Consider the following 58,649-nt stretch of genomic DNA (forward strand, 5'->3'; position numbering starts at 1 on the left):
TGACCTGATGAACAAACAAGACCATTTGTGGCCTGCTTGAGCTTGCACAGACTGGGAGGTATTGGGGTAACTAGTAGAATGCAAACTCAAAATGAGTACAAAAAACCCAAAACAACTAATATGCTCCCAATCCACACCCTGAGAAGACAGGCTGCTCTGTGCAACCCGGGGCACTCCACGGCAGGTCATGCATCCAAAGGACTGGCAGGAGGTCCTGTAACACCTCGGCTGCCGAGTCCGGTTGAAGGCGCTGGCTCGGTGAGCCCGGAGAAGACTGAGCGGCGGGGGGGAGGGCGCTGCCCAAACTTGTAGGGGGCATCACGATGCATGATTCAGAGCCAGGCTGAGACTCCCAGCCAAAAAATGGGGTGCCCCTTACAGGAGGACCTAATACAAGTCATAGCTCAATTAGCGTTATACCAAGGACCGGGCAAAAAGCCCGACCTGCCGTCGGGGGCTCACTGCCCAGGTAGGGAAAGGACAGAGAGCTCAAGATGGGAACGAAGGCCGGGAATACTAGTTAGAGAGGAAAGTTGGGGGGGAGGAAGATTAGGCCTCGGGAGATCTGTGGGCCTGGGGCGACCGAGGGCCGAGCCGAACACCCAGAGCCGTGACCCCCAAGGTGCCCTGATGACCACCAGCCTAGCGCCCTCTCCGCTTTTCACGATGGGATGCCCAGGTGCTTCCTCAAGAGGCCCAAGGCCTGAACCTCTACCGCCAGGCCCGCTCGGAACTGCAGGCCGGTGGCCGCAGTGCGCCTGCGCCGTGGGCGCCTCGAGCCTCGATCCGGGCCCTCGCAGCCGGCGGGAGGGGGTGGGGCCAGCGCGTCCTCTCGGGCGGCGTGGGTGAAGAAGGCGGCCGAGGGCTGGAGTCGAAGAGGAAAGGGAGGGGTAGGGGTGAGGAGCGAGGAGGGAAGGGGAGCGAAGGGGGAGGCAGGGGGCGTGGCCCGGCCGGCGGCGCCGCGCTGGTGCCTCTCGGCCAATGAGCGGCGTCCACATGCCGCGGCGGCGAGAGGGGAGGCAGCAGCGAATAAATGCTATTAGAGCCGCCGCCGCCGCCGTCGCTGCCGCGCCGCTCGCTCCCGTCCCCGACGCCGCCACCTTCGCCGCAGTCTCCTCCTCGGGTCACCGGCGCCGCGGCCCCTCGGGGTGGGGGCTCCGCGGAGGCAGCGAGCGCCGCTGCGGCTAGATAGAGCTCCCCGGGCGGGAGCATCGGGGCGCCTCCGGAGCCGCGGCTACAGCGGGGCCCAGTGCCCGGCGGGCGGGCGAGCGAAGCTCGAGGCGCGGGCCGGGCCGGGCCGGACCGGGCGGCGGTTGGCGGTCGAGGGCAGCGTCCCGGGCCCGGGTCGGAGCCGATCGGGCGGGGAGCGGCGTCACTTGCCCCGGGGCCGCGGGGGGAGGGCGCCCGTGGGGTGATTCAGCGCTCGGCGGAGCGGAAGGAGGCGGCGGCGGCGGCGGAGGAGGCAGCGCCGCGGCTAGGGCTGCTGCTGCTGCTACTGCTGCTGCTGGGGGTGGGAAGCACCGCGCCCGGCGCCCCCGCCGCCTCGTGAGCCCGGGCTGCTGCCCAGCCGAGCCGAGCGCGTCCTAGCCGGAGGCGGCCCCGGGCGGGCTCGGGCTCCGCAGCCATGGAGAACGCGCACACCAAGACCGTGGAGGAGGTGCTCGGCTACTTCGGCGTCAACGAGAGCACCGGGCTGAGTCTGGAGCAGGTCAAGAAGCTCAAGGAGCGCTGGGGCTCCAACGGTGCGTGCCTGCTGCGGAGAGGGGGTGGGGGCTTCCGCCCCGGGGGGCACCCGCGCGCCCCCCGGGCCCGTCCCGCCCTTCCCCCGCCCCCCACCCTCGTACGGTGCTCGCTTGGCGCAGGAGGGGAGGGGAACCCTCGCTTTTCAGCCAGCCCCCCATGGTGGGGGCTTCCCGTAGTCCTTCTCCTGAGGCTCGTCCGGGAGGATGAGGAGGCAGCCCCTCCTTATGGGGTCCCCGACTCCCCTCTGCGGAGGGAGTCTGGGCGTGTAGAGTCCGCATCTGGCTGGAAAGGCGGCCTAAGAGAGAGGGAAGATGGCTGACTGGGGCTCCACCTCGTGGGTCTATCCCACCCGAGCTTCCCCGACCTGGTTTGCTCGGTTAATCCCTCTCCCCAGAGCCTTCCCCACTGGGGCGGGGGGCTCGGATGGGCCAGTGCAGACCGGGGCCGCATCTCCGCTCCCTTGTCTGTGACCTTCCTTTTGTGCATCGGTGAATCACCCACGCAACTCCAGCCCTTCTCTGGGGGATGAAACTGATCAGTGGACTGGCAGGAGAAATGGGTTTCCCGTGGACGCAGGGCTCAGTGCTCCCCAGAAGACACCCCCCCCCCACACACACACACACACATCTGGCAGGATGAAGGGACTGGTTGAAATGTCTCCTTTTTAGGGTCCCTGCCTTACCGGGCTGGGTTTCACTCTGAAATACAGGCACAAGGTCATTAACACAAAAAAAGATTGTTATCTTTCTGTTAATTGTCAGCTGGGGGAAGGATGGTCCCTGATCTGGTTAAAGGTTTTGTCTTCTAGAATGTGGGATGTTTAAATTTTAACAATTTTCCTTGGAGAAAAACCAAATGTTAATGTCTTTTTTTCTTTTTTTCTGCTGTTCCCTTGCAAATCTCTGCATTCTACAGAACTGCCAGCAGAAGAAGGTAAGTCATTTGATGAAAAGTTTTTTTTCATTGTTTCTTGCTGAAGCAATTAAGATAACTATTATTATAATTTGCATTTCTTGTTATAGGGAAAACCTTATTGGAGCTTGTAATTGAACAATTTGAAGATTTATTAGTTAGAATTTTACTGCTGGCAGCTTGCATATCTTTTGTAAGTATACAAAATTTTCTTTTTTAAAAGTATTGGTCAGCCAAAGGTTGCAGGGAGGAAAGTTGTAAAACTAAGAACAGATAATGGGGATAAGCAAAGATGTACTCTCCTGGTGTTAGCCATTTGTCTTAATATAATGTAAACTGTGGGGTTTTTTGCAAAGTAAATGGATGCATCAGTCTCAGGGATTTTTTTAAACTAAGGGATTTAAAGCCAATTGGATTTTCCAAATACATATTGTAGAGCCAAATAAGCTTCTAAAACCAAAGTTTTTAATTATTATTAGGCCTTTTAAATTTCATTTTATTGTTAAAATTTGGCTCTCCTTATTCACAAATTGGAAGATCACATGAAGATGATGATGGGGTCATTGTCATCTGTAAATAGCACTCAGCAAAAGCATATTCTCCAGTTGTTTTCCCTTTCTGGTAATAGCAAGGTGACAGTTGGTTCTGACTGTGACAAGAATGATGACGCTGGTGATGGCTCTGTGCTTGACCAAATTTGGTCACTGACCTTCAGGGTGGTGGTATGTTCATCTAAGTCAGACCCTCCGCCCCCCCCTCCCCTTTTCATGACTGACTACCAAACAGATAGAAGTCCTCAGATGGACAAGGACAGAGTTCAGCTTACCCTGTTCTATAGACAAAATATTTGAACTGGGCAGTTTATGGTTGTGTGAGCTGGGAAGTCTAGGTTTGCTTTCGAGAGCTGGTGGGGTTGCTAAGAAACGAGAGAGAGATGCAAAGAATAAGAGCCTCCGGAGGTGATGGGGGCGAATATGTTCTTGATAAGTTATTAACCGATTTGTTCTCTTCATCATCAAATTCTCATGTGGGTTATTCTTTTTTGAGCCCAGAGAATATTTGTTAAATGTGATAGAAAGAGAACCTCAGATTTAGAAGGAAAACTTTGAGAATGTGATTCTCTGGAATGAAATAAAATAATCTCATTCATTAAAAAAAAAAAATTTCTTCCCTACCCCCAACTTGAGGACAGGAAGAACTGGTTCTGATATGACCGCATCTGTTCATGCGGCATGTGTGCCTCTGCTTTTCAGACGGGCCTAGCTTTAGAAAAACCCCCAAACGACCCGGTGGAGATGAATCATTGAGCAGTTGGGTGTGCTATCAGTAATCCCAAGGGGCCATCTTCATCTTTCCTCTAGTTGTCTTTTCTCTCATCTTTCAGCAGAAGGAGATTTGAGGAATAGGCAGAGGTATTGACTTAAAACAGTAGACCTCTGAGTTGTTTTTCCAAATGGCAGCTCTCAGAGCAGCAAACATTTGGCAGACACAATTTTAGTGCTGTAAGTCTAAAATGATCCTTTTCCCACTAAGTGTAGTATACGTCATAATTATCCTGAGAGTGCCATCAATTACCTTTAGGGTCTGACTCTTGGATTCTTCTCTTAGAGGAAAATTGAGGCATGATATCACAGCAGATGACTTGCTGAACCTATTGAATTGCTCTCAACTGCTTACTATGTCTCTTTTTCCTCATTTTAAAAAAAAAATTTTAATTACATAGTTTAACTCCAACATATCTGAGAAAATTAGAATCCTCTGTTATAGATTAATCAATTTGCTATTTAGAAGGTTCAGCAGATTATGTTACCACTAACATTCACTTGAGCTTTTAACTTCAAATACTGTGTGAATTCATTTAGGGACTAAGCAACTGCTAATAGTCCTGAATAGTTTATAGAAGGAATAAACAGTAGGCAGCTAAAGCACATTGGAAATGACTTTGCCTGCTTTACCTTGAACTAATCACAATTTGTTGAGAAGTAGAATAAAATGTGAATTTGATTTAACTTCATAAAACAAGGCAGACTGAATATTTAGACTGGTGAATATTTTACATTTCTAGATGGCTAAGATGGTTTTTAAAATCTCATTTCTGGGCCAAGACAAATTTGTACTTAGGTTTCACGAGCGGCTACCCTCCCCTACTGCGATGTTACATCAGAAGCTTGATCATGTATACGTTGAAGCAAAATTAATCTTAGCTCCTGAGTAGTTGATGTTGATATTAAAAAAAAAAAAAAAGACAGGGATCAGTGTTGGAAGCTGAGGAGGTGGTTGGGTCTCATTCAGAATCTGTTCCCTTTCAAATATATAATCTTTCTCTCCTCAGAGAGAGTCTATCTATGTTTGGAATAGTATACTTTAAACCTTATTTTGTGGTGGATATTGAAAGGATATTTATTTTATTAATATTAAATAAAGTTTATTGTGAAATTCCAAGAGTTTAATGGTTTCTTGGAATTCATGTAGTCTTTTTCCTAGTATTTCAAGCAGAACCCTCATGTTCTCTAACCTTTACAGACCCATGGAAGTAACATTCCACTTATCTTGGGGTATCCCTGCTAGGAAATGTCCAGAATTGCTATCTTTTTTGATTTTTGATTCTTTGGAGGCTGTGGCATAATGAATCTTTGTTATGTGTTCGAATCTTGGTTCTGTTATATAGTAACTATGTGACCTTGAGCCAATGAACTTATCTCCAAGCTTTATTTTTTCCCCATCTATAAAATAAAGAGGTTAGATTAGACAGTCTTCAAAGTCTCTTTCAGCTCTGAATCATTATATTAGTTTCCTTAAAAATAGTGATGCTTAGTTACTTTAACATGTATTGTGTAAATGTAAAATTTTGATTCTTGTCTAATAGAGATAGGGGGATATTTGTTGTATATATAATAAGTTCTTCTTAGATTGTAAAAAATACACTTGTTGTGATGTTTCTTATGACTGCGTGACACTAAACCAGAGAATAAGCTGTTAACTCTATGTTCTGGCATAGTTGAATAGAGGAAATTGTGATTATTTTTACATAGTTGATTTGTAGGGATTTGTTGTTTAGTCATTTCAGTCATGTTTGACTCTTGACCCCATTTGGGGTTTTCTTGGTGAAGCTATTAGAGCAGTTTGCCATTTCCTTCTTCAACTCATTTGACAGATGAAGAAACTGAGGCAGACAGGGTTAAGTGACTTGGCCAGGGTCACACAGTTAGGACATGACTGAGGCTGGATTTGAGCTCAGAACGATGAGTCTTCTTGACTCCTGCCTGGTACTATGTCCACTATGCCATCTAGCTGCAATATTCACCAAAGAATATATAGAGAAGGCCCTCAGGCTAGAATGATTATATATATACATCAGAGAGAGGGACACATAACACACACACTCCTGCACACACATATGTAAATGGAGTGACCCTGGGGTTCTTAGGGTCTGTGTTTGGTGCTGTCCACAGATTTATTTGGTCCAATTACCTCACATGTGGTAGTTGCTTTTCATAAGTTTCTTACTGTTATCTCCAATCTGTTTCCAGCCTATGATTGGTCTTTAGCATGAACCTCTCGGGCCTTCCTCTTTTTCTAATGTGTCAGTACTGAAGTGGTCCCCTTCTTCCCTGAATCCTCAGATCCTGGAACAGAGAAGGCTGTATTCAGGTTCAAAGAAATAGTTGGGTCAGTAGAACAAGCCAGTTGTGTGTGTTCATCTTCTAGTGTGGTTAATAATGCTGATTCCTGTGGGTTTACAGTCTGACATTAGAACATTGTCTTTTTTAAATTTCTAAATTATACTTGTCTTTTGAAGTCTTTCGTTCTTTGTCATATGGAAGGCTCCATTATTCTAATTTTATTTGCAATAGAAATGATTAGCAGCTACTTTCTGTCCTTAAAGGTAAGCCTGTTACAAGAATTTTATCCATCGGCAATTAATCAGTATATTATCATTTATTGTTCCAGAATACTCATCTAATAAGTCTTTTGTGCTAAGTCCTAGATTCATATTAGAAGGAAAAACGCAATGAAACTTTTTTATGGAAAAAAATTTTTTTTAATTAAACTAACACAATCTTGCCCTTGAAATTAAAAAGTCTAGATCAATAGGTCCAAGCATTTTATTTAAGCACCGATGTTAAATGCTGGTAATACAAAAGCCTGACCTGTCCTCAAGAAGATTATGTTCTAATGCAAAAGGCAGTTACATGCAGAGTATATGGAAGGTAAATTTAGTCTGGAAGGCACCAGTGACTAGAGAAGCCGAGGAAGGCCTGTAGTTTGTTACTTAAATGGTCCTGCTGCCAAGAAGGAAATTCATCCCCAGTCTAACAAGGTGCGAAGCTTATCTTCGAGTTGCTAATGCCTCGCTGACCTTTAAGAAAGGCCCTTGTTCCTCCTCAAGTCCAACAATTTTTTTTCTTAGCTGGAGAGTTAAGTTTCCTATTTCTAATACACTCTCCTTGGCAAGCATTTGGAAGGCTAGCAGCAGAGCAGCTGCGATCTTGCATCCATCACAATTTATCACTTCCTCAGAGAAGTTGTCTATTTGGCACTAGGCCTGATCCTCAGGGCCTGCAGTAATGTTCTGTGTGTCAGAGCCCAGGAACAGGGCTCTGTGTCTCGGCCACCTAGGCCCAACTTGGCCCATTTGCATTCTCTTCTTAGGCTCTGCCTACCTCTTTATTTTCAGAATCTTTTTGGAAATTTGATTATATTCCAATTTCTGCCTCCTTCCCCCATGTTTATTTCTATGCCTTGCCCTTAGAATTCATTAAATAGTAAGCATTGAAATGCCCATTGGATCGACCGTACTGATTTCTTGTGGCTAGCTTTCTACACAGGTATTTCTGTTGCTATTCCAAAAATGGTCAAAAATATACGCATTGTCTATTAACTAGATCATTTGAACTCTTAATAGCTACCATTACTAATATTTGTTTAAAATACAGAATCTGTGTCCTAAAATATTGGAATGAATTTCTCTCTTCAAAATCCGTTCTAGTTAAATTGGGATACTTTAATTTGAACTCTTTATATTTATCACTCAACTTAAGAGGTAATAGCATGTCATATTAAAATTAATGCTAGCTTTGGCACCAATAAGTTTAGGGTAATGTCTACTGCTCTTAATTTTTAAGACACTCCTGTTAATGTAATCCCATCATTACCTGGTTTGGTTGGAATTCTATATTTATGCTTGAACTTGTGTTAATTTAGTCATTTTCAGTCATGTCCAACTCTTTGTGATCCCTTTTGTGGTTTTCTTGATAAAGACACTTGAGAGGTTTGCTATTTCCTTCTTCATCTCATTTTACAGATGAGGAAACTAAGGCAAACAGGGTGAAGTGACTTGTCCAAGATTACACAGCTTAGGAAGTGTCTGAGTCTGGATTTGAACTTGGGTCTTCCTGACTCCTGGCCTGACATTGTTAACCAATGGCCTCCTAATTACTCTAGGTGTGTGCCATGGGTCTGAAATAACATAACACTTGAAAAAAGTCTTTTCCTAATATTGCAGATGTCTGATTAAAAAAAAAATCTTGCTAAATTATTTCCCTTTCCTTTATTAAAAAAAAATTCTGTTTATAAAAGTGATCTCTATGAGGAGAGATACAGGGGGAAGAAAAAGAAAAGCTACCAACAAAATCTATTTTTAAAAAAAAGTCACTGCACTATTTTAGTAGTTTTATTCTCAACCAGCATTCAATAAAATTTCAAACAAAAAAATTCAACAAAATTGGGGTAAAAATCCCAGATATTTAAAAATATATCATTGGTTGCTTTTGTTCTCATATCTAACATGATCCTATCTACTGCTTAACTGAATTTAAATCACTTTTAATTAACTGATTTCATTAGCATAATTTTCATTGCTTGTTTCCCCTTTGGATCAGACACAGATGATCATTTTTTTTTAAAGTATATTATCATCCTTGTTAATTTAACAACCGTTTCTGCTTCCCATGCCCAAAGCATTCTGTTGACCATTAGTTCCTTAATCCAAACTATTTCAGACCAATAACCAAGTTGTTTCTTTAGTTAGTACTTTCACTCTCTTTGGCTGCTTTGGGATAGGAACAGATGGTAGTGTTTTAGATGTAAAGCTTTTCTCAAAAGTGACTGGTTGGTAAATCATGGGAGAGCACCAAAGAAGAGTAAGATTTGAACCCTGTACTCAAAGAAAGTAGAGTGTAACACAGGGGTCCTCAAACTTTTTAAATAGGGGGCCACTGTCCCTCAGACTTTTGGAGGGCCGGAGTATAGTAAAAACAAAAACTTTATTTTGTGGGTCTTTAAGTAAAGAAACTGCATAGCCCTGGGTGAGGGGGATAAACGTCTTCAGCTGCTGCATCTGGCATGTGGGCCATAGTTTGAGGACCCCTGGACAGAACAGGTGGACATAAGGCTCTGTGACTCCAGGTGAGCTCTCTCCTTTTCTTGCTAGTGGTTGTGAGGAAGGTCCTTTGTGACTCTTATTGCTTAAGCTTAATATGTTAATAATTGAAAGGGTTAAGAGGTACAAAGTACTCTGACAGCTTGGATAGGGAAGGGATTGCTCTTGGTTTAAGGGAGCCCTCAGGCCAGAATCTAGTATTCATGAGATGGATGGATGGCTAGAGGAGTGAATGGCTATCTGCACCGGTGGTCTGCCCAGCTCTGTATCAAGTACAGGATATGTTTGGGGCAATGAGGAGATCAGCTGGGTTGGAGCAGAGGGAAGAGAGGATAAGATAAGATAGGAAGGCCCAAGTCACTTGTACTTGTATGTAATGGAGAGCTATGGAGAATTTGCAGGATTCTTGTTTTTCTAGCAAGAGATTGGCTTAGTTAGAGATGGGGTGGGCAGATCAGAGACGGGGGCAAGGGCCTCAGGTGACAAGGGTCAGATGAGGGTAGTTGGGAGACTGCTGCTCTGGCTCCCCCGAATACAAATGTGATGGTCTTTTCTGATGATGCTCAACACTCAGAAAGTGGTTTTGGTGACCCTAAATATCCACGAATTGTCATAAGTAGCCTGGTGCTAGTTGCAAACACCCTGCTGTTGTTCTTGGGCTTTTTTGGAGAATGTTAAAGAAAAATCAAGTGGCACTTTTAAGTGGAATACAGCATGTTCTGCTCACTGTAGCACGTATCATTTCTTTTGCAGGTCCTGGCCTGGTTTGAAGAAGGTGAAGAAACAATCACAGCATTCGTGGAGCCTTTTGTAATCCTGCTTATCTTAGTGGCCAATGCCATTGTGGGTGTGTGGCAGGTAAGCCCTAATGTTTACCTTAGCAGTGTAACTCTTAGGTGATGGTGTTAACCCAGAAGATCCCTTTCCATTCTAATCTAAGATCTGTAATCTTCTGAAGGGATTAAATAAAAAGAAGCAGTCTGAGTCTGTCTTATTGTCTGCAGCAAACTCTTTTTTTCCCTTCTTGGATTTTTTAATTTACATTTTCTCTTTCCTATTACTTGCTAAGAAGTTACCTGGTTTTTTCAGAGAGCTAGGAGATCACTTTCCTTAGGTTTTCCTGACTCCTGGGAAATAGTTTTAGGACCTCAACATCAGCTTGTGATTTTGGCCTATGCTTCGTGGTGTAACAGTATGCTCCTTTCCTTTCCCCTCCAATCAATCACTCAGCAAGCTTGTGCTCATGGCTTATTAAGTCAACTTAATAAATCTTTATGTCAGGCTCTGTGCTAAACTCTGGGGATACAGACAAGGAGTGTACCACATATAAACCAAAGAGACAATAATCCGCTACAAAACTGTAATATACTGGGTTTTTGTGTGCCCATGGGTCCCTGGCACTGTCTGGTGTGGTGGAGAGAAGCCCAGAGCCTCACAGCAAGCATAAGTAGAGATTCGGGGCGAGGTGGGGATTGGTGATTATTCCCACACATGCCCTGGAACAGTAATGGAAGTAAATACACTGGCAACATTTCCAAGAACATTGCTTTACCATATTCCAGATAAATGCTAATTTTCTTTCTTTTCTTCTCTTCTCTTCTCTTCTTTTCTCTTTGAAGAGATCAGTAGCCCAAGGGGGCTGACATTTGCAGAGAGTGCTGTGACATGGGCTGGGTGGGCAGAAGGAGAGGCTGGGGTCTGGGGGGGGGGGGGGGGGAGCCAGAGAAGGAGTTGCAAAAAGCTTGGCTACATTAGGAGGCAGTGACTCCTGCCCAAGTGGCTGTGAGGAAGTGATCCTCACAAAGTGACCAGAGGTAATTCTGAGCTGGCAGAAATGGGGAAAACAAAAGGAAGAGCTGGTTCTCGGGGAAGAATGGCAGAAGAGCAGTTTGGTGGCAGGGTAGCACCGCTGAGGGGCCACTTCAGTGGCTCACTCACACAGAGGTCTTGGAGGACTGTTTGTTTCCTTTATATAGTGTGAATGATGGAGATCTACTATTCTTAATGCTAGAGACTAATATTGAATTTGAAGGTCCTCTTGATTTCTGGGCTGGTGCTCTATCCACTGCACCACCCAGCTGCCCCAGGCCTTTTGTTTCTAGATGTTTTGGAATGTTGCTTTTCCTTGTTCTTGTTGAGAAAGCTTTGCTCATTTTTGGTGAGCATAATATAGTTAAAGTGTGACTTATTTGCTCTTTCTCCCAAGGGTCTATTTAAATTTTAGCCGTGTGATGAAGCTCTTCACCCTACATGTCCCCAGTATAGGGAAAGGGAAGTGACTGTGTGAATTTGCCTGAATTGACAAAGGAGGAAATTTCTTTAAATTGACCACAGCAGCAGTACTCAAAATTTTCCCCCAAATCTCAACGAGGCATAAAATATTCCTACTTGGGGAAAGGGGTCATGTCAGTGTAACTATTGGTTTGAGCTTTGAAATCTAGGCTCTGTAGCACATTAACACAGATATACATCTTCTCCACACAAGCATACTTAAAGCAGTCCTAATATGTGAATGTCTAAATTGGCTTTTTAAAGTTTTTGTGTAATTAAGATTACTTTAAATTGCAAAATTCTTTCTTGCATCTGAACTTAGGTTTTCTTAATTTAGCATAACTTCAGTATATGAGTATATTTTCTTTAGGCCCCATGTAAACAGCCTTTTAAAGGTCCTGGCCAGTTCCTACCTGTGATCTACAGATGAATGAATTGGAAGAGTGAGGCATACCTAATCAGTAACCATTTATTAATCACCTGTTAACGTTCCAGGTGCATTTGTTGTTGTTGGCCCCTAATGGTGCGGTGGATGTAATACTGGCCGGAGTCAGGAGAATCATCTCCCTGAGTTTACATCTACTCTCAGATACTTCCTTGCTAGATGATCCTGGGCAAGTCACTTAACCCTGTTTGCCTCATTTCCTTCATCTGTAAAACGATCTGGAGAAGAAATTGGCCAACCTCTCCAGTGTCTCTGCCTAGATTACCCCACATGGGGTCACAGAGAGTGAGACGCTACTGAATCACAAATGTGCCGTGATCGGTGCCAACCAATACAAGAGATGAACGAGTCCCTGCCCACGCAAAGCCTCTGTTCAGTTGGGGAAATGGGTACATTACTGGTGTTTACACAAGTCCGTTTGTGGGTGAGATATTGGCAACTCAGGGATTGGAGAGGCTGAGTGAGAGGAGAATCAGGAGATTTAGATAGCAAAGACATCTTGGAACGCAGCAAGAGGGCTAATCTCAATGGATCAGAGAGGGTTGGAAAAGAAGTTGTCTCAAAGTCCCTATTCCTAAAAGTCACTTAATGGGAGGGGGAGGATACATTGGTCAGCCAGATGTGGTCAGGCCTCTCCTTGGAAAATCACTTGGCCATTTTGGTTGAACTGCATAGGGATCTGAGTAAGGAAGAGCATTAGGCTATTACAGGAGTTCAACCAAGAGGTCATGTGAGTATAAGGTAGAAGTTGTGGAATCAGGGCAACAAGGATGATTTCACAGATGTCCAGAACTGAGTGACGCAAAGCATTGTGGTACCCTTCAGCAGACACAGATAGGAAAGTTGGGGGGAGAGTGGAGAGAATGACTTCTGTTTTTTACATGTTTGGGGTGCTCACTAGGTATTGAGTTTGAACTGAAGAGTGGATATGAATCTGGTCATTATCAGCCAACATGAAAATGATAATTATGGTAACTGGTCATCAAATGAGTAGGGAGAGAATGTGGCCCCAGTTACTTATTCTAAGTTTGTGCTCTGTACTAGATACTGAGCTAGACGCTGGGGATGCAAAGACAGAGTATGAAAACCACATATTCAAATGCATACAGAATAAAAAAAGAATAAAGAATACATGATAGCTAAGGGGATGAGGCTCTAGCAGTTAGGTAGGGAAGGGTCAGGGAAGACTTGGTATATAGATGGTGCTTCTGTTCCTTCTTAAAGGAAAAAATGAATTCTTTTGGGGCAAAGCCAATTCAAAGCCACATAAATGAGGCATAAGGAACAGAGAAAGGGCCAGGTGGGCTGCATTTAAGAATACAAAAGAGGTCAATTTTGGAAAATTGAGAGAAGCAATCTTAGAGGAATTTTAATTCAAGCCTGTTATTTTATAGATAAGGAAAGTGGCCCCAGAATCACTAAGAGAACTGCCTGAAATCACATAAGATGAATCTTGGATCTGAAGGGAGTTTGTATTTTATGCTTGCAATGGAGTTTGAAATTTCTGCATAAAAACCAAGTTGAGGGTAGTGTATAGGATTAACTGGAGGGGGAATGTCCTTGACAAAATAACTTTCTGAGATTAAGTTTAATATGAAATGTGGTAAATTGGATCATTGTGTGATAAATAGAAGATGTCTGTAGCATTTCTGGGACAGATTTCTGGGGTTTGTGGGAAGGGTGTGATTTTTTTTGAAAGGTCTGTGTGACCTTGAGCAGGTCTCTTAATGGCACTGGGCCACCTTTAACTATAAAATAAGAGAATTGAACTAGATAATATCTTAGATTGCTTCCAGCTCTCCCGTTCTGTGATCTGAGGGGAACTCCAAATAGATACTGACTTCCTAAAATGTCCATGATGCGTGACAACAGGGTGGAGGGTATCCAAGAACTGTTGCTGTTTTCTTTTTTCTTGTCCTCAGTCTGTTTGATCAGATCATAGAAATTTTTTTGGTAGTGTGAGATTGTGAAGTAGTCTTGGATAACTTAATTTTCATCACAATGATCTTGACCACTTAGGTCTCCAACATTCTTCCAGACTATAATTTTAACTAGACTTAGCAGTTCTAAATTTGATTGGCTCTTTGGTCTAGAAATGGAATGAAGTGACAGTAAGAGATTAATAGTTTGTAATCTGGCTTTACTTTGTTAATTAATGGTGACATTGCCATCAGTAACACTTCTTGAAATGTCTTTTTTCCCCTCCATTTTTTATAAACTACTCATTGGTAGGCATTTAATAATCTTTTTCTTACAGGAAAGAAATGCTGAGAATGCAATTGAAGCTCTTAAGGAATATGAACCTGAAATGGGTAAAGTTTATCGTCAGGACAGGAAGAGTGTTCAGCGGATCAAAGCCAAAGACATAGTTCCTGGGGATATTGTGGAAATAGCTGGTGAGTAGTTGGGTGCATCTACGCATTCTGCTTTGTAGTGTTTTGTTATGCTTAAGTCTGTGTGTTTATCTGTAATTACACCTAAATGAGTGCTCTTGCATAGATGAATTATCTTATTATCGCATTTTAGGAGTAGGCCAGCTTCAAAACAGAGCCTAGCTGTTTCCTGAATTATATGTTTCAGAGTGTTTTGGCATCTTCCCCTACCCATTGACTACTAAAGTTTTCTGTACAAAATTTGTTTGAATTACTGTATTTGGTTTATGCCGAAACTCAAGAATGGTGCTGAAATTGTTAACGTTTTTTAATTGGGATGTGGTGATCATGTGAAGGCTTTGAAAATAAAGGACATGACTTTTTTCTGTTTTCATTCTTTATACAATGTTTAAAAAAGAACCCAGCAAAAAACCTGTTCTTGATTTTATCCATGAGAATTAGGTTTAAGGGACAAGCTCTCTCTTACAAATTGTTTTTCTCTCATGAAAAAGCCATTTAAATATTATCTTGGAGAATAACTTATTAATATAACTCCACACCCTGTTTCCTCATCTGTAAAATAAGAGTTGAACTCAGAGGCCACAAAGGGTTGTTCAATTTTTGGTCCCAAGTGGATGCCAAAGAACTTTTGTTCTTAAAAAAAAAAAAAAAATTGGAACGCCACGCTTGGCGTCATGAATCAGTCCCATCTTCTACTGGAAACCTTTCCCACCCCCTCAGTTGTGCTTCCTCTCAATGATTTAGCTTTCTTTTATGTATTTGTTCTTTTCCCAATTTGATTAGGGAGCTTTTTGAAGGCAGGGACTATCTTTTACTTCTTTTTGTGTCCTAAATAAATGTTTGTTTATTGATTTATCTTTCTCTAGTGTGGATGAGATCTTCCCCTTTTAGAAGGAGTTTACCATTTAATTGACTTTTATTTTCATGATTATTTCCTCACTAATATTTGCTGGTGGTCTGGCCAAAGGGGAGTGGTTAGTAGCAGAAGGTCATTTCAATTAAGTCTACCAAAATGGCGCCCTGTTCAGCTCCCTATTGTGCTGGTGAGCCTCCAGGTGACCTTGGGAAGGAAGTTGCAACTAGAGATAGCATCAGATGGGGGCTTTGTTCCCGGAGCTGGGCATTAATATTGTAGTCAGTCAGTGGTGGTGACTTGAGCACTAGAGTTAGCCATATCAATGGTGGCAGGAAGGGGAAGTGATTTAGTCACTATTTGAGTTAAAAAGGACAACCACACATTTCTTAGCACTGTGGTTTACAGAGTTTTCCTCCTAACATCCCCAAGTGGTGGGTGCTGTATAGCTGAAGCACAGTGTTCCAAAACTTCCTCCAAGGTCACACAACTAGTTAGGGGGACAAGTCAGGATTCAAGCCCCTTCATTTTGTCTGCCTACATGAAGTTCAGGACTTGTTACCCCTCTGTGGAGGAACATCTATTAGCAAAGGAGCAAAGGAAATGAAGTTTGTCATTGATGCTTTTGTATAAAATGTGGTGGGTGGAATGTGCTAAGTCACACTGCATAATTTAAGGGTTTGTGAATTATTCCTTTTTTTTTTTTTTTTTTTTAATAAGTCCCTTTTCAGCTTACTGGCAGAATACACATCTTCTGTCAGACCTAATGATAAGGCTCTGAAGCCATTTCTAATTCCTAACCAGTTTTAGCTGGTGAGACCATTCAAACATTCAATCAGTGAGCCATTGCTCTTAATTTCATCAGTAGATGGAATTGTTCAAAAGCTCCCTGGGAAAGAGATTCCAGAAAAGGACAAAGGAGAAGAAGAAATTTCTGGAAACCTCTTCTGAGGGGATAAATAAATAAAGGAGGACTGGCCTGTTTTCAATGAATAAGGAAAAAATGTCCTTTAAAAGTGTCACTAGGAAAGCTGAGTTGACTCAGAACAAGAGCGGGGAGTCACAGAATAGCAGGATGTTTTATAAGCTCAGGGCATGGAGCATGGCTCTTTACTGAGACCATTGTGGAATTCCCACCACTTGTCTAGTGTCCAGGGTTAGTTACCTTCGCTCAGCCCCTTAGAGCAGCCTAAATTGCATTCTTTGTCTTGTCCTCCCTAGTTCTGCCCTCTAGGGCAAAAGTGATCTCGAGTAACCCTTTTTCCAGAGGAGAGCCCCTCAGATACTTGAAAATTCACTTTTATGCCCCTCAAAGCCCTTTACCATGCTGATTGCCCTCCTCCCCTTCTTATCCAATCCCTACTTAGAATGTGGTTCCCCAAATGGAAAGCAGAATCTACCTAGTCTGACCAGGCCAAAGAAGAGAGACATGCTTTTCCCTTGAAACCTGGCTCTCAACATGGTATTAAACTACTTTCTTTGGCCTCAGGGGGTACCACACTATTAAAGCCCCAATATCTATTCTATTCAGTCTTCTGTCTAGCTGCCCTCCTCCACCCTGTACTTTGGAAGTGGATTTTTTTTTTTGAATTGTCATATTTACTTGAAAGTAAATAGGGATGAATGTAATTTCCTCAGTTCAGCTCAATGATTCTAGCTTGGTGAGTCTCTTCAAATCCTAGCTCTTGTCCTAAGGAACTTTTGCATCTCTCCTGTTTTTGTCACTTTGCAAATAAGGGAGAAAAGACTCGATTTAGAAACATTTTCTGTGTTGAAACAATTTCCATGTTGAAATGACCACTGGATGAGGCAAGAGATGGAAGGAGAGAGATCTTGAAAGTGGAAAAAATGTCGGTGTGTTCTATCAAAAATAAAATGCATTTTTAATATATATCATGTGGTATAAAGGTCAGATTGCACCGGAATATAATGTTACAGGATTTATTATGTAATACAGGAATACATCTATGTGTGTGCGTGTGTGTAACATGTGGCGGGCCCACAAATAAGAAATGCTTGCCAGTTGAATACAACAGCCTCCAAAAGAGTTGAAAATTAATATATGAGGCAGGGGAGAGGTGTACAGTAGGTAGGTGGGTCTAATCAGTGACTTAGAACCAACTTATTCCTTCATAAAGGAACAAGCGTGAAAGATGTCATTGGGGAGATGACATTAGACTTGGCACATGGCAAGGGTGAGGGTTGGTGGTTGGACAGCTCCATTGGTGACCTTCTAGGCCAGGAGAAGAAATGGAAGGCTTCCGGCATTCAGGAACCCTCTATGGCACGTTTCTGGAAGGGCCTGGATGAGAATCAGGGGAAAGGTATAGGGAGATAGAAGGGAATGTCAATCTCTTGCTCCTAGGAACTGTATCCTTTATCCTAGGTCATTAATAAGAAAGTTAAATAGCCTGGGGCCAAGCCATGGTCCCAGGGGCATTCATTGCACTGGACACCTAGCAACCAGACTCCTGAAGGTCTAGTCATTGAACTAGTCTGAAATTCACTTAACTCTATTCTGATGGAGAGAGCTCGCATCTCTCCTACAAAAGAGATGAGATTACAAATACATTTGTTATGCACACACACACACAATATATTACAGAGGTTAGAGAGATTTATAAAGATGTTTTTCTGAGGTTTGGGTAAACTGTATCCATAGCCTTCCATGTAACTGTCGGAAAGGAGACTGTGAGGTTATGGCGTGACTCATTCTTGGTGCCGCCCATGTTGACCCTTTGTGATCCTGCTTGGTGTGGTTTTGGTTAGCTGTTTGCTATCTGTCTTTAATTGGATGTTCTAGAATTTTGCTAAACAGTTAAAGCTGAGTTCACTGACCTTGTCCCCCTTTGAGGAAAATGCCCTGGTGCCCTTCTCTTGCATCCTTTTCCACATCACTCAGTGTGTCTCGGGGGCCTCTCTGGCAGTTTCTCTGCTGCTCTTGGGACAGTCCATCCGGACCTGCTGACTTGTAAGGGCGGCTTAGATGTACTTCCATACTCTTTTGTACCCTAACAAGAGCTTGATTAGTTCGGCCTCATAACCCAGCAGAAGCATTACAACAATTGCTGCAAGGTAAAGGAAGCTGGTGCTGCTTATATCTCTGACCCCTGTTCTGTAGCCAAGGGTGTCGTTGCAGAGCCCCTCCCCTCTAACTCTAACCCAGGACAGGTTTCCCCTTCTTCCCCAAAAGTTCTTAGTTGGAGGGAGGTGGCCACTGGCTTGCAGACATAGCTCCACTTCCCACTTGGACTTTCTTTCTAACTTGTGCTGGCTTTTTGGTGTTGCCTTTAATTTGCTCTGATATAAAGTAAGGTGACTTACTTTTAGGTCAGTATTTTGAATCTGACTTGTGATCATTTTTCAGTCTGTACATATGTAACCCCCCAAAAAAAAAATTATTATTTTTGGAGAGTACAGATATACTTGGGCCAGTACAGTAAAAGTGGAAAGAAGAGCCTGTGACTGCTTAATGGGAACAAAAGCAGCCACAATTGGTATCCAATGGGCTTTTGGCACATTGGAGTTTCTGGAATGAAATACCCAAGTCATGGAAAATCGCAAGATTTGGTATTTTTATCTTGCCTAGGTAGCTTTCTTGCTTTCTGGATTGGTGGGAATATATGTTACCTTTTACCAGCTCCTGAAATGAACCCTCCTTAGACATATTTCTTATTCCTTTATCCTAAAGTCTGACATGAAGATTAACAACTCTCCTTAAAGACTAACCCGTCCCTAAGAGAATATGGGTTGTTTTGATATTGGGGCATGGTGGGGGGGTTGAGGGGGAGGGCTGGTTCATGACTGTGGTCTTACTGGACTTGAGTTGAGAGGTGTGAGCATCCTGTTGAGGCATGTTTTACCCAAAACTCACTTGGTCTCTAGACTTATTACTCATCATGTTTTTAAAGCACACGTCTTCCTTGGTTAATATTTGTAAGGTATATTCGGGTAATTACAAGTTATTTTCCCCTTATTTATTGGTGCCTTCTCCCCTTCTCTTGGCCATACCATCCTGGCAAACAAGTATCCTGACTGCTTTTAACAACCACATTCCTCGAAAAAGCTGACTCTGTTTGTTGCCTCTGTTTTCTCACCTCCCACTCACTTCTCACCTCCTTGTCATCTGGTTTCCAACTTTATTCAACTGAGATTGCTCTGAAGGCTCCCAGTGATGTCTTTGGCACTTTTCAACCCTTGTTCTTGCCTTCACCTAGGACAGGATCCTTCTTCCCTTGGCCAGGTTTCCCTGGCTGGTCTCTCCTCGGTCTCTCCCTAGGCAGAGGTGCGCCCCATGGCTGTGACCTAAGCAGCTTCTGCCATTTAGCTCCAGAATCCCGAGCGGTTTTGTTCCTCGCTTGGAGCCTGTTGACCATCTCCATCCAGGTGGCTCCTCGCAGGGCTCATGAGTTCCGGCCATCCCTGCCTCAGACCTTCCCTTCCTTGTCACATGCCTGTTTCTTTGCCGAGGCACCACCAGTGTAGATCCCTCAGGTATCTTTTTTCTCCCCGTCCCTTCATTGATGGTCTCTTGCCAAGACCACTTCCCAACAACCATGGGATCTCCCCTCCCCCATCCATCTTCCACGTAGCTGATCCCGACTTCCTCCCCTGGCATTCAGAGCTCTTTATCTTCTGTTTCTAGCTTCTTCTTTGTGCCGCCCACACTCAACACGTGGCACATGGAGGGCGCTGCCTGCCTTCCCAGGCCTTTGTGCCGACTTTGACCCGGACTAGAATGTGCCTCCTTCTCACCTCCACCTCATGCACGCCTTTCTTCCTTCCAAGCTCAGCTCAAGTGTCACCTCCTTCAGGAAGCCTCTCTTGATTCTCTCTGCTCCGCCCCCAGGCGCAGTGTCCTCCTTCTACAAAAGGCTTTGTGTCTACTGTGTCCATATGTTTTTATGGACTTGTAGTGTTGTTCCCATCTCCAACATGACCCAATAGAAAGTCAACTCCTTGAGGGCTGGGAACTTGTGTTACTGTCTCTGTACCTGAGTATCGAGCACATGGTAGGTGCTTAGTGCTTTTTGTATGAAAAAATAATAGTTCGTGTTGGGTGTAATAGTTTCCAAGAGTGGTAGGAGGATGAAGTCTTCAACTATAGAAAAATATGGTTATATGTGTATTCAAATAAGTTCTACTTAAGGCTGTTGTGTTTAGAAAATTCTCTTTATGGGAAGGAGTTTGTGTCAATTTAAAGTGCATAGTAAGGCAGTTCATTTATTTTGGCTTTGCTGGCAATCAGGCCACAACTTAGAGGCATTGATATAAATAGTAACTGTTGGGTTATCCTTATCAGTAAGCTGGCAGGTAAATTGGACAGATGGCAATATCTTTGAAATAGACCATATAGCTGTTCCATTTGATACCGTGCTGAGGCATTCAAAATAACTAAAAATTTTGTGAAAAATATATTAACATTTTGACTGTCCAAAGGAGAACCGAATCCTTGAGGCTGCGAAAAGGGGCTGATGTGTCGTTTGCTAGCGAACTTTATCCAGTCCTGGAGATAAGGCTGCATTTTCTGCGTCTCCAATCTAAGCATATTGAAATAGCTAGCCTGTGATGGTGCTTGCAAAAAGATGACCATGTAAGGAACTGATAGAATATGTCTCCCTGGGATACCTATTGAAGCAAGAATGCCAGTGATATTTATATATTCCACTTGAATGGTAGAAATAAGCAAAGTTTTCCACTTCATTCTAATTGCCTTCACCCCCAGTTGCCAGATCATGAATTAAAATCTCTGGAGCGATTCGAGATTTGCAAAATGATTACAGATAATCTAATAAGAGTTCACTTAAATTTGTTAGGTGGGTTTTTTCTTCCATGTATTCTATTTTAATAAAGAAGAGTAATTTAATTGGACCTAGTATGTTGGCAGTTAGTTATAATTTTTTTACAATAATAATAATTGCAAATCTTTTGATTTATATGATTCAAAGTAATAAATTGAATGAGGATCAGATAGAAAGTTGTTGCCCTTTTGCCAAAAATGTGACATTTTAGAAATTGTGTATCTCTTTGAGTTACCCAACTCTCTATGCTGAGGAATCACAGACTAGTTCTTAATGCTAGCAGGGATATTGGGTTCCAATGTCCCATGGCTAATTGCTAGAAGTTGGGCCTTTTCCATTAGTATGTACACATTAGCTACTTTGGAGATGAAGACTTTGCTATTTTGTATCCAAATCCTCCAGATTTGGAAAGAGACCATTTTGTAATCTTTGGTGAAGAAGGGTGGTCTTTCTTGAAACCCCTAATGAATTAGATTTGCTGGGGACTCTGTTCCAGCATTTTCTTTTTTTTTTTTTCTTTTTAACAACCATATTTTATTTTTCAAATACATGTAAAGATAGTTTTCAATATTCATTTTTGTAAATCTTTGTGTTCTAAATTTTTCTCCCTTCCTTCCTTGCTTCCTCCTTCCCCAAGCCAGCAAGCAATCTGATATAGGTTAAATATGTGCAATCCTCCAGCATTCTTTCTAAGGAGAAACAGGCAAAGCAAAAAGAAAAGGAGAAAAAACGAATCTCAGAAATAGCTACTGCAAAGACAGCAAAGAAAACAGGTTGGCAGGTAAAGCAAGACAATAACCAGCACGTATTTATTTTTGAAATTTGACATTTTTTAATCAGACCGATGACATCTGTCTTGTTGGATAATTAACAGAAATAGCAAAAAGCAGACCTGATTTTTGGGAGAAATGAACATGTGGGACTTTTAAAAATCTTTCAGGAGCATCTCCTTGCATGTTAGAAGTAAGGAAAGATGAGATCACCCCAGGCGTTTCATGTTAGGCTTGTGGATTGTTGGGATTTTGAGTGTACCGTGAAGGTTATTCACCTTTGACCCCAATAAGGCCGGGTTCTGTAGAGTCCTTTGCCTCAGGTGGCTTCCTAAATATCTCTTAGACTCAAAAGCAGGTCTATATTTAAGATTGTATCTCTTAGGAATGATACACTTTGGTAACACACATCCAATTACATTCACTTTAGAAACTATATTAAGCAAGAGGTTTGAGTTTGTGATTTTCAGCTTTTTGGTTGACCTTCAGTTTAATACCAGTGTTTGGTAGTAAAAGTTTCAGAGTTGATTCAAGAGTTAAAAACCCAATTTAAAATATTTGAGTATCAGGAGTGAACTATTCCCTAAGCCTAAACAGTTGAGTTACAGTCCACGTTCAGCCTGATTAGGAATTAGCATTTCCCAAGCCGTCGGGTACAGCATAGAGGTGGGTCCTACAGGGGCTCCCAGAGAGAATCTGCCCCTACCGTGTGCCAGTCACTGTACTAAATACTGGGTATACAAATACAAAAACCAAAAGTCTTTCCTCAAGCAGCTTGCCATCTAATGGGGAGAAGGAAGGAAGCTAAATGGAGCTGAGCCCCTGAGGAAAGTACCCAAGGTTGGGGCAGCAGGGAGAATAGTGTAGCCTGATGAGAGATGAGGCAACAGTCATGTTTTGAAAGATTTAAGGTGAAACCATTGAATGACTTGAAATATTAAAGCAATTTTTTATTCTATGGGTAGTAGGGAGCCACTTGAGGCTGTTGAGAAGAGTTTGAAATGATTGTCTCTGTTTTAGGAATTTTAATTTATCTACTTTGTGTAAGGTTGGAGAGAAGGAAAAGATGGGAAGCAGAGAAAACAGTGAAGAGGGAGCTCTTGGAGTAGGCCAGGAGAAGCTTTAGGATCAAAGATGTCCAAGTGGACCCGGTCCATTTAGTTCAGCCCCACAACCAGTTGGCTGGGCTTGTGGCACCATGGCCAGCATTCTCCTGTGCCTTGGGAATGGCCTTGTGGTAAGAAGAGTGAGGGATCAATTTTACTGTGGGAGGCTTATGAGGTTGGGCCATGGGTTAGGTCCTGGGGAAGGCGGTGTGCACAGGCGTGTATAGATAAAGTTTTCAATACAAGATAGTTGCTGTGTGAGGAGGGGAGGTTGAAGCATGAACCCTGGGTGCATACCTTGGTTTCTAGCCCCCAAGATAAATGGAAAAATTGAGGGAGTGAAGAGCATTAGACTCATGGAAGAAAGATGCATGCTTTTTTTGTCCTCATTCTTGAAGTGTCTGTTGGGGGGCTAGAGCTCCAGAGACCTTTGAGTTGGGCATATAGAGGTAGGAATCATCTTTGTAGGGGAAAAATATAAAAAACCCTTCCTCTAGAGAGGAAGGAGCAGAATATTGAAGGAAGCTTAAGGCAGGATTCCAGGATCACTCAGAATTTGGAGGTGTTCATACTGTGGATTTGAATGGTCTGGTAAAGGAAATTGAGAAGGAGGAGGACCAGTGCCAGAGGGTGGTCATTTGAGTCAGGCAATCAAGTTGAGCAATTCCAGATCATTGATAACTGGAGTGCGTTCTGATTAATGAAGAAAAGAGGAGGTAGGAATTTGGTTGGAAAAGGGAAGAAAGGATGCCTCTGAGATTGAAGGGTCAAGAAAGCATTTCTTAAGGATGGAAGGGACCTGGACGTGATCTTTTTTTTCACCATAGGAACTGAGACATGGCAGGTGTTGCTACCCACTCCCTTCCCAATCCTGTAATTGTATAGTAAAATTTTTAAACCTGGTATAGTGCTTACTATCCAGCCAGAATAAATGTAATATCACAGGGCTTGACCCATTGTTCTATTTTGTTGGTCTTGGCCTTTTGAGCCTGATTTTCTTGTCCAGTGTGTCGGTCCAGGCTTTGTGTCAGCTATCAAGTTGATAACCTTGTCCTCCCTCCAGATCATTGACAAAACCATTGAATGGAATGGCAAATCATTTGGAATTAAAAGAGGTCAACCTCCTTAGAGTGGAGGCTCTTCCAAATAAAATACAGGGGGAGAACACAGGCCCCTCAGTACCGAACTTTAAGGGTTGTCCTTTGTGGAGAGTTAACTAGCAGAATCCAATCTAAACCAAAACCAAGAGCATCAAAAAGCAGTCACCACAGCTGAAAAGTCAGGAGTGACAGCCAAGGAGAAGTCTTTGCTACGAGGGGGCCTGCCTCAAAATGGCAAAGCAGTTGGACAGCTCCCCCTTCTTACTTCCCAGCTGTTTGAAGCTGGTTCTCCCCATTGTTTCTGAGGCTTTCAGTATGTATTAACAGACTTCTCCTTTCTCTCTAACCAGTCTTACAGCCTAAATTGGTGATTGTATTAAAATGTTCAGATTATATAGCTGGGAAGAGAAACCTTCATGTAACACAGGTTTGAGGCAACATGGACTTGAGTGGGAATCTTAGCTTTCATTTTTGCTATGTAACCTTTAACAAGTTATTTGGCTTCAAATTCACTATCTATATTAAGGATATTATATTATTTTTTAATAAACAACATGTACGACCAACTTTTAATTAAGCATGAAATTTAAAGGTCTTGGAGTACATTAGTCCAGGGTTTCTTAGCTTTTTTTGTATGCACTCTGTGGTGCTCTGAAACTTAGGAGCCCTTGAATAATTTTATTTTAGGGCATAAAATAAGAGACATTAAGATTACACAGGAAATCAATCTTATTAAAATCCAGCTATCAAAATACCGAAATTCAAGTTCCCAGTCATCAGGTTAAGAACCTTTGATCTCTAATCCACATCCCTGATTTTGTAGGTCTTAGCCAGAAACTCCCAAGGTTTGGGCCCAGCACCTTTGAATCCTAGTTTGGGACTATCTGCTGTCACAACAAGGAAATTCAGCCACTAGTAGAAATTAGGAGTGGTTCATTTTTACTTGTTTGCGCGACTATTAGATTGGGGTTCTCTAGAGTGACTGAGATATATGATAGTTCTTTATACTCATTAGAACTGATAAGATTTATCATTGGAACAGATTGTGCAGGACTAAATGTTTAAGCATCATTCTTGTTAATCTAATATGAAGCCAGCCTTTTTGGATAGAGAAGTCTCTTCATATTGTGGTAGATGAGTGGTTTGCTTTTTCTTACTCTTGGTTTGGTGGTTTATTTTTTGAAGTTTGTTCTTTCATATGTTTCCAGTGGCAGCCAAGTGATCTGCCTTGATTATTGTGGTATTCTTGTCTTCAGTTGCTTTCAGTCAACAAACACCTGATCAATGGGTGCTCATTATGGGGACCCTTTATTGATAAGGTTTTAAATAGTGTGGGGAGAGGTGTGCTATAAGATTATTTTTATTCTAAAACATGCTTTATCATTTTTTTCTCTGATGTATTTTATTTTTTCAAATACATATAAAGGTAGTTTCCAACATTCATTTTTGTAAGTTTTGTGTCCCAAACTTTTTCTCCCTTTCTTACTTCCCCCCTCTCCAAAATAGCAAGTAATCTGATATACGGTAGACATGTGTACAAAACTTTTAAACATTTCCATATTTGTCACATTATTCAAGGAAAATCAGACCAAAAGAGGGAAAAAAAATATTGGAATTGCCCTGAATTGCCTCATCCACATCCATCGCAATTGATCATCACACAATCTTGATGTTGCTATGTACGATAATCTGGTTCTGCTCATTTCACTTGGCATCAGTTCATATAAGTTTCTCCTTTCTGAAATCATTCTGCTAATCATTTCTTATAGAACAATAATAACCCATTACATTCACATACCGTGACTTACTAAGCCATTCTCCAGCTGATACATCCACATCCACTCAGTTTCCAGTTCCTTTACTTACAAAAAGTGCTGCTAAAATTTTTTTCATTTTATTTATTTATTTGCATATGTGGGTCCTTTTCCCTTTTTTATGATCTCTTTGGGATACAAGCCCAAATGCTTCATCATTCTGCGAGTTCTGTTTAGGGCCTGTCTGTCCTGAAACCTTTCCTGATAATCCGTTTCTTCTCCCCTGCTCACAGTTATGATTGCATTAAATTTCTGCACCTGTCAGTCCAGCAAATGGGTATTAAGCGTCTGCTGTGTGCCAGATACTCCAGGTACTGAGACTGATCCAGTTTAGGTAGCACTGCCTTTCTTGTATGGGAAAGCCTTCTGTTCACAAAATATGTACCATTCTCCTGTCTTGTGTATATGGGGGAAGGGGTAGGGGTGGGGGTGGTTGTCATTAATGTTTTATTCCCAGACTATTAATTTCTGGTTGTCGGGATGAATTTCAGAGTTTTCAGTTTGTCCAATATCTTTCATTGTGGCCTGAGGGCTCATGGCTGTGGTCATTGAGCTCATCCCCTGAGCATCCAAGTTCCTTGCTCCTAGAGGTGAATTAAGTTCTTCAGTTCAGTGAGAATTCCAGAATTTGAGAGTTGGGTCCAATGAAAGGAAGGCCATGCCTGTGGCTGGCCAACTCCTAGGCCGAGGCCCCCGAGGCCCGCTCTGGGGCTCACGGAGAGCTTCTATGGACCTCCTGCCCGTGCTCCCCCCTCCAAGGCAGGCGTTCTCCTGGAGCCTTCTCTTCTCCAGACTGAAACTTAGTCCTCATGACGTGGATCTTTCAGAGGCTATGTGGCACCATGGAGAGAGGGCTATTCCTAGAGGTGGGAAGACCTGAGTTCAAATTCCATCTTAAAACATGCCCTCACTGTGTGATCCTGGCTGAGTTACTCTCCCTTATTTTCCTGGACACTAAAATAATAGCAGCACCTACCTCCCAGGGTTGTGGTGGGGATCAAATGAGATAATAATTGCAAAGGGAAAGGCTTATGGTTGCCTCTTTTCCCAATGCTCTCCAGTTCATCAATGTCTTTTTAAACTTTGCTTCCCAGAATGCTGTGCAGTACTGCAGGTATATCTGATGGGGCAGAATGCATCAGGAGCGGGGCCTTGCTCTTCAGGAAGCTCTGCCCATCTTCAGGCAGTGTGGGATGCAGGGAGTTTTAGATCACCCCACTCAGCCTCTCTTGTGGTCCTCTTAAACCCCCTGATCTTTCTTGTGTTCATCCCTGTTGACTTTCACCTCATCAGGTTAGAGCAACTGGGACAAATGTGTCAGGATTGCTCTGGATCCCGACTTTACTGTGCAGGGCGTTAGCATCCCTTCCCAACCCTGGTACCCACAGGCCTTCACCCAAGTCCTTGATGAGGATGTGAAATAAACTGCCACCATGTGCAGGTCCCGGGGGCATCCCAGTCTTTGGAAAAGACACTGAAGCCTTGGTAGCTCTTGGAGACATTGTTTAGGCTAAGATGGCTGCCTGAAGAGGAGGCAGACTTCCCCTCCGCCCCTTGCCCCATTTCCAACAAAACACTGGCCTTTGTCCCAGATCAGACTATCAAGAAACCCATTGAGAAACTTCAGTGACCAATGTTGCCCCATCACTGCACAAACAAGTCAGCCAAGGGCAGCGAGAAAGGGGCTTCGTGCATGGCTGCCAGGCAGCCCCTCAGTGCCCCAGAAAGAGGCCCAAACACATTCCATGCTGGTATCCCCAAGAAGGCCCTAGCTGGGGCCTCGGACATCCTGAGCCGCTGTAGCAACAGCAGCAGCTAGTGTAGCTGAATTGTTCAGCTAGAGAGGGCCAGAGCCCAAGGATTTCCTGGGTACCTCAGATACTCAAAACAGCAGGGTTGGAGTTCAAATCCTTCCTTGGATAACTTACTAATTGTGTGATTGGGCAAATTACTGACCCTCTCTCAGCTTCAGTTCCCTCATCTGTATGCTGGGACTAACAATAGCACCTGCCTCTCAGTTGTTGTGAAGATCAAAAGGGAGAATAATGATTAAAAAGTGCTTTGTCAACCTTAAAGGGCACGCTTGGCTATTTCATTATCTTATGTACTATCAGAGAGGCTCTGAAGGTCTTGGGTTCTAACCCTCAGAGGAGTAGGCAGGCCTAATCCTGGGAAGTAAAGGGAGGGTGGCAGCAAGCTGAAAGCAAGACCAAGCAGAAGTGCAAGAGGAGGGCAAAGCCTGGCTGGCCTAAAACTCCAATTCAAGAACTAAAGCTGAAGAGGAAAGACGACCAGTACCCCAAATTTTTGTCCATCTACATTTTCCCCCCAGAGAGAAATTACAAATAGTCTCAAAGGGAAAGAAAAAAGGACTTTCCACAGGGTGGAAATGAATACCTAAAGGGAAAAAGCTAGAGAGAAAAAATGAAATGAAGATTTAGGAGGGAAGAGAAATAAATAGCTGACAAAGTGAAACACCTTACCTAAGTAACACTCCCTGAGAACTAAAATAGACCAAACAGAAATCAGTGACTCCAAGAAATGGCAAAATGGATTCATAGGAAATAAAAGAATGTACAATAACTGATAACAGAAACAACTGGCCTGGAAAGCAGGTCAGAGTCATTGAACTTTGTGAAAATCATGATCAAAACAGACCCTGGCTTTTTTTTTTCCCCCTTTAAAAAAGCAGTTTATTTAACAATAGTTTAGAAATGATACTCAGTAAAGATAGCATAGATTCAGGTAGACACAGCTCCCCTTCATACAGAAATGCCCTGTCAGAAGCGTGTTGGCTTGTTTGGCAATGGGAGGTCCACCAAATCTAAGAGGCACCAACTCTTTGGAGAATGGCCTTTTTGTGCTTGAGGTGACTGAGAAGTCATATCAAAAGCCGTCCTCTGGACCAATAAAGTCCTCGGGGATAGTTTTCCTGCCTTTTATAGAGACAAACTAGACCAGTTTTAAGGGGCACAGATCTTAGATATTACTCCTTCTGATGACTAAACACTCCAAAAATTGGTCTCAAGAGTTCTTCTCCACTATGGCTAGTACTTTATATGTGAAACAGAATTACATGCTTTCTTTCTTATCCATGACTCAAGTAGTCCAGAAGTATTGTATATTTTTATTAATAAAATGCCACTTCATTTCTATAAGTATTATTTATGAAATAAACTAGAGAAGCCACCTTTCCCAACTTAGCAAATACTAGTAATTACTATGTATTAAACATAGTAATGATATTGATCTTTATCTTAAATCCCTTAATCTATCTATGATTGAACAACTATCAAAGTTATTGAAAGAATAATGAAATCAACATTAAAAATGATCCATTCCCCATTTCAACTAAGATAAGTATAGAAGTTCTTATAATCACAAAATGTAAAATAGGCATTAAGGAATTTTTCTAAACTCTGAATCCTCAAAGAATTGTGAACCTCTTTGAGTCCAAAAGAGAACCGTGACTGGTTAACCAAAATAGCTAGCCAGTCTTTGAGGGAGGACCTTAAATAGCTAAGGAAAGTTTAATAGTTATAAGTTGAAGCTAGAGGTGAAGAGAAAATTGGAACCTGAGGAGGGAATATGAATATGAAGGATACTATATTTTCAATAATATGAGAACTAGAGGACAAAAGGAAAATCAAAGGAAGCCTCAGATTTACCTCCTGAAAGAAACCTCAAAAGACCCTGAAATGTTCTCTTCCTCCATTCAAAGTGTTACAAACATTCAGAAAGAAGCAGTTGAAGTATCAAGAAACCAGAATCCAAGCACTGCCACCTGCCTGCCTGTATTACAAATGAGAGATCTGAGAATACGACATTTCAGAGGGCAAAAGATAATGGGCTTCTAACCAACAACAATTTGTGTTGCCAAGCTGAATATAATCCTACAAAGAAAAAAAAAAGTTAACCTTTGGGAATGGAGGACTTTTATGTAGTCCTGTTGAAAAGGCCAGAACTGAATAGGAACTTTTAAGTTAATATAAATTATTAACCACAAGGGTTCAGAGAAACCTAGGAAGATAAATTTATCTGAGTAATAAAAATCTGTATGATGATGTAATGCTAACATTCTGATAGAGAAGAAACAAATGTCCTTTTAAAACCCAAGCAGGATATTGAAAGAATTAAAAAAGAAAAATAGCTCTCCTTGGGATTAGATTGAGTCTTTTCTAAAGGTTCAAAAGAGGACGGGAGAATGGCAGGGTAAAAGGAATTTGCTAGTTTATAAAAGTATTTCTCAAAATTGAGGAGCATGAGAAGTGTACACAAACAAGGAAGGAATTGTTCATTATCGTTGTCTAGCCCCACCAAGTAAAGGCCTGTTCCTTCTTTGAGCCTTGTTTTTTCTATGTTGAGGCCTTGGTTTAGTTTAGTTTTTTTTTGTGGGGGGGAGGGAGAGGGGGAGTGGGAAAGGGGATTTGGAGCAGTGTGAGGCACTTGGACTTAAGTGACTTGCCCAAAGTCACATAACTAATGAGTGTTAAGTATCTGAGACTGGATTTGAACTCAGATCCTCCCGACTGCAGCCCTGGTGCTCTCTCCACTACGCCATATAGCTGTCCCCATAGGTCTTTTAAGCGGGAGTTAGTTAGTCTGCCTCCAGAAATGTCCAGCTCCTGTAACTACAGTTATCCAGTTGTTAATGAAATAGATTGATATATTCGTAAAGTGCCCAGCACAGAGCCTGGTATATAGGAGTCACTGGATAAGATGCTCCTCCTACTCTCCTTCCCATTTAATATGTAAGAAAAGTAGTGTGACCCAGTTTTATTTCAGCAGGTATCCTTTTTGTCTCTTAGCAGTTAACCTTTTCCATGTTCTCTGCACCATCTTGTTGTCAGAATTGGTCATACTTAAAATGGCTGTCTCTGTGGCACTGCCAATAATCAACTTACTGCTGGCAATAGTCCTGGATTTGGAGACCAAAGGGAGCTGCTGGTGAGGAGGCTAGGACTTTCCTGGGGGCTGTGGGGATTTGGGGTTTTTTTGGGGGGACAGGCATGGGGTTAGAAAATGTGTGTTCTGTGTTCTGAGCTAAAAGTTAAATATCAGGGTAGGTAGAGCACTGAGTTGGAGATCTGTGAACCTGAGATTGAGTCCTGCCTCAGACTCATTAGCTTAGTCTAGCTTCTCTGAGGCTCAGTTTTATCATCTGTAAGATGGGTATAATAACACCACCTGTCTCCCAGGTGGTTGTGAGACTCCAAGACAAACTCGACTGTGACTGTCGACTCTCTGGTTTGGTAGAAAGCACGTTGGACTTGGAGGCAGGATGAGGCTCCCCCTGGGTGGCGACTGGCCGCAGCCAGACTTCTTGGTTTTCCTTCATTTCAGGGGCTTTTAGGAATGTTTTAGATCTTTGCCTCAAACTGGCTGGCCTAAAGAGCAGGCCGATTCTTTGCCTCCTTCCACTGTCCCATCGCCTAACGATGGCTCACTTAGTTAGATCTGTGTTTGTCTCCCTGGAGGTTCATTTGGTTTTGAGGCAGAAAGCTTGAAAAGGAGTAGTTTGTGTCTGATGACAGTGTTAGGACTTTGGAGTGCGGGGTCTTGCCATTAGAGAGAATCTTGGTTTTCTTTAGGGGCCAGACCTTTGATTGCGTCACTTTGGAGAGCTCCCAGGTTGGAAGTTCTGATGGCTATCAGTAGTTAAGAGCCGAAGGCTTGGTCACGAAGCTAAATGTCTGGATCTGGAGCGGGCTCTTAGTGATTAGGAGCCAGGCCCCCTGCTCCACCCAAGAACGTTGTAACAAACCTGCACCAGTGCTTCTTGGGCAGGGGTCTTGTGCAGTGTCACCTGTCCCCGCCTCCCATGATGAAGGTACGCTCACAGTGGGCTGCGTGGGGACAGCCCTGAAGCGGGGCTTCTTCCCCAGAGCGTTCTCCACCCCTCAACTGCTCTGTCTGGGCTGGGCCCCTCTTGGTATTTCCTCCCTCCCCCCCTTTTCTGTGTTGTCTCTCCCCCGTGGGATTGTAAGCTGCTTGAGGACTCTCTATTAATGGTATGGCACAGTCCCTGAATCGCAAGCCCTTAGTAAAGGTTCACCGGACTATTGGGTTGGAAACGAGGAAACGTCCTTTTACCAATTCAGGTCTTATCTGCCTAGAACACTTGTGAGGCTAAGTGCCCTGGCCAGGGCACACACTGGACTCTTGGCCCTCCTCCAGGCAGTCTTAGTGAATAATGGATGCTTCCTCTGGCCTCACACCAGTCAATCAACAAGCAGTGATTAAGCACAGACTGAGGGCTAGACACTGGGATACAGGTAGCAAGAGTGAACCAAATGAGCGTGTAATTTAATGGTGGAGACCACAAAGATCCCTATCCATATATGCCCCATAAATACAAGTATGCACAGAGAAGTGAAGGATGATGTCATTGAGCAGTGAGACCATGTGTGGAGGTTGGGAAAGATTTCGTGCCTCTTGGAGAGAGGGATTCTGGGAAGCCACCAGTTGGGGAAGGGAGGATATTCTAGGCAGAGGAGTGACCAAGACAAAGACTCAGAAGTGGTAAATGGAGCGTGATGTGTGAGGAGCTGAGAGAAAACCAATTTGTCTGGATTTCAGAGGATTAGAAGGGGAAGAATGTCCAGTGGTGGGGCAGCTAAGATAGGCTGGGGTCAGATTGGGTGAGCTTTAAGAGCCAAACAGTCTTTTGTAGATCAGGTGAGAAAGTTTTGTCATCAGCACTGTCCTTAAGGAAAATGACCTCGCCGTCGTGTGGATGGACAAGTCCCAGAATTGTCCAAAGTTCTCCTGACTGCTCTTTCCTGGGTTGGCAAGTCTGTTAGGAGAAGGTGGGAAACTCAAGTTCATAAAGAAATGTGGATGTTTGTTTTTCCGGATACACATTTTTGACTTGCCATCCACGCCAACCCAGAGAGTGTTTGGGTGACATTCATGCTTCTCCCTCCAGCCACCTAATCTCATCCTCCCGTTCCTTGGAGAAGCCTGTAATCGTGGGAATCATGGTGGCGAGAGCTGACCCTATGCAGAGCACTTCACATCTGTCCCCTCTCACACACGCCCATAGGTGACATCACCCCCAACTAAAGGGTAATTGAAAACTGAGGCTTAGAGGTAGTGCTGTGACTCTTCAGCCTCTTCCTTAATAAATAACTAAGGCGGGGGTTGGAGCCCGGGGTCCTCTGACTCTCAAGCCCGCCCTCAGCCCACTAGGCCATTCACTGGAATCAGTGTTAGTTTCCATTTTATACCTGCAAATCTGTCCCTTCCATATTTAATGTCTTTTTTATTATGAATTGCAACTGCTCTATTAACTGGCATTGCTTAACTGGGTTTGAATGGAAAAGTACTATGGGGATGGAGGAAAGAGATTTTTTGAGTTCCTGGTATGTGGCAGTTTATGTGGAAGACCACAATGTGAGGACTGAGGTCCTGTGCTAGGCTGGGAATCTGCCTTTAGTCCTGGGTTTGGAGCCAGGTGAGCCTTTGTGCACCTCTTTCCTTTATAAAATAGGGTGGGAGTGGGGGTGTAGATCTCTTCAGAGAAGGGTCTCCCTTTCTGCCCCTGACATTCATTCAGATCTGTCTAAAGACCTGAATCTATCCCCAGCCCATAGCGGGTTTAGCTACATTAAAAAAAAAAAATGTTGATTTGTTTGTCTAAGGATAGTCCTGCCTTGGAGGGGGGAGATAGATTTGAGCTTTTGGATTGGGTTTAGGCCCCCCCAGAGCTCTGAAGTGTGGGTTGACTGCCCCTTGTGCCCCCTGCAGAGCTAACGGCCATTGGCCTCCATGGACCTGCAAAGAGAAACCTTATTGGGAACATTGCTCACTAGCTGTCTATTGCCATTGAAATGATTCAAGGGAACAACACTTGGGTTGGATTCCTCTTCATGAGGTGTGAGTGATGTCAAAAGGAGGAAGGATCATTTTTAATATTGAGGGTTTTATATTTTGAGTGGTACCAATCACTGACTTTCTTGTTGGGGCATGTAAAAGCGGAGCAGTGTATTGGAATATTGAGAAATCACTTTCCTAAGCTGTCTCTTCCCAAGTCCCTCTTCTTTGGGGCTGGAGCAGAACTAATAACAATAATATTCACACTCCGTGACTTGTTAGGTGTGAAATATTGCTGCTTGTTGCATAAGCATTTCCTGAAGGAATTTCTTTTTAACTTGCTGTGTCCCTGCAGTCAGGTGAAAGGCTGAGTTTTTATCTCCTGAGATTATGCATTGACAGTCTCCTTCCTATGCTAGTTAGTGATCACATGCCCTATGTTGTAACTTGGGTGAAATGGAGCTTTATTTAAAGAGTGAGCCTAGGCTCTGCACAGATTGGGCATTCGCGGGTCAAAAGTGGGGCAGTAAATAGAGCCGAGAGTTCTTGGACATGAATAAACTCTCTTTTGATAGAATGCAGAGAATTGTTTAATGTGGAGGGCATCAGGCCAGATGATCCTCATCCCCAGTTCTAATTATTGGGAGGTTCATCCTTACACTGGGGCCCGAGATGCCTTTCCCACAAAAATTCCCCACAAGCCTTCTTGGGGCTGAGCATCCTTCAGCCGGTCTTCGTATATACAGCCCCATTCTGCCGGCTTCCCCGCGGCCTGGCTCAGCAGCTCGGTCATCTGCAGTCTGTCCTTATCGAGCGAGTGCCTTCTCTCCCGTGTCTCCCGGTGTCCTTGGGAAGAGCCATCCCCAGTCTCTCTTCTCTCCTTACTGGATCTTCCTCTTGTCAGCCCAGCCCAGCCTTGTTTCCAAAGACTGTCACAGCTCTTCCCTCTCCTTTGTCTCCCCTGGTGACTCTGTGGCGTGATACATCCCAGGCTTCTGTGTATCCAGCCCTCTTCTGCTTCCAAGCTCCAATGCTGCTTCTCCAGTCCAATAAACATTTATTGAGCACCTACTGTGTGCCAGGCATTGTGCTGAGCACTGAGGGTACAATTGATAAATTTGCTGCTCTCTGAGAGCTTGAAGACCAATGGGAGGAGACAGCTGGAGCTCGGGGTACTTGGGCATCTCACTCTGGGTGAGCCCTGAGGATCAGGACGGTCACCCTCTGAGACTGCATCGGGGTGCCCTTCTGAGGCACTGACTGGGGTCAAACCAAGGCCCAGTGTTCCATTCCGAACCCTGACTGTCATCTTTACCCTTACCCAAGTCATTGATCAAAGTATTAAATATATAGGACATCCCCGCCCCCACAACTGGCTCTCTGGGTCACTCCAAGGGAGAGCTTGTAAATTAGCCTTGAACTTTTCTTGGGCTCCTCTTTGTTTCTGGCCATTGTGATAGCCCTTAGCACTTAGGTAGTGCTTGCTGTTTGCCTGGCGCTGGGCTTTTGCAACCGTAACAGCCAAGAGGTGGGTGGGGGCAGCAGGCTACCTGGCCCAGAGGCCACTAGTGACTGGCCAGGCCTCCCCGGCTCAGGCCCTAACCTCCCACTGCGGGCCCTGTCCCTGCTCTCTTTTCTCCAGATTCACCCTTCTTTGACTCCACGCTTCCTGCCCAAGACCAGAGAGATTCAGGTCAGCTCATTAGTGGAGTACAATTGTCCCCCAGTCCTAGGGGCCTGCCCCCATTCTCTATAATCTCCCCAGAGCCATGTCTGCCGGCTCTTTCTGTGCCAAAGGGTGTCGTTCACCAAGTGATTTAAACCAATTAAGAACAACTCGGAACTCTTCCTATCTCCTTAGTTACCTAGGGTATCAACTCCCTGCTAGCCTCTAGTTCTCTTTGGCAGAGCACCCAGCCCAGACAGGTCACCTGGGGGCAGAGGTGAGGAGCTGTTTCATCACGGTATCGACCCAGCCAGTGCAAAGGGCCTACTGTGTGCTAGGCACAAGGCACAGTCAGAAAAGAGAAGGACTGTCCTGGCCCTCAGTGGGGTGGGGGGGTTGTCACTGTTCTGATACTATTCAAGAAGGAAAAAAAATCTAAATAAAACCATTCCCAGCTATTTGTAATAAACAAACACGCCTGCGTGCGTGCGCATACACACACACACACATACAGGCTGTAGCTCTCCTTTCCCATCTATCTGTATCTGGATTACAAACTCTTGGAGCAGATGAGCTCCCCTTCTACCTGTTAGATCTTTCCCACTCAACTCACCTGAGCATCTTGGCAGGCTTCAAGGCTCTCTGGGAGTCTGGGGGTTCACAGCATATTCTTATTTCTTGTGTTTATTCTCCGGGCTGCCATGTTTTTTCCTTGACTATTTAGATGTATTTTGAAAATATTTGGAAAGCTGGTGGTTCCCCCTTCTTTTTGTGATCTTAGTGAAAAAGGAATAGATATATGTCAGGCCCATCGAAAGGCCTAGCAAGGTCTTGACAGGTCTGGGGTTGGTGGGCCTGCATTTGAGTCCTAGTGAACTTTCAGTGGGTCTCAGGAGGCTGAGGCAGGAAACCGGCTCAAATCCTTGCATCTTCCCCAATCCTTTGGCCCTGCGCTAGTATTACAGGGCAGTAATTGATTTAATCACATCTCACTTAGGATGGTTTGAAATTCTCAGAGTTGAGGCAACTTGAGAGCAGATTTATTGCCAGATACATTAAGGGAGTTTTTCTTAAACCAAATACAAAACTTCACACTAGAGGAGCAATCTCTTCTTCATCAAGTTAACTTTTAGATATTTTTCTGCCCTTTCTTCCCCCCTCGTTCCCCAAACTTAGATACAAGACAGATTTGATCATGGGTAGCAAGAACCTTCCTGGTATTGTGGTCACCCTTCCCTTCTCAGCTCTTCATGATTGTGTGTAGGGTGGAACCTCTTCCCTGAAGGGACACGAGGGGAAAGAAGCAATTGATGAGGAACTAGATGATCAAGTTCATGAGCTCAGTAAATACATAAATTAAAAATTAAAAAGTCCCAAAGGATCCATTTGCATCTTTAAAAAGTCTCGATTTTCATCAGAACAGTGACAAGATTATTTACCTGCATCCTCTTCTACCATATTTGGCTACATGCTCAGAGGCTTGATGTCATTGTAGTCAGGACATGTGCTTCCACTTCTGCTTTCTTGGCTTCCCTTTACTTATATTCCACAATTGGCTCAGTAGTTTACCAGTCCTTGAATGTAGAGGGTTTTTCTAAGGTTATCATTTGGTGTATATGTGGTGGTGGGGATGGTAGAGGGGGGAATGTTTGTTTTGATTTTTTTGCTGTTACAAATAGCTGGGAATGGTTTTATTTATAATTTTCTTTTTTGTTTGTTTTTCTTCTAACTTAAAACCATAGTAAGGAGATCACAAGGGCAGAGCCTCCTTTCTAGCTTACTCTGTATTATATGCTAAAATTATATCACTACACAATTACAATAATAATGTGATAGTGCTTATTTTCCTATAGCTCCATTAACTGTGAATTTTGCCATTTGAAACTCTTGCCAACTTATTAGCAATAATAAAATGTAGACATGAATCCCTAGAAACTGCCACTATATGTACAAGTCACAAAGTTGAAGTCACTTGTTTAAGATATAGCAGGACCTTAAAGTAATCCAGATCTACATTTCTTTGATCATTCAAGAAGTTGGGCATTATTTACAGTTTTTAACTTGGATAAAATGTTCCTTTCTTCTGGCTGTTCTCTGCTTGAGAACAGTTATACTGTGAAAACCTTGTACCCAGTACCCCTCCCCTCCCTGCTAAAGAAATCAAGACCACTTTTTATGAACCCTGACTTTCCTCTAGATACTCATAGCCCTCTGAGATCCCCGCTCATCTTTTTTTTTCCCCTTGTCTTCCTATCTTCCCCAGTGTTCCTCACCCCACCTTGGAAGGTTCCATTCCCTCAGCTATTGGCAGAACTCCCAGGTCCCATAGCTTGCTCCCCTTTCCCCTGTGCTTTCTGTCTCCCAGTCTCATTTTCCTCCCAAACTTTCGCACTCTTGGAGTTCCCGTTTTCTGTTGAGGACAGAAGCCAGTGGCTCCATCCTCGGTCTCTCATCCCATCACCTCTCCTCACTGGCTCCTTTTCCCCATTCACGTGCTCCTCTTTTCCTCCTCTGGACCAGCTACATGCGCTGACCCCCATCTTGCTCTCTATCTGTGGCTGGCCCCCGTATTACCAGGTTCCCTTGCCTGGAGTTGATGTTACTCATCCACGGCAAAGTTCCGTTCCAAAGGGCTACCTTCTTTCTTGGCAGATTCCCTCATCTCTCCCCCAGCTCTTAAGGCCTTCCCAACACTGATGTCGAAGTTCATGTTTCTCTTAGAATGTCAGTTCTCTGAGGATCTCCTTGTTTTGTCTTGAGCTCTGCAGTGCCAGCTCTGTAACCCAGAAGGCCCATAAGGCTCCCTGGCTGGTTTGGCTTCTCCAAGACTCTACCAGGCCTCTTCCCCCCTCCTTCCCCCCCCAAGGCATAGTTATAGTCTTAGAATCAGAAAGCAATCTATTGAAGGGCTTGTAAGAACTTATCTGCCAGCTTATTGGTCTGTGTGTCTACTTCCTGGGGGTCCATGGACATGCTGATGAGCCCAGTAAGTCCAGTTCCTATTGAGCCCTGCAGACTGTCTCTATGGATGCTTTAGTCCCCTTGCTGCAGAGGCAGGAGTGGGTCAGGGCATTAGGGAGGACACATATGAGCCCCTTAAGGTCAGAAATTGTCCTTTGCCTCTTTTTGTACCCTCCAAGCTTAGTGCAGCGCCTGGTACATAGTAAGCATTTAGTGTTTGTTGATTACTAATTAAGGGATATTGGCTTGTTTGAAAAAATAGAGATTGTACACAGAGAGAATAAGAGAAATGGGTGGGAAGGGAAGGCCTCTCAGATCTCTGATTTCTATGTGGATTATTGTAAAAATTGTGAGTTTAGATTTGTTGGTTTAATTATCAATCCAAATGCTTGCTTATTTTAATACAGTTGGTGACAAAGTTCCTGCTGACATAAGGTTGACGTCCATCAAGTCTACCACCTTACGAGTGGATCAGTCAATTCTCACAGGTAACTGCTTATGTACATGTGAAGCTGAATGCCTTCCAGCGCCTGATTCATGTCACTCTAAAGCTTACTAGAAGATGCTCTCAAAGTTAAATTGCCATTAATGGGCCGGGTCAGGAGTTTTTATTAAGCACTAAAAGAGATCTGGCTCAAGCACTTGAGAAAGAGAGTTAAGAATAGATTACATGATGGGAGACCTTTTATCAGGCTTCTCTCCTGTTAAGAGATAGAACCTGTACTATTTTCATCCTTCAGAAAATAATAATTTCTAAAGTACTTCTAGCCGAACATTTCTTGAGTTTTTATTTTTAAACAAAGCCTGGGAGGTTAAAGGGAAGGTATAAAGGAAAAGATTGTTGTAATGCATGTATAGATTTATATCCTTGACTTTCATCTTGTGGGCAATGGGGTGTGGAGTAGTTAGTAGCCAAATTAGCTGGAGTCAGAGGGAAAAGTATGGGCTGATGGAAGGTAAATACTAAAATGACCTTTTAAGTTTCCTAGCATTCGGTAATCTATAAGTGTTGTGTGTTATGTGACCATGAGCCTCAGTTTCCTAATTTGTAGAAGCTGAGGACCTTTCCAGCCCTGATTCCTTTTTTCTTAGCCACAAGACAAAAAAGTCTTAGGTTGTTATTAAAGTGCCTCATTTGATAGAATCCCAGGCCGCTAGGCTGCCTGTTTGGCGCTTTCTAATCTCCTGATCTCTGATCTGAACTCCTTTGCAACAATCACCTACCAAACAGGCATGATTAACAATAAAAGTGCTCTAACAATAAGGCCGCCTTCTACCTGGACTCTGCATACTTAAGCTTGAGGCTTACTAGGAGCTCTTTTTTTCCCCTTGTTGGCAAAGGTTCTGGGCAGGGCAGGGTGGAGGGCCCCCACAAGTGACTACATGACCCAGGGAAGGAAGGGTGGCAGAAGATCGGCACAAAAAACAATGAAAGCCTGAAAAAAAATCCCACAGATTGGTAGGGGAAAATAAAAATTTTAAAGGTTATCAAGATTCTCTATCAGATTATTAATTTCCAAAGCAATTGCTTGTATAGAGGAGGTGATGTGAGAAAAAGTCAAAACAACAATGCTCAGACTGGCAGCTTTCCGAATAGTCGTTATGTGGAAGGAAAGTTCCCAAAGTCTGCAAGTAAACTCATTACCAGCTTAAGTGAAGGCTTGTGCATATGGCTGGAGATGAAAAATAGGAATCTGTTTTGAGCTATTCAGATGTAGTTTTGAAATAGAAACTGTTAGTAAAGGAAGCTAAAACTAAGGTTGATGAATCTGCAGAGAGAATATGAGTGGAAGTAAGCTTCTCTTAGCCACCTTCTTGCTGCATATACTTATGTTTTTGTTATGGAACAGAATTAGGGTTCTTTTGAGATCACAAATCTCTTGTTTTATCATGGAAGCCTCTCGGAGAAGTCAGCGGGACAGGCCAGGTCACCTGAGAAGAGATCGAGGGGTCCTGCCTTTGCAGCTTACAGCTCATTGCCTTGTGCTGTCCCATGGTGCCTGAGAGATGGGGCTGCCCCCAAAAGGGAGCAAGCCTTTCTCACTTCTCCCAGTCCTTGATCCTTCTTTGTCTCCACAGCATTGTAGGAACAAAAAGTCAGGCCCTGAAACCTGTAATCACTTGGGTACCAAACTCGCCTCGGGAGCCCCTAGAATGGGGATCTTGTTATGATTTAGTGCAAAATTCTGATTGAAAAGAAAGTGAGCTTCAAAAGTTATTCTAGAAAAGAAATCTCCCTTCAAAACTGCACTGCCACTGAAAAATCTGCATCAGTTAAACAGGATTTTGCTAATAGGCGTTTAAGAACCCGATTAACATGTAATTCCTGGTTAAAGCCTGGGAAGGGAAGGTCGATCCTTGAGGTGCAGGCAGGCGGGCAGGCTATGCCATCGAGAGTCAGATCGGCATTTGCAGGCTCTCAGCTGTTGCTGGTTTTTCTGTGAAATCATTATTTTTTGTTTTTAATTTTTTCTTTCTTTTTTTATTATTTGACATTTGCTTTTAATTGGCAATCTGTCATGTCATAGAAAGTATTACAGATTTTTGCAACTTTAAGCTTATTGACTGTTCTTCAGCAGGGAGCTTACATTTCAATATCTCCCTTTTAATGTTTGTATTTTAGGGGAATCTGTCTCAGTTATTAAACACACGGACCCTGTGCCTGATCCCCGGGCTGTCAATCAAGATAAGAAGAATATGCTCTTTTCTGTAAGTATTTCTTAAAGCCCAACTGGCCCTCAGGGTTATGGGTCTTGGGGAATCTTAGCTCTTAAAATGAATAACCAGAAACCTGGCCTACAGCTCAGATTGGTAAAGGGAACCCTGCTTAGCAAATAGGTTGTACGAAGTCTCTAAGTTGGCCACCTTTCAGAACTGAAGTTTGTTCTGAAAAACTAACTCAAGAGCTAGGGACCACTGTGGGTGCTGTAAGCCATGGAACTGGCCCAGGGGAAAAGGACTTAGATGACACCTGCCCCCCATTTCTCCCATTTCTCTCAGGGTACAAATATTGCCGCTGGAAAAGCCATGGGAGTAGTTGTCGCCACTGGCGTGAACACTGAAATTGGCAAAATCCGTGACGAAATGGTGGCGACCGAGCAAGAGCGGACACCCCTGCAGCAGAAGCTGGATGAGTTTGGGGAGCAGCTGTCCAAAGTCATCTCCCTCATTTGCATCGCCGTCTGGATGATCAACATTGGGCATTTCAATGACCCGGTGCACGGCGGGTCCTGGATCAGGGGCGCCATCTACTACTTTAAAATTGCAGTTGCCCTGGCTGTCGCGGCCATTCCTGAGGGTCTGCCCGCGGTCATCACCACCTGCCTGGCCCTGGGCACCCGCCGAATGGCCAAAAAGAACGCCATCGTCCGGAGCCTGCCGTCCGTGGAGACCTTGGGCTGCACCTCAGTCATCTGCTCAGACAAGACCGGCACTCTGACCACCAACCAGATGTCTGTGTGCAGGGTAAGGTGCCCTGGGCTCACTCACTCCTCCTCCGTGGGGCCAGGGAGCAAGCTTGTCCCCTTTTTGGTTCTGGTGCTCTCATTCTGTCATAGGGAGGTGGAGGAGATCCTTGGATCTCCTCGGAAAAGCTGGGGGGTCCTGAAGTCTGGAGGCAGGGCAAGGAGCTGGGGCATGAGGAGATCCTGGGGAGGGTCTCCTGGCGACAGGCCCACTTGCCCGCTGCAGGTTTGGGTTTTGTCTTGTGGCAGTGGGTTGAGGGCATCTGCTCTGCTGTGCCAGCCTCATGCCCTGCACCAGTCATTGGTGTGGACCCATCCTCACTTCTCCTTGCTCCTTTGGGTTGGTGATGATGGGCGCCCAGGCTGTGGAAAGGTGGGCTGGCTTTAGCCAGGCTAACCAGCGACGTGAACTTGCCTATCCTTGGGCATCCACCTCAATTAGGGGCCGCTCAGTTTGGGTGGCAAGGGTGTGGCGCACTTCATGCCATTTCCTCTGGAAGAAGCTGCCACCCGTTAGCGGAGCCTGTTCGTTCCTTTCAGCTGTGTCCAACTCTTTTGGGGAGTGGCTGGCCATTTCCTTCCCCAGCTCGTATTAGAGATGAGAAACTGAGGCATACAGGGAAGGGACTCCCCGGCCCCCACAGCTGGGAGGTGTCTGAGGCTGGGTCTGTGCACCAGATCTCCGGGCTGCCTGGGACATCAGCTTAGCAGTCAGAGGCCCTTCTTAGCCTACCCTGCCACAAAAACAAGCCCGAATGATCTTCTTGCTCAGGACCTTTGGGTCCTGCCAGATTAGACAAAGTTGGAAAAATCTGAGCTCAGAGGAGCTTAGAGAGAGGGTAGAGAGGCAGCAGTTTCCCTGGGAAGTAGCTGCTGGTTTTTAAGAATAAACTTGGCTTTCCGTATTGCACAGGTTTCACTTGACTCTGGGCCTCCGAATTACCTCCAATTCGAAGTAAGGCAGCCTGAGTCGAGGCCTGAGTTCAAATCTTGTCTCAGAGCTCATTTTCTGTGTGACCCTGGGTAGCTCACTTAGCCTCTTCAGGTCTCAGTTTCCTCATCTGTAAAGTGGGGGTAATAAATAACAGGACCTCCTTCCCAGTGTGGTCCTGAGAATCAGATAAGCTAATCTTGGCAAAGCACTTAACCCTGCACCTGGCACATGATTGGTGCTACAGAAATGAGTGATTTATTTTGATGGCATCATCACCCTTCACAAGGTGACGTCATTTTCTTTTCTCTGAAACCTTTTTTAAAGGTCCCCACGAGTTCTATGTGCTTCTGCTCACTTCTTAGGAGTGTTTTCATTGATTTCTTCCTCATTTAAAGTGATTTATAGACAAGAGCCCCCAGCAACCCTGCCACTGGTCAGTGCCATCTTATGCATAAGTTGGTGCTTTGATACTTGGAAAGAACATCAGGATAACAAGGTTTTAGTTTTAAGCATCAGCACTTTGCTAAATAGTAGATATCGCTGATTGTAACTGTTCTTCCTTATTCCTGTGGTGGAAATGCTGTGGTTTCTACCTGGAGAGGGCCTAGAGTCTCTGCTGTGGGTGTTGGTCATCCTTGGGCCAAGGGGCCTCTGGAAGAGGACATATGTCTAGGATTTCAGAAGGACCAAATCTCCCAACACTCGCGCGATCCAACTTGCTCCAGGAACGCAAAGTGACCTCCCTGAGAGGATGCAGCCCCAGGATGCTCCACTTTCCTGCTTTCTCCCCAGCCCTGTTTGGACAATGTTTGACTCTATTAATTGGATGCTGATTCCCAAGTCTTGTCAATATTAATTTTACTTCATATAGACAAAGAAATAAGTCTTTGAAACGATTACTCGTGACCAGCAGCAGGGAAGTGGGCTCTTACATTTGTGGTGGATAGATCTGCGTGGTCTAAGGGCTGTCTGCCCGTTGGCTCGGACAGAAGAGCGGCTGCTTTTGGTCTGAGGTCGGGGTCTGCCAGGGGCCATTGGGGGACGAGCTCGATTGACTTTCACTTTGTGTTACAAGACAGCTGCTTTCTCTTGTGTGTCAGGCTGATTGGTTTTTGCTCAGCAATAAACTCATCAGGTGTTAAAACTCTCTTCCACAGATGTTTATTCTGGACCGAGTGGAAGGGGATAGCTGCTCCTTGAATGAGTTTACCATAACTGGGTCAACGTATGCACCCATGGGAGAAGTGTAAGTAGGGCATCCTTGGTAGACCTGCCACCCACCCACCCCCGAAGTCTGGCCTGGTGAGGAGGGCCACATTCTCACTGTCTGGCCATGGCTCCGTGCAAGCTGAGGAGATGAGGGGAGGAGAGAAGGGGAGCACAAAAGGCTGCAGGCTTTTTGAGATGTGTGAGAGGGAGAAGAAGGATGCTGTGGTGGAGGATTGGCGGGATCCTATCATGTTTTTAACTTGTGCACATTTGTGGGCAACAGAAGGAGCAGTGGGTATGGGACAGTCACTAAGGAGGTGAGGGACCTCAAGTAAAAGGAGTTTTTAACGTGGGCGAACTAATGCTTGTTGCCTGAGAACACATATAAGGAGAATGTCAGCCATGGTTGTTGTTAGCAAGACTTACTGGTCCCAGTCCTAGGCATGAAAAAGTCATAGATCTGAAGCATCTCAGAAGGCTACATTGTCCATTTTCTACTGTGTCCCGAGTAATTCTTTTTCTCAAAGCAAAAATAAAGTTATTTCTTATTCTCCGATGAAGTGATCCTCTGAGCTACTGCCTTCTCAAGGTAGTGACAGGGGGACTGCTGACAACAGCCTTAAAGTCAAATAACATTTAAAAGAATCTAAAGTACATGATTTCATGAGTGGCAGGTAGATGATGCAGTAGAGGGGGAAAGAAAGATTTCCATGATTTCTGTCTCCTATTATCACACTGCACCCACATTCCCAGTGAGTGTCATTGAATGACATTAAAATGTTTAGATGATTGTTTTTTTTTTTTTAATTTAAAAAAAGGTGCTTAAAAAGAAACAAGGAAGTCTTCTGCCTCTGGTCTTGAAGGAGTAAAATGGGCCAAGACTCAAACTCCATAGGCCGATAAGTCATTTTTCTTCCTGTTAGGGACAGCTTCTTGGTTAGGGTCGTTCTGCCAAGGGATTTTTAAAAATAGCTTCATTCATGTAGTTGAGTGACAAACCTCTCTGTCCAGAAGACATCCCCAAACTTCTCAAGCGAGGGGTTAAAACACCCGAACATCGGGGCCTGTTCTGGCTGGCTATTGTAAAGAATGGTCTTGATTGATTTTGAGTGAGGAGCGTGTTAAAAGCGTCTTCTCTGCCGGTGGATTAGCCGGAGCTGATGGAGCATTTGTGAATATAGAGGTCTGCCCTAGGTGCATTTGGCACAGTCATTTTGGAATTAAAATGTCATTAACACAGAAACAGAATTAAGAAGCAAGACCAGCTGAGCTTGGAGCCTGCACCATAGGGATGATGGGTTCTGTGCTCTCTGTCTTCCTCCGACAGGCACAAGGATGACAAACAAGTGAAGTGTCACCAGTATGATGGTCTCGTAGAGCTGGCCACCATCTGTGCCCTTTGCAATGACTCTGCTTTAGACTACAATGAGGTGAGCCCCCGTCCGAGGGGAAGGGACCACTCTGGCTGGGGCCTTATGCCAATTTTTGTTACTTGAGCTTTTCCTCCTTGGGGGCGCAGTGTTGGTCTTAGAACCCAGCCTCCTCTTTCCTCCCTTCTGGAGAGGACCTCGTTTTCTTGTTCCCCATTTATCTGAGACGTGCTGGATCCAACCAGACACACCTGAGCTCCATCCACCAGGTGCCCTTTACTGCATTCATACATCTCAGGGTTTACATGGCTGGGGCAGCTAATGGAGGTGGCCCGAGTGGGGCCCCCCTGGCCGTCCCCTCCCCAAGAACTCCGTGCTCAGCATTGTATCTTGGAGAGGAGAAGCTGGGATGTTCAGTGTGTCCTTCCTGTGAAGGTCACTGTGAGGTTTGGTGTCCTTCCTTTTATCTCACTTCCCTGAGAAGGGAGCTGCTGAGCACGAGCAAGCTGAATTCTCAGGGAGTTCTTGGGGAGAACACACAGATTATCCAGTCAGACTCTGGTTGGGGCGATTCTGGCGCCGGAGAACCTTCGCCACGTTAGCAGCCCTCATCTCGTTCTCCCTTCCTTCTTTAAAATAAAGGCAAAAGGCGTGTACGAAAAGGTTGGGGAAGCCACGGAGACGGCCCTCACTTGTCTGGTTGAGAAGATGAACGTCTTTGACACGGAGCTCAAAGGCCTCTCCAGGATCGAGCGCGCCAACGCCTGCAACTCGGTCAGTCCTCAGGCCCGTGGGGGTGGGGACGGGTGGGGGGCTGTAGATGCCGCGGGTCTCATGGGCTGTCCATCTTCTAGGTTATCAAACAACTGATGAAGAAAGAATTCACCCTCGAGTTTTCAAGAGATAGAAAATCCATGTCTGTCTATTGTACGCCCAACAAACCCAGCCGGACCTCGATGAGCAAGATGTTTGTGAAGGCACGTGCCGGGAAAGAGAGCTTCTCCTTGCCTCGAGCCAGCACGAGTTGGGCGCTTAACTTCAGCACCGCGATGGGGGGTAACCCCTTACCCCCGGGTAACCTGGACGTCTCATTCTTTCTTTCTAGGGAGCCCCCGAAGGTGTCATCGACAGGTGCACACACATCCGTGTGGGGAGCACCAAGGTTCCCATGACCCCCGGGGTCAAGCAAAAGATCATGACGGTTATCCGGGAATGGGGCACGGGCAGGGATACGTTGCGCTGCCTGGCGCTGGCCACGCACGACAATCCGCCCAGGAGAGAGGAGATGAACCTGGAGGACTCGGCCAACTTCATTAAGTACGAGGTGAGCCAGCGCCAGGGCCAGAACCTTCCTGCATCCCCATGGTCCAGCTCAGAGGCCACGAGACTCCACCGGCCCCCTGAGAGCCCAACGGCCAGGCGCAGCCTAGGCAGCCTCAGTGCTCCCCATGTTTTACTGTTCTAAAACCCTGTGGGCAGGAAAGGACATGGTGAGCTGCTCATCCCAGTGCAGGGCGGGCCCAGACTTCCTCCTCACCCCTGCAGGAGTCCCGGGGTCTTGGGACTCCAGGAGTCTGTGGGTGTGGGTGAGGCCCCAGAGGAAGTCTGGGACCTGACGACCTGGTTCTGCGGTCCCTTGTCCCACTCTGGCCGAAAGATGCCCAGCGTCTGGGCCGAGGGGCGCGTGGCTTCGGTGCTGGCATCTGCACTGAGGGGTGCGGGGCTTTGGCCCCAAGGCTGCTTCTGCCCCGTCACCGCCGGTCTCATCCTTTCCAGACCAATCTGACTTTTGTTGGCTGCGTGGGCATGCTGGACCCCCCCAGGACCGAGGTGGCCTCATCCATAAAGCTCTGTCGGCAAGCCGGCATCCGCGTCATCATGATCACGGGCGACAACAAGGGCACCGCCGTGGCCATCTGCCGCCGCATCGGCATCTTTGGGAACGACGAGGACGTCACCGCCAAGGCTTTCACGGGCCGCGAGTTCGACGAGCTCAGTCCCTCGGCACAGAGGGACGCCTGCCTCAACGCCCGCTGCTTCGCCAGGGTCGAGCCTTCCCACAAGTCCAAGATTGTCGAGTTCCTCCAGTCTTTTGATGAGATTACAGCGATGGTGAGTCCCCGAGGAGGAGCCGATATTTTGCTGGGGGGTCAGAGGGGGCTGCCCAAAGGCAGAGCCGGGCAGTGCAGGAAGAAACAGACAAAAACAGGCTCCATGTTAGTCGGTGGTGGAAGGAAACCCCCAGAGGAGGCCGAAGGGCCTTTGCAGGGCTCCACATGAAGAAGGCCAGGAGTAGCTGGGGATGAACAGGAAGCAGGGCCCTGGGGTCTGCAGGCCGAAGGGGGGGAAGGGTCCTCTTCTACAAGGAGCAGAGGCTGGGACTGGAGCTGCTCTTATATCTGTCCCTCTGATGGTTTGCTCTCACCCCAACTGCCCTCCAGACTGGGGACGGTGTCAATGATGCTCCAGCCCTGAAGAAATCGGAGATCGGCATCGCCATGGGGTCGGGGACTGCGGTGGCCAAAACTGCATCGGAGATGGTGCTGGCCGACGACAACTTCTCGACCATCGTGGCAGCTGTGGAGGAGGGGCGCGCCATCTACAACAACATGAAGCAGTTCATTCGCTACCTCATCTCTTCCAATGTGGGGGAGGTCGTGTGGTGAGTCTGTGGGGTGGGACCTCCCATGGAGGCCGGGGAGGGGCGTCATGGACCCACAGCCCAGGCAGGGCTCAGCAGCCGCATTCCTCACATCTAAAACTAGCTTTTTAACTCAGATCTCTGTGTGGCTGAAGAATTGTCTGAATCCTTGTTCTCTTGCTGTGGCTGCAGCAATGACCCTGTTGTCCTTCTCTTCTTTCCGGGGGGTAGTATCTTCCTGACTGCTGCCCTCGGTTTTCCTGAGGCTCTGATCCCCGTCCAGCTCTTGTGGGTGAACCTGGTGACAGACGGCCTGCCGGCCACGGCCTTGGGCTTCAACCCTCCCGACTTGGACATCATGAACAAGCCACCCCGGAACCCCAAAGAGCCCCTCATCAGCGGCTGGCTCTTCTTCCGCTACCTGGCCATCGGATGTGAGTGGGGCCGCCGAGGGCCGGGCTGACTTGCTAGTTGCGTCACACATTTCAATCCTGGAACTTTTCTGAACCGTGTTTATTCTGTCCCACCTTCCCCCTCTGCATCCCGGCCCCTTTCGCACCAGGGAGGGCTGTGCCCTTTTTTCCCCTCTAAAGTGCTACGTGCCGTGTGAAGGGAGCCCGCGTGGGCCTGTGGTTGGCTCGGTGTGTGAACCACACCAGGAGGGGAGTTCGTTGTAGACTCTGAAGGGTCTGAGTCCCAGCCTCCAACTCAGGGGAGAGTCCTGGACGCCCTGCAGGGCTTTAGAGCCAGCTCTCGCAACATCTCCTTGCTTCGTGGTTGGTTATTTGATGTGCAAAAGCCATTGCTAAGATGGGCTAATGAGGGACTTCCCTTGGGAAAGCATTGCAGCATTGGACGGAAGCCCAGGGGGAAGAGGCAGCCTGCTTCGTGTGTCCCACATGGGGCCCACCTCCTGAGCACACATGTGCACCCACATGCAGACGTGCCTGGGGACTGGGGTGGGGAGGGGATTAGTGATACTGACCTTGCACTTGTGAAAACTTCACTGCCTTTTAACAAGTCTGGCGCCCCTCCCCCTCCCCCCCTCCCAGCAAGAGCTTGAAGGGACAGCAATGGAAGAAGAGTTTAATATCCTTGTAATAACATTTTTTAATTGAATGGATATATTGAAGCCTTTTAAAATAAACTGCAATTCCCCCTTAGTCTTTTGTTCCACTAATACACCTCTTAGCAAACTGTTCACTGATGCTTCACAAGTGGGCTGGGGGCCACAGTCGCGTTTCTTCCAGCTGGCGCTAGGCCTTCCAGGCCCTGGGTGCCCAAGCACCTTGTAGGTTTGCCACGTGCTGGCTGTGGTGGAGCTGGCTCCTAGAACAGCAGGGCATCTCCTTTGGCTCCTAGTACCCCTGCGTGGCCCCCTGGCCTAAGTGGCTGACCTGAATAGCCCCTTGATTGTTGTTCCACCCCATTTCCCTGAGCACTCCTTACATGACCTTTTGTTCTTCTGTCCCAAGGTTATGTCGGGGCTGCCACCGTGGGGGCGGCCGCGTGGTGGTTCATCGCTGCTGACGGCGGTCCAAGAATCACTTTCTACCAGCTGGTGCGTGCTATCCCGCAGGCTGGGGGACGTGACGAGGGGAGGGGGGAGAAATGCCTAGTGTGACCCGTCTCTCCTTGGTTTCAGAGTCACTTCCTGCAGTGTAAGGAGGACAATCCAGACTTTGAGGGCGTGGACTGTGGGATCTTTGAATCCCCGTACCCCATGACAATGGCGCTTTCTGTGTTGGTGACCATTGAGATGTGCAACGCGCTCAACAGGTGCGTGATTTCAGTGTTCCTGTTTTCCTTTAAACAGTTACCACTGGTCAAATGTTTATAGCATTTGACAGTTTGCAAAGTGGTTTCCTCACTGCTCTATGAGCAGCTTTTAAGAAATGGCCTCCCAGAGGAAGGGTTGTCTTACCTGTCAGACCTTCGGAGAAGGGAGGAATTTATAACCAAACAAGAAATAAAGAACATTATGAAATGAAAAAGTGGATAAATAAAAAAGGGTTTTCACAAGCAAGATTAGAAGGGAAGCAGAAAACTGGGAAACAGTTTTTACAGCCAGTGTTTCTGATGAAGGCCTCATTTCTAAAAGGAAGGAGTCAGATTTATAACAATTCAGGTCATTCCCCAATTGATGAATAGTCAGAAAACATGAACGGGCAATTTTCAGTTGAAGAAGTTAAAGCTGTCTTTAGCCATCTGAGAGAACATATCTGCATCCATGCTCATTGTCTCACTGCAGCTTATCAGAGAACCAGTCCCTACTGAGGATGCCTCCTTGGGAGAACATCTGGCTGGTGGGCTCCATCTGCCTCTCCATGTCCCTGCACTTCCTGATCCTCTACGTAGAACCTCTGCCGGTGAGTCTCCCAGGCCCTACAGGCCCTTTCCCTGTTCCCCTCCCCAGCCCCTGCCCCGGCTCTGCTTTGGTGGGGAATCACAGCAGTGACCCGGCTGCCTTCTTCAGCTCATCTTCCAGATCACGCCTCTGAACGTGACCCAGTGGCTCATGGTGCTGAAGATCTCCCTGCCCGTGATCCTTATGGACGAGACCCTGAAATTTGTGGCCCGTAACTACCTGGAACCTGGTAAAGAGTTTGTGCAGCCCACCACCAAACCGTGCTCTTTCCCATCCTGCACCGAAGGGATTTCCTGGCCGTTTGTGCTGATCATTATGCCCTTGGTTATCTGGCTTTATAGCACAGACACTAACTTTAGTGACATGTTCTGGTCTTGACTGACATAGTTTTACATAAAAGATGTTTAACTTAATCAATTAATTTTTTTTATTGTTTAAAGCAACTGTCTATTTCTGCTGAATTTTCACATGAACATGTTTGCTGGTGAAGGAGGTTTCATACTCTAGATTTTGTTTTGCTTTTTCTGACTCCAGTGGGGCAAGATTTTCCTTTTTTATACACATAATTAAAGTGTCCATTGACATGTACAGAGAACTAACACTATTTTATGCAAATATTTTTTTGTAGATGAAAAAGCATGTACAGTGTTCTGTCTAATAGTCTCATCCTTGTATAAAGAAATCGTTGAGCCAGCAGACATTGTCAGCAAATTAATTGGCGGCAGATTTTAGGGAATGAATGTGTGTGGTTTTTTTTCTAAAACTAAGTAGCATGTATTGTCTTCTGCATGATCACCTGGATTTAATTTGATGTCACGGTCTAATTTTTTTATTCATAAGCCAATTTTTCTGCACTGAGCAGAGTACTGCTACCTCAGTCAGTATTTTTGGTTTGCCGCCCCCTCCCACCCCTCACCGTCAGCACCGCCCCCCGCCCTTCCCCCGTTCCCCTCTTGGCTTCTTGGTTCTCGGATGCCGATGGTTTTGTTTACATCCGTCTCAATGAGAGGTAGGCCTATTCTCGCTTGTGCAGAAAACATTGTTCCAGATTCACTCTCCTGGACTCATCTCCCCGATGTAGTTTTTAAGGTTATTTATTTAAACGTCTAATGTATTTTCTTGTAACAGACATTGTTTTGCCAATGTTGCCCACTTCAGCGGCACTTATCTAGTTTTAAAAGAAATAAATAAAACCTTTTAAATGGACAGAGGAAAAGACCTGTCTCGTTTTAACTCTAAAAGTGGCTTAAGCCTAGGCGGGACTCCTTACTGATCAGAGAAATCTCCCTTCGAGGCCTTAGACCAGAGCCCTGGCGTTCGGCTCGAGAGGGGCAGAGCCTGGCACAGTTAGAAGTTGGGTCTGAGGGCGTGAACCATCTGCTAGATACGTGAGAGACGTACGGGGGGAGGGGGGTGCGCGTGTTTTGTAAAATCTGTAAATAGCACCTGACCAAATGGACATATTGTATAGAACGGTTTTTATTTTCCTGTGGCACTAACCACCACCATCATTATCATGGTTGATGTTTGCGCATGTTTTCGAGTTCAGTCCGATACCAACAGCGTGTAAGTCATTAACTGTCCTAACTGTGGTGTTTTTCTCCAATGCCTTCCAACATTCATCAACTAAAGTGAGTATTTTTTTGTTGTTAACCAGAGGGTGACTTTGATTTGAAACTAAATTAGTCTGCTGTATGATGTTGACGAATAAATGATGACTTCCTTGGTCCCGTGCTCCCTTGCCATGCTCTGTGATTTTCGCCCTCGGGGCATCTGGCCTGAGCAGCCACGCAAGCTTCTGGGGACCATCAGGAGGCAGTCGGGGCCGAGGCTGAGCTGGCCCCCCGTGTCTGTAGCTTGGGGGGCCGGGGGTCCTCGCCAGACTGATTCCTATAGGCAGTTACTGTCTACAGCACCATCTATAAGTGCAGCTCCTTGATATTTAAGCCAAGGCCATCCGGTCAGTGGTCGACAACTGACTGGTCTCCCGGGAATGTGAAGTCCTTATCAAAGAGGAGGGATGCTGGGATGACCCCTCACTGACCCTTACACAAAGCCCCCTGGTCAGCTGATGTTCCAGCCCACCCCAGCCACTTGCTTGGCGTCCTGTGAGCAGGGACCCACGTTCCTCAGCCCCACCACTCTGTGGGGAGGGGGCAGCCTCCTGCATCGGCAGAGGGCCTCATAGGGAATGGGGTCACCAGGGAGCTAGGACCGGGAAACTTTGATTCTTTCACTACCTGGATGAGCTGTGGCTACTGAGGTTGCAGGTCAGGCCGGCTTTCCCCTACAAGCCCTCCTTCAAGGAGGCGAGCCATGGGGGGGCCCGGCAGCAGGCAGGGAGCCTCCGAGATGGCCCTTCAGGCTCGTGTTTGTCTGAAAGGCCTTGTGGGGGACGGGCTGCTTTTCCCCGTGGGTGTCCCTATCACTTAGACTGCTCAGAGTGGACACGCTGTCTTTGGCCCAGGAAAGGGGCTGGTAGCAGGCGCTTTGGGGATCTCAGGATGGGGCAGGACCCCCTCCTCAGACTTGCCAGCATTCGGCCTGGTTTGCTTGCTGCAGCCCTTAAGTTGTCTGCTCTGCAGCCCCCCTCCTAAGATGCTCCCCGCCCTGCTGCTTTGCAGTTGCCCCTAGCTGGGGCGCTCGACCTCTACCCTGGAGCTTCTGAGGCCCCTGGGGAGGGCTTAGGATGGCCTGGATGAGCCCGGCCCATCCCCCAGAGGAGTCTGTTCCCCCGTAGGGCAGCCAGCAGAGAAAGGCCCAGTCACCGTCCTGGTGAGAACAAGGTGCTTGAGCATCAAAGTTCGGCTCGGTCTGGGTGACCCCCGGGGGGGGGGCCTCTGTCCAGAGCACAGGCAGTCCCGGGGGTCCGGCAGCTGGGCCCAGGGGAAGGGAGGTCTGCCTTCACTGCTCACTCCTGACTTGCGCTTCTAACCATTAACTCTCGGTCTTGTGTGTGCTGGTTCCACGTGCACTAACCACCTCTTGGGACACGTCTCCTAACTGCGCCAAGCCAAGGCGAGGGCAGCTGGTCAGTGTAGTCCAGGCGTCCCCCACTCCGGGCCTGCCGGTGAGCTGAGTTCCAGAAAGAGCCAAGCCTGCAGCGTCTCTCTCTCTCTGTCACTGTTGATCTTTTGGTCTTATTTTTGTCATAAGAATAACTTCCTTTCTCCCCCCATTTTCCTACCAGGCTGATCTCCTTTCTCTTTCCTTTTCAGCAATACTGGAGTAACCGCTTCCTAAACCATTTTGCAGAAGTGTGAGGTTGTTTTGTTGCGTGCATGTGCGTTTTTTTAGCAACATCTACCGGTCCTCTGCATGTGTGATGTTGGAAAAAAAACCAAAAAAAGCAAAAAAAAAAAAAAAAAACCCACAAAAAAAGGAAAAAAAACCATCCTCTCGAGCTCATTGTGTGTGATGTGGAGGACGTGTGTTCCCGATGGGGTTTCACTTTTTAAAAAGAATCAAATACTACTTTACAAACGTGCAATATAGCTTAAATCCGAAAACCCTCCCGGGAAGTTGGGTTCTTTGCTGCACGGAGATAGACGGGAGTCTTTAAAAACTTCAACCGCCTGAGAATCAGGAGCCGGCAGCCAAGTTTCCATATCTCTCCCCGGGATACAATGCCATAGCCTCTCTAATGTACAAACCCTCGATTGTAATGCATGCCTTCTGTTGTGAGTAGCCAACCTCCTGTACGGTCTCATCGAAACGTGCTACTTTATAAACCGGCCGTGTACAGTACGCTTATTTATAAACTCATGGAAAACACTACAGATGTTGAATGTTCAAAATCATAGCCAGCCCTCCAGTCCAGAACTGAAGTTCGGTGGTTGTTACTATTTTTTTTTAAATGTGTGCAAACAACTCTTTTTGCACTGTAATAATGTAACTTATTTAAGGAAATCCAAGCAGTAGACAGATGTTGGTGCAATAATACAAATATCGTGATGCGTTTATCTTAGACCTAATGCTACAAGTCCACTTTTGATCACAAACGCATGTTGGACGTTAGAGACTGTAAATAAAGATGAGTTGTTGATTTCTGTGCTGAGAATAATCAGCATCACAACCATCATGGTTTCAGGTAAATAAATTTATTCTACAATACAGCCGTGGGGTGTTATTTGGCGCACTTTTTCTGAACGGCAAAGGCCTGACCTGCTACGGGAGGGGAGAGGGGAGGAGAGAGGGAGTGTGCTTCCTGATGCTACTGCCCTCACTTATCCCGGGAGCCCACCTTCCTTGAGCTCGATGGGCAGCAAGGTAGAAATATCGTCCTGAAGGGTCCATCCCTTCCTGCCTTGGCTGGAGTCGAAGGGACCTGTCCCTGGGAAAGGCTCCCTCCCCTCCCTCGCCTCCTTCCCCAGCTGTCTGTGATGCATGCTGGGAATGCTGCCCTGCAGGGAGATTGGCCAACGTGCAGGGCACCTCTGGGGGGGCCTCTGGGACCCCAAGGAGGATTCTCAAATTAAGGCCCTTTTTCAGAACAAGGCTAATCATAGTTAAATCGCACCCTGACCCCATTATACCATTTTTTTTTTATCATGACCATTATCCAGGCCATGTATTTATGAAGGCCACTAGAGCTGGTCCCCTCTCTGGGGCAGTTCTGAGCACTCGGGGCGAGGGGAAGATCCATCCACTGAGCGGCTGGGAGTCCTCCCCAAGCCAAACTCGTAATTATTCAAGCTGGCTGAAAGAACGCACCAGTAGGAGGGGGGCAGGGATTTGGGGCGGAGGGAGAGAGGGCTGAAGTCCCAGGCCCCGTGTGTTGGCCGAATGGCCGGCTTGGACTGGGTGAGCCTTCAGTCGGGCGAGTCAGACCCGAGGGCCCCCCAGGCCCCCCCGCCTCCCTGCAGAGGCCTGGAGCTCCCATGGTTCCAGATTCTGCAGGATGGTCTGACATCAATGTTTAGATCCCGCGAAGGCTAAGAAAATATTTATCAGTTGCTCTCGGAGCTTCCGAGGCTTTGCCTACTATGGTAGTGTTTTTCTAGGCAAATTAAACTCTATAATCCCAAATCCTCGTCGGAGGGACTCCGACTCCCAGCCTTGCTGCCCGCCTCCGTTCCCAGGCCACGTTGGCCCTCTGCGGTTTCCCACAAGGCCGGGTCAGTGCCCAGGAGGCCCTTCTGAATCCCCACCCCTGCTGCACCAGCAGGTTTCCAATGCCCGTCCCCGAAGTGTTACTCTCCGGTCTCTGTGATCTCCAAGACCTCGCCCACCCATTGGGTGCTTTCCCCTCCATCCCCCAAGCATCACCTCCCCTTTGGGGAGGACCCAGATTAGCCCTCAGCAGGGGGAGCTGACGGAACGCCAGCTTCATACCCATGTTTCCTAACCCGTTGGGGGGGGGGGGCGCATGGTGAATGTTCCACTTGAGGCGCCCTGGGGTGGACATCGGAAATCGTGTCACCGAAAGTCCAACAGCCTGAGGTCAACACCTCCCCCCCCAAGAGAAAACACTCCCATCCCTCCCCGTGAATCTTGGCCAAGTTGCCTGGTTTGTATGACGGCCCGAGTGTTGATAATCTGGGAGAAGGGGAGGGGAGACAAACATTGGGGCTCTTAAGGTGTCCTGAATCCCAGCCTTAATCCCGAGGCCGCCCGACCCCCTCCCCCAGGGCCCTGCTCTCATCTGAGCCCCCAATGGCCAGCATCTCCCTGAGCCCAAAAGGAACATTATGGAGGAATTGTGGAGGGGAGGAACCTCTCCCCAGCATGCCGAGGCTGCCTTGGCTCAGGCGTCCCTGCCAGCCGGGCAGCGGCTCTCAGGCTACGCCCCCAGCCCCCCTTCTCTCCTCTCTGCCCAGGCTGGGCCCGCACCCCCTCCCCAGCCTCTCACCCACTTCCTGTGGGCTCTTTTCCGGCCCCCAACCCAGGAGGGGCCGAATGTCCCGGGGCAGCGCTCCATCACCACCGTTACCTCGGGAGCCCCAAATCTGGTCTCCCCTGTTAGATAAGATTTCTTAGTAAGAGGCAGCCTGGTACAGTGAGGGGCGGACTCTGAAACAAGGCCTGAGTTCGAAACCAACCTCCGAGGCTCCCTGCTCCATGGTCCTGACCACATGGGCGAGGGCTTCTCTGCCTGCCTGCGTTTGCTCATTTGTCAAGTGGCAGGACTGGACTCCGGGCCCCCGGCCGAAATCTGGCTTGGAATAAGACAACGTGGGGCCTTGCGGGGCCAGGCCGGGGGCAGGGGCTGCCAAGGACAAACCTTCCACGAGAGCCCGAGCCGGTCTGCTTCAGGGCTGGGTCCCCTCGGGACTCCAGGGGCCCTCAAACTTTTTAAATAGGGGCCAGTTCACTGTCCCTCAGACTGTTGGAGGCCAGACTATAGTAAAAACAAAAACTTTGTCTCGTGGCCTTTAAATAAAGAAGCTTCATAGCCCTGGGAGGGGGGGAGGGGGGGTGGAGATAAACGTCCTCAGCTGCTGCATCTGCTCGCGCTGGAGTTCGAGGACCCTTGCATAAACCCTCTTACCAAAACATCCCGAAAGGAAGGGAAGGGCCCCAGGAGCCGGAAGGTCCCTGGCAATGGGGAGGACAGTAACCCTGCGCCCCAGGAGGCAGACGGGCACCCAAAGGCCCGGCACTTGCCCATTGAGAGCTCACTGTGTCTCTTGAAGGTCATTATCTCCTGCATTTGTTCCTTCACTTTTGTTTGTAACCCAATCCAAGCATTTATTAAACACCCATTAAGAACAAAGTCCCAGAGTACTTTGGTTCTCAGGAACCCTCACGCTTCTATTCTGAGGAAAAGAGCAGGGAGAGACGCACATATCCCTGAGCATCCAAAGGAAGGAGAGCACCAAGGAAGGCCAAGTTAAAATGTAGCCTCAGTCACCGTTTGCCTCAGTTTCCTCAGGTATAAAATGGGGATAAAACCACCAGCATTTTTGTAGACCAGAGATATTTGCGAAGCGCTTTGCTGACTACTTGGCACACAGTAGGTGCTATATAAATGCCAACTACTATTAATACCTTAGAGACATTTTCTGACCTACTTTGCTACATCAGCCCCAGAGTCAGGAAAATTCTCGCTCACAAATACCAAAATAATCTTTTAAAAGTTACTTTTATTTTTTCTATCAACAAAAATGTGTTTTTTCTCTCTCTCCTCCCCAACCCCAGCCAAGCCTACCCTAGAAGAAAAAAACCCAACCCCCTGTAACAAATATGCATAGTCAAGCAAAACAAACCCAACATTGGCTGTGTCCCAGTCTCCCGTCTCATCTGGGGGGAAGGGCCCCCCTTCCCCTCAGAGGGTCTGAAATCGGGGCTGCTCACCAGTGATCCCGCCTTGCCCTTAGTCATCCCAGCAAGGTGCGACGGCCCTTGCTCGCTGCTCTGTGCACGAGTTCTTTCGAGGCTTTCCCTGTCTCTCCACCAGGCTGCCTCCCCGTTTCTAACAGCATGAGTTTCCCTCGTGACACTTTTTTCAAATATTGAATCAATATTCTTGAACCTTTGGGTGCTTTCCCTCTCCCCTTGATCTGTTTGGGACACAAACCTAGTATGGGGGGGAGGAGGCGGCTCCTGCCCTCCCGACTGTTCTCCTTCCTGCCAACCTCGTCTGCTTCTTGAACTCAGCCCCAAGGCCATGCCCGATGCCCCATTCGAGAAGCCACAGGAAATCCCCACCTCTGGATCCCAAGGGCTCTGCTACCTCACACCCTATTTTTGCCCCTTTGTGTTCACATCTTATCTCCCCATAGAAAGTAAGCCCCTTGGGGGTAGCACCGGTTGGTCTTCCCAGCAGCCAGCAGAGTGCCAAGTACACAGTAGGCGCCGGTTATGTGCAGTCCTCGCCCTGCCCCATTTAGAGGGGCGGCTGCAAGGCCCGTTTCTAGAAGCACCTTTAACATCCCGTGTGGAGTGGGTGTGTTCCCTGAGCAGACACAAACAGGAGTAGCTGCCAAGGGTCCCGGAGCCGGCCCCTTCCCACACGGCCTGTGACGCCCCGAGAGTTGAGAAACCACGAACCATCCACATTTTGTAAATGCCAACAATCTCAGCGGTCCCTGGCCGACAGGTCACTCAGACTTTCCTTTTGTGCGCGCCCACCATTCTCCAGCCGGGCGACTCCCTCGCCCCTGGGAGCCCCTTCCCAGCCCGCCCTCTGCCAGAGAGGATTCCCAAAGGAAGCGGAACCCCCGAGTCTGGCCCTTCCCCAGCGGCCAGGAGAGTGCTGGGGTAACCCAGAAATCCTCCGGGGGCCTGTCCAGGTTCCTGTGCATTCAAGCCATCTCCTCTCGTCAGCCGTGAACCAGCCCAGAAGCCCAGGCTCACAGAATGCAGGGGCCCTGGGCGCTCACTCTGCCTTGGCGGCAGCGGCCCTCCCCAGGCGTTCCAGGGCATGGGTCTGCGCTCCAAGCCCACCCCAGGCAGTCTTAGGCAGTCGCCAGGTGATCTTTTCCACTTTCACTGCCCAAGGCAAGAGCACAGGTAGAAGCAGAGCGGCTCCCCCACGTCCCACCTGAGCCGGTCCAGAGGAAGTGCTGCCCCCTGGCACGGCACAGCCGGCTTTCCCCACTGGATGCTGGACACTGGAAGGGAAGAGCAGGAAGGCCCACCCCACCAGGAGCCAAGCTCGGGGTCCTAGGCCCATGGCAAGGATGCCCG

General features: G+C 46.4%; 1 protein-coding gene across 3 annotated transcripts; it reads left to right on the forward strand.

Moving 5' to 3' along the window:
• Positions 1-1,519: 1,519 nt before the first annotated feature.
• Positions 1,520-54,133, forward strand: ATP2A2 (ATPase sarcoplasmic/endoplasmic reticulum Ca2+ transporting 2). Of its 3 annotated transcripts, none has more exons than XR_007949664.1 (21): positions 1,520-1,742; positions 2,659-2,676; positions 2,766-2,848; positions 9,791-9,895; positions 14,011-14,149; positions 38,440-38,520; positions 40,656-40,741; positions 41,033-41,497; positions 43,588-43,676; positions 44,967-45,069; positions 45,652-45,783; positions 45,864-45,990; positions 46,119-46,333; positions 46,786-47,121; positions 47,451-47,671; positions 47,882-48,084; positions 49,126-49,211; positions 49,296-49,429; positions 49,902-50,019; positions 50,127-51,649; positions 53,237-54,133. XR_007949664.1 is itself a non-coding variant. In XM_051972763.1 (21 exons), exons 1-21 carry the CDS (start codon positions 1,625-1,627, stop codon positions 53,248-53,250), a joined length of 2,994 nt encoding a protein of 997 aa, XP_051828723.1. In that variant the 5' UTR covers positions 1,520-1,624; the 3' UTR covers positions 53,251-54,133. The 3 variants fall into 3 exon arrangements, 2 of the variants coding, with proteins under 2 accessions (XP_051828723.1, XP_051828722.1); XM_051972763.1 differs by having other exon boundaries at positions 50,127-50,247; XM_051972762.1 differs by lacking the exon at positions 53,237-54,133 and having other exon boundaries at positions 50,127-51,752.
• Positions 54,134-58,649: the final 4,516 nt, after the last annotated feature.

Source organism: Antechinus flavipes, chromosome 1 (assembly GCF_016432865.1).
Source record: "Antechinus flavipes isolate AdamAnt ecotype Samford, QLD, Australia chromosome 1, AdamAnt_v2, whole genome shotgun sequence".
Taxonomy (NCBI): Eukaryota; Metazoa; Chordata; class Mammalia; order Dasyuromorphia; family Dasyuridae; genus Antechinus; species Antechinus flavipes.

What these genes read in the sequence shown, in the direction of transcription:
- ATP2A2 (XM_051972762.1), top strand. Translation starts at nt 1,625, where the DNA reads ATGGAGAACGCGCACACCAAGACCGTGGAGGAGGTGCTCGGCTACTTC. An exon ending in AGAAGAATATGCTCTTTTCT is followed by an intron (nt 40,742 to 41,032) that starts GTAAGTATTTCT and finishes CATTTCTCTCAG; the next exon opens with GGTACAAATATTGCCGCTGG. An exon ending in ACCAGATGTCTGTGTGCAGG is followed by an intron (nt 41,498 to 43,587) that starts GTAAGGTGCCCT and finishes TCTCTTCCACAG; the next exon opens with ATGTTTATTCTGGACCGAGT.